At 36.9% G+C, this 72,089-nt stretch overlaps 2 protein-coding genes across 4 annotated transcripts; both read right to left on the minus strand.

The window, feature by feature from the left end:
* Positions 1-12,671: 12,671 nt before the first annotated feature.
* LOC131164886 (probable calcium-binding protein CML18) lies at positions 12,672-17,332 on the minus strand. Its single transcript, XM_058122419.1, has 2 exons — positions 16,132-17,332; positions 12,672-14,565 (listed from the first exon to the last, which is right to left on the minus strand). Exon 1 carries the CDS (start codon positions 16,638-16,640, stop codon positions 16,149-16,151), a length of 492 nt encoding a protein of 163 aa, XP_057978402.1. The 5' UTR covers positions 16,641-17,332; the 3' UTR covers positions 12,672-14,565; positions 16,132-16,148.
* On the minus strand, positions 14,030-57,181 carry LOC131164885 (plastid lipid-associated protein 3, chloroplastic). Of its 3 annotated transcripts, none has more exons than XM_058122415.1 (4): positions 56,450-57,181; positions 46,261-46,456; positions 45,397-45,719; positions 14,030-14,565 (listed from the first exon to the last, which is right to left on the minus strand). In XM_058122415.1, exons 1-3 carry the CDS (start codon positions 57,076-57,078, stop codon positions 45,408-45,410), a joined length of 1,137 nt encoding a protein of 378 aa, XP_057978398.1. In that variant the 5' UTR covers positions 57,079-57,181; the 3' UTR covers positions 14,030-14,565; positions 45,397-45,407. The 3 variants fall into 3 exon arrangements, with proteins under 3 accessions (XP_057978398.1, XP_057978401.1, XP_057978399.1); XM_058122418.1 differs by lacking the exon at positions 14,030-14,565 and adding an exon at positions 26,903-27,092; XM_058122416.1 differs by lacking the exon at positions 14,030-14,565 and adding an exon at positions 26,903-27,096.
* Positions 57,182-72,089: the final 14,908 nt, after the last annotated feature.

Here is a 72,089-nt window from a genome sequence, read left to right on the forward strand (position 1 = left end):
ATCATAATATCTGATTCCTAAGGGTTCTTAAAGCATATATGGTAATTTACATGATAAAAACTATAATAATGAATTCACTTTCATAAATCTGTATAAAACATAAGCTGTTCATAATTTTGTAAAATATCTATCATATTCTATCTCGATATAAAACCGGCATACCATAACTCGGCATATAGCCATCATATCATAATTTGGTGTATAGTAGTTATATCAACTGATTCATAATTGTATTACTCATTCTATTAATTTATGTCATTTTAATCATTCTCATGCCACAAAAAATTTTATTGATAAATTATAATATAATAGATTGCCCGGGGAACGTAAGATTTGTTGAAAAAAAGGATATGCTCATATCTATGGTCTAATTTAACTCAAACTATATGTTTAACTGGAAAAAAGAGATGAACAACTCATTCACTTTAGTTTTCTGCAAATACGTATAATAATCAAAACTATCATTTTCATAAGTCTGATTCATTCGGAAAACGTACATATTGTTCCTTTAATCATATATTTCAATTTAATCGGTTCATACTTAAAAAATAACTAACATAATCTAATCCCTTTACTTGATCCTAAAAATCTACCTACCTCATTCCCTGGAACGAATCCTAGCTTTTCCTTAAACTCGTCGAGAAAAGATAAATCGGCAAGTCGAGAAGAAGGAAAGAGGATCGAAGAGCATGTTGGAGACCCAGGAGAGTTTTAGAGAGAGGGAAATCCAAACCCTAGGAGAGAGAGAGAGAGAGAGAGAGAGAGAGAGAGAAATTATTTTTCTAAAAATAATAAGCTGACACCTAATTATAGGTAAGCTGGCCCGGAGGAAAACCATCAATGATTTGGCCACTTACCAAACCAAATTCTTTCTCAAAAACCTCTCGATAGTTGAAACCATTGACGGTTTTCCTGAGATTTCCAAAATCGTCGATGGTTTTTCTAAGTTCTTTGAAACTATCAACGGTTTGATCTGTACCAAACCCATTTCTTTATTTGCTATTCTTTTATTTATTTTTCTTTTCTTTTCTGGGTTTGCGTTCCTACGTCCTCCTCTCCGTGTAAAAATTTCATCCTCAAAGTTTGTTTACTCGTGCTTATCATCACTCCTGAAATTTATCGAATCGATCATCTGACCCTAGGAAGAGCCGACAGCCACCCACATAGTGGCCCCATCCCAAATTTATAAATCAACCTCACTTATGGCGGAGGAATACCGTGGTTACATACAATGCCTTTGGGAGATTACAATAACTATTCAAAACTCTCCCAAAGACCATCCATATACTAAAACCAGAAATAAACAGATAAACTAAACAAACCCATTCTAAATAACCTATATATACAAAACCAAACATTTACCTAAACTGCCATACTTATCTGTCTGGCACTGGGCCTCGTTGAATAGCTGTGGGTATCTCTGACGCATCGCTTCCTTTAATTCCTATGAAGCTTCCTCCACTGCGTGATTACGCCAAAGTACCTTCACTAGCAGAATTCTCTTAGTACGTAGCTCCTATTACTTACGGTCTAGGATCTGAATTGGTATTTCATCATATGCCAAAGTGTTCCAGATCTCTAAAGACTCATAACTCATCACATGTGAAGGGTTTGGGATGTACTTCCTCAGCATGGACACGTGGAACACGTCGTGGATCTTAGACAGTGTTGGGGGTAACGCTATGCTGTAAGCTACTGGACCAACCCTTTCCAGTATCTCGAATGGCTCGATGTATCTAGGGCTTAGCTTACCCCTCCTTCCAAATCTCATGACCCCCTTCATCAGAGCAATCCTAAAAAATATCACATCTCCTATCTCAAACTCTAGCTCTCGCCGACATGTATCCACATAGCTCTTCTGTCGACTCTGTGCTGTTTTAATCCTTTCCCTAATGAGTTTGATCTTCTCAGAGGTTTGCTGTATAATTTTCGGCCCCAAAATCTGTTGCTTACCAACCTCATCTTAGTACAACAGAGATCGGCACCTTCGACCATACAATGCTTCATACGGTGCCATCCCGATACTGGCCTGATAACTATTGTTGTGAGCAAATTCAACTAACGATAGATATTGAATCCAACTACCCCCAAAATCTAGTACACACGCTCATAGCATATCCTCTAGAATCTGAATGGTTCTCTCCAACTGTCCATCGGTCTGTGGGTGAAATGTGGTACTGAAAGTGAGTTGAGATCCTATTGCTTCCTGCAAACATTTCCAAAATCGAGAAGTGAACCGCGCGTCCCGATCTGAAATGATGGACACTAGAACGCAGTGCAATCTAACTATCTTATGAACATACATTTTTTCTAGTCTATTTAAGGAGTAGTTTACTTTAATCGGAATGAAATGGGCAGTCTTCGTCAGTCGATCAAAAACTACCCAGATGACATTTTGTTCATGAAGTGTCGATGGTAATCCCATGACAAAGTCCATGGAAATATGCTCCCACTTCCATTCTGGAATGTGAAGTGGTTGCAATGGTCCTACTGGCCTCTAATGCTCGACATTCACCTGCTGACATGTCAGACACTGCCCTACAAGTCGGGCAATCTCTCTCTTCATGTTATTCCACTAGAAAGATTCCCGCAGATCCCTGTACATCTTAGTGCTCCCTGGATGCACTATATGGAGAAAGCAATGTGCCTATTTTAGAATAGTTTGTTTAATCTCAGCGTTATTTGGTACACATATTCTGGTGTAAAACCTCAACACCCCGTTGTCTGAGACATTGAAACCTATCCTCAACCCACTCTGTACTTTATGAACCATCTTCACCAACTCTACATCTTTCATCTGAGCTACCTTGATCCTTTCTAGTAAAGTCGGCTGAATTACTAGGCTAGCAATGAACACCTGGTGATTTCCTTCCACTATCTCCATACCAAACCTTTCTAGGTCCATCCTGATCTGATGCTGAGCTACCACTGTTGATACTGGCGCGTTCACAAACTTCGACTCAGCGCATCAACCACCACATTAGCTTTTCCTAGGTGGTAACTGATGGTATAGTCATAGTCTTTTATTAGCTAAAGCTACCTTCTCTGTCTCATATTTAGTTCCTTCTACGTGAAGAAGTATTTAAGGCTTTTGTGGTTTGTAAAGATCTTGCATCTTTCACCATACAGGTAGTGCCTCCAGATTTTTAATGCATACACTACTGCCATCAATTCCATGTCATGTGTGTGATAGTTCTTTTCATACTCCTTGAGTTAGCGAGAAGCATACGTAATGACCTTTCCCTGTTGCATCAAGACACACCTGAGTCCTTTCTAAGACGCGTCACTGTAGATCACAAATCCACCATCTCCTGATGGAATGATCAAAACTAGGGCAGTGACTAGTCGTTGCTTCAATTCCTGAAAGCTCTACTCGCACTCACCAGTCCATTCAAACTTCACATTCTTCCTCGTTAGCCGTGTCAGAGGACCTGATAGTCTAGAAAATCCCTCTACGAACTGAAGTGAGTATCCTTCCAGACTCAAGAAACTTCTGACCTCATGCACATTTTTGGGTCTCGCCCAATCAACTACCGCCTTTATCTTGCTCGGATCCACTAAAACACCTTCCCTGGATACTACATGTCCTAGAAATGCAACTTGTTCCAACCAAAATTCGCATTTCTTGAATTCAACATACAACTTCCTTTCTCTAAGCACCTGAAGTACCAGCCCCAAATGAGCCTTATGCTCCTCAAGAATCCTTGAATAAACCAAAATATCATCGATAAACACCTCTACAAACTGATCCAAATACTCATAGAAGACCTTGTTCATCAAGTCCATGAATGTTGTAGAAACATTAGTCAATTCGAAAGACATAACTAGAAATTCATAGTGGTCATACCTAGTTCGGAAAGCAATCTTTGGTACATCCTTTGATTTAAATTTTACTTGATGATACCTGGATTAAAGATCTATCTTGGAGAAGACCTATGTGCCCTAAAGCTGATCAAACAGATTGTCAATACGGGGTAATAGGTACTTATTCTTAAATGTCACTTTATTGATTTCCCTGTAGTCGATACACATCCTTATCAACCCATCTTTCTTTTTCACAAACAACACTAGTGCTTCCCAGGGTGACACGCTAGGTCTGATAAACCCCTTGTTTAGTAGTTCTTGTAGTTGCTTCTTTAACTCTTTTTGTTCAGATGGAGTTATTCTGTATGAGGCTTTAGAAATTGGTGTCATCCCTGGAAATAAATCAATAGTAAACTCCACTTTACGATTAGGAGGCAAACTAGGTAAGTCCACTGGAAAAACATCTGAGAACTCCCTTACTACGGGGATATCCTCCAACTTTAGTTCCTTCTTCAATGCTTCTTTCACAAATGCCAGGTACCCCTGACACCCCCCCAAAAGTAGCCTTTTTGTCTGAATTGCTGAAAGAATCCGTGGTGCAGAGTGCACACATGACCTGAAAAATTTAAACTCTTGCTCCCCAAGAGGTTTGAACACTACCTCTTTCATGTGGCAGTTTATACTCGCATAGTTGGATGCCAGCCAGTCCATCCCCAAAATGATGTTAAATCCATGCATATCAAATACAATTAAACTAGCAGACATCATTCTTTCCTAAATATCCACTAGGCAATTCCTAATCACTTTTCTACATGCCACGATTGTCCCTGTCGGTGTGACTATTGATATATCGATGTCTAAGAACTAAGTTTCTATCCCGCACAATTTTGATAAACTCCCGAGATACAAAAGAGTGTGTCGCTCCTGAATCAAATAACACAATAGCTTTATTTGAAAACATATAAATGTTACCTGTCACCACATCTCCTACATTCTCTGCATCGCCTAGAGTTAAAGAATACACCCGCGCCTAGGCAGTGCCCCTCTGGTAGTTCCCGCGCAGTGCCTGATTACCTCCCCGATATTGATTATGTGGGGGTGCGTTGTCCAATAACGCGCGGTAGTCTTGCACAACATGACCGGCCCTATCGCATCAGAAACAGTTACCTGATCTACCCCTGCACTCCCCCGGATGCCTTTCGTCACATATAGGGCAAATAGGGTATGATGGGGTACCTTGAAATGCCCTATTACCCATCTCCTGTCTCAGGCCTCTTCTTCGGGTTCTGTACCCCTACACCTCTCTGTCGACTCGTCTCTGCCATGGTGGCTTTATCCACTAGCACTGAGAAATCTTGCACCTGCAAAACTGCCACCTGCTCGAAGATCTCTTGTCTCAGGCCCCTCTCAAACCTCCGTGCCTTTGTGGACTCATTTGGTACCATATATGGGGCGAAGCGAGATAGCTCCACGAACCTGGCTGCATATTGCTGAACAGTCAGATATCCCTGCGTCAGGTTCAGGAACTCCTCCACCTTAGCATCTCTGGTAGTGGCAGGGAAGTACCGATAAAAGAAAATTTCCTTGAAGCAGCTCTAGGTCAGGGCTGCCGGTGCCGGTCTCTGTTCCTTTAGTAGTTTTACCGCTAGCCACCACTGCTCGGCCGCTCGAGTCAGCTTGAACGTAGCATAGAGCACTTTCTACTCATCTGTGCATCGCAGTACTGCTAATATCTTTTCAATTTCCTGCACCGAATTCTCCGCAATGATTGGGTCGACGCTTCCTGTTAGCTAAGGTGTATTCCCAATAGGGGGGTGAATTGGAATTTTAAAATTTATTCCTAAGTTTAGCTAATCTAACAACAATATATTCGCAACCTAGGGTCTGTCTATACAGTTCCAAATGCGCAAATAAATAAAACGTGCGAAAATTAAATCATGCATGACATTCACAATATAACATACACATGCGATAAATAAATTACGAAAAAATAAAATGCACACATGATATGTTATTAGGGTTCGACCAATACTACCTACATCCCCGCCTCTAGCTCGCAAGCCTGAGGATTCTACTAATGCTCACATAATGGGTGGACTGATTACAACCAGGTCAATTCACGGGGCTAACCTTAACCTACACCTTACCAGGATGGTACACCTATTTTTCCTAATCGGGTCTAAGCCAACCTAGGACTATTTATTAGGGCTAGTCTCACTTTTCAGGCCCGTGCCTGGAGTACAAGAAATTTAATATAAATTGTGTACAAGTAAAGTGCTTCTACTCTAAGCAAATTTGCACCAATATGCTCAACCAAATAATGCACTCACATATGATATGAATTAAAGCTCAATGTGAGAATGTGTATTTTTCACTAAAAAATTATTTCTCAATAAAGACCGAGTGTGAAAAATGATTTTCTTACTAATAAGAGTAAGAGACCTTCCAAGCAAAGATATTAAAATAAAAATATGCTCAAGGTACTTTTTTCAATATGTTAGGAGTTTTCCCAAAAACTAGTTTTTCAAATAAAGCTTAGGGGAATTAGGATTCTTGCTCAAAAATAATTTTGCAATGAAGAATATATGAGCCTTTTAAGTCTTGTAATATGTGTGCAAGATTCACAAGCAATAAACAAGTTTTTCTCCAAATATATTTATCAATGAAAATATATGGAAAAAACTTAGGATTTACTCTCAAGATAATGATTTTGAAAATAATGGAATATGAGGGTATAAGTAATATGATTTGTAAAAATAAAATGACCAAGATAAAGAATGCTCTCTTATAAATGATTTTTCGAATATATAACAAAGAGATGATGAAAAATAAGCTTAGGAAGATGAAAAAATGATATAAAAATTTGAGAGGATTTTCTAACTAATCATCTTTCTAATTTTGAGTTATGAGGGGGTACATATAGTCTTCTTAGAAAATCTGACCGTTAGGGACATATTAGTCATTTTTTGAAAAGGTTTAAGTGAGGTTAGTAAAAATAACAATGTTTTTAACCTCAATAAAATTCACCAACCCGAGAGCACTGGTCGACCGAACTTAAGGTTCAGTTGACCAAGTGGCTGAGTTCGGTCAACCGGGAGAAATTTGAACTGGAAGGATGGTCGGCCGGACTTGAAGGGCTCAAGGGCAATTTTCCAAATTTGCGCAGTTCGGTCGATCGGGTTATTTTGAACTACGAGGTTCGGTTGATCGGGCGGTTGACATTTACCACATGGGGCTTCGGTCGACCAGGGCGTTGCCCATATAATTTTGGTCGGTTGACCGAGCGGTCAACTTGTTGACCCAGGGAGGTTCGGTCAACTAGGGCTTACCTATATACTTTTAGTCGGTCGACCGAGCGGTCAACTTGTTGACCCGACATGAGTTCAGTCGATCGAAGATCTCAGTATAACTGAGTTCGGTTGACCGAACATGCCAATTTTGGCATTTTTGGTCCTTTTATTTTTAAAATGTTATCAACTTAATTTTAATAGGGCACTCTTTTATGCATTGCATGAGGGACCTAAGGTCAATCTAGGTCTTTCTGAAAATACCGAAAAAATTTGGCATCGATTGACCGAAGGGTGATCCCTAAGGTCTTGTGGCTCCCTATGGTCAGTCTATGGTCATGTTGAGCTTTATTCATATCATGTATGCAGATGCAAATATTATAGACCAAATAGAAAAACTAAATGCAATACAAGTGAAATTTAAATGTCTTCAATCTTCTTTACTCTTGTGACTTCCTTGGAATACGCCAACTGATGTACATGTCCTTTGAGTTTCTTTTGGCTTCCATTTTCAGTCTCCTTATATGTGCGCTAACATATTTAGCCTGCTCAAACACTGGATACACACAAAAGAAACTTGCGGTTTGTCATTATCAAAACTAGGGATCGGACTCAAAAAGTCAACACTTCCCGTGAAAGTGGGAGGCTTCATGCAGTTGAACTGCTCGATGGTACATCCCAGCTCAGTGGTGGGACGATCCTTCCCGCTAGAACTCCGCATGACCTTGGCCATAAATTGCTGGGTGAAACCCTGAAGCGCCAATGTAGAATCGCTGCCATCCTCGTGTGCAGCCCCCTCACTACTACTTCCTCCGGCATTAACATTATTGTCCCTAGGGTCCATCCAGAAGATATAACCGAAATGAATTTAAAATTTTAATATCTTTACATGTCAGGTGCAATTATAACACTAAAAGACCCATTTAATTTCTTAGCTCTCAATATAAACCCCGAACACACCACACAGACATAAAATCATCGACGGTTTTACTAAGACCCCCGAAACTGTTGATGGAAAACCTGAGATGAAAATCTCGAGAGCCTTATTTTACGCAAACCGTCTTAATAATTTCAAGTACTAGGCCTAAATCATAACCCCTAAATTACCACATACTCTTCCAACTTAATATTCCTATTCTAGTTTTCAAGTTTTAGTCTCTCCTCTTGAAAACAAAACCATTGATGGATTGCTGTGGTTTTTTTGAAACCGTCGTTTCAGGAAAAACACAAAAGTCTGTCAAGGAAATTTTGCCTTCAGGCTACGGAACCAAAACTCAAAATTCCTATTCGCATCCTAACTCTAACCTATACTCTGGTAAGATCATTTGACAAAGTTTGCAAAACCTAGCAACCTAAGCTCTGATACCACATTGTAACACCTCAAAAATTTTACCCCTTTGATACCACTCTGTGGTGCCCCAAGCCCGAAATTGGGGCCCGAAGGGCTATTTCGTCCACATAAATTATTTCTTGTAATAATCTCCAATACCATAAATACTACAACCCGCCCTAAAAAGAAAATCACGGGTGTTCCTTTCATTACTAAATATAAAACATACCGCGGAAGAAAAACCATCTCAAAACACATTACCAAAGTTCTAACAGTCCCAATTACACATATGAAACTCCCTGTCATTATATTACAACCCAAAATAAAAAACCATGATATTTGGTGTCTCACCAGCTCTGACAACCACTACCAATAGTCTAATCCCAGCCCCGTAGTACGCTAGGGTCGGTACCTTATAGGACTTGAAAAATGAGATGAATATTTGAATAATACACTTCTTAGTAAGACGGATTAGATTATTATTAGTGTGTGGCTAACATGAGTTTTCAAGTGAACATAATACTTCCATTATTTAACTGTACATGAAATGACATTTTATAACTGTATTGACCTGTGTAATTGAAAATACATAATTTCTATAGAACATACCATCGACTCAATATAGCCTCTCTTTAGTAAATTTGCCTATATATACATAGAAAGAGACAACTTAAATTGCAGAAGTAACATCATCATGTTTTCCCATCGACATGCTTCCCCCTATGACGGGTTGTGCGGTCCGAAGACTGGACTTAGCATATAGACGGCCGACCATAGCTAAGTCAAAGTAGGTTGTAAGTACAGTTGTGCCTACCCTATACTCGGAATGCCCATTGGGAGGGTCACCTGGAACCTCATTGGGAGGGGTCTCCCGAAACATCAGCGGGAGTAGTATTGTACCCAGGCGACAAATCGACTATCCATCAGCACACTATCATACTAGTGTGATTGCACTCCCTGCCAAATTCTATAGTTACGGTATTGTGCTCATCATAATATCTGATTCCTCAGGGTTCTTAAAGCATATATGGTAATTTACATGATAAAAAATGTAATCATGAATTCACTTTCATAAATCTATATAAAACATGAGTTGTTCATAATTCTGTAAAATATCTCTCATATTCTATCTCGCTATAAAACCAGCATATCATAACTCAATGTATAACCATCATATCATAACTCGGCATATAGCTGTCATATCAACTGAATCATAACTATATTACTCATTCCATTCATTTATGCCATTTTAATCATTCCCATGCTACACAATTTTTTACTGATAAATTATAATATAATAGACTGCCCAGGGAACATAAGATTTGCTAAAAACAAGGGTATGGTAATCTCTATGGTATAATTTAACTCAAACTATATGTTTTACTAGAAAAAAGAGATGAACAATCAAAACTATCATTTTCATAAGCCTGATTCATTTAGAAAACGTACATCTTGTTCCTGTAATCATATATTTCAATTTAATCGGTTCATACTTCAAAAATAACTAACATAATCTAATCCCCTTACCTGATCTTGAAAATATGCCTATCACGTTCCCTGGAACGAACTTAGATTTTCCCCAAACTCGTCGAGAAAAGAGAAATCGGCAAGTCGAGAGGAAGGAAGGAGGATTGGAGAGCACAATGGAGACCCGGGAGAGTTTTAGAGAGAGAGAAATCCAAACCCTAGGAGAGAGAGAGAGAGAGAGAAAAAAAATATTTTTCTAAAAAAATGAGCTTACACCTATTTATAGGTAAGTTGGTTCGGAGGAAAGAAATCGTCGACAGTTGGTTTTCTGAAACCGTAGACGATTTGGCCACTTACCAAACCAATTTTTTTTTCTCAAAAACCTCTCGGTAGTTGAAACCGTCGACGATTTTCTTGAGATTTCCAAAATTGTCGACTGTGTTTCTAAGTTCTTTGAAACCATTGATAGTTTGGCCTATACCAAACCCATTTCTTTCTTTCCTCTTCTTTTTATTTATTTTTCTTTTCTTTTGTAGGTTTGGGTTCCTACATAACCATTTTGGCAACTAAGCGATAGTGGTTGAGTAAGCAATCATTTGACAAAGATCGCATCTTGAAAATCACCTAGTTGTTATAGAAATTAAGTAGAGGATCATGATTATGAGCCACGAATATCACCTTTTTGGCTAATGACACAATTAATGTACTCCTCAAATGCATGATTTGTCATGGACAACACAAGAAAAAAAAAGTAGAATTTTCCATGCATGGATTGCCTAAGAAAAGAAAGGTATGACCTTTTTTATTAGTTAAAACTTCATGATTTATGACTTCTTATTGTAAGCATTATAAGTAACTAAATAGAGCAGTCATAGGGGGCATTAATTGTGTCATCCTTGTGCAACTCCTAAAGATGTGATGGTGATCGTTTAGCTAAAATAGTCACCTCAAAGAAAAAAGGTTGCCTAGGGAAGATAAATCATGTGTCGCATAGTCACCCAAGCGAGTAAGTATTGGAGAATTGTCAAGAAAAAACATAAGTCAAACACTACAAGAGTGGCACAAATTGCCTAAGGAACAAAATGGTTATCATACAAGCAACAGAAAACATGGAGTCATCAGGTGACAATAGTCACATAAGTTATCAGGGGATGATGGTCACTTAAGTCAGCAGATGAAAGTCCCTATCATTAAGTGACAAGGCAACTAAACAATGGGAAAACATGTCAACTATAAAAAATTAGACCTTTAACATTATAAAATGATCCCAATTAATGGTTAAGTTTTAAATGTTTTATAAACTTCCTTTGTTATTAGAATTTGTTATTTTAAATTTATACTTGTAATCATAAAATTAATGTAGTTTTGACCCTAGAAGGGTATAAATACATGTAATAATTATTATAAGAGGATCTCCAACTTAACTCAACAAACATCATGCAATAAACCAATGCTAAATAGGCCCCAGAGCCTTTTGTCCCTCTTATCTCTTTATCTCTTTCTTTCTCACTTGCTCTCCCTTTAGTCTCTTCCCTCTTTATCTCTCCTCACGTCTTCTAATTTATGTCTTTCAACTTCCTCTTTTCTCCTTTATTCCACGATTTCTACAATTTTGTTTGCTATCGCTAGCTATCCTTGTACTTTTTATGAGAGTTGACATAACAAGTCCATTCACAACAGATCCACCATCTACTCATCTAAATGCACACCATGCATCCCTTAAAAGGTGTTTGATTTTTTATCAAACACCTAGGTAGATGTTCTTCAATCCTATTGCTGCTAGCAAGAAAGTTGCAAGGACTCCCTTGCTATTCTGTAGATAGACGAGATGTTTGACTGTCTATATGACAACTATCACACTGTGTAAGCAACAAGAAAACACGGTCATTCCACTTAGGAAGATTTTATTCATGACCAAAAAATGGTATATAACATGCGAAGGAAATGGTTGCCGACTATTCTTTGGAAATTTGCAAAAGTGAATGACTTACATCAAGGTCAAACCCAACTCGGTTCACCCGATTGCTACTAGCAAGATACTAAAGCATGTATCTCAATGTAATTTGTGAAGGTTGATTTCTCACTTATATGTACTGCATGAAACATGTTTATTTTGAAAGCATTCAACTGACGTTCAAATTGAGCAAGTATTAAGGACGCACACCATCGATGGTTGGGTTGCCTCAGGCTAATGAAAACTTAGTTCATTATATAAAATGCATGGAGTTGGAGGAAGGGGCGACGGTGAAATTTGCTACAAAACTGACATTTAAAAAGTTGGTCTTAGGTGACAATGGACATGGTTGGACTAACTGGGTCTCATAATAATCAACTTTTCTAAAGTCAGTCAAGCTTTTAATCGAGGCTTTTAAAAAGTCAATGATGCTTTAATACAATTCTATATGTATTTACTGCACCATCGCATGATTGTGTTTTTAAAATAAAAAATATTTTTATAAAAATCTCCAAACTATATAGCAGCTGATTTTGTATCATGGATTTGATAGGCAGATTAGGATAAGTTAGCATTAGGACTCCAGTGGATCCTCATTGCCAATTCAACCTTCTGTCTGAGAACATCTGTTTATATGACTTTTTAATTAATTTAATTATTCGATACCAATATTAAAATATTTGAGCTTGTATGTATACTAATACATAGATATGGATCTTTTATTCATATATATTCCCACTATAATGTAAGTACTGTCTAACCACAAGCTTAGATTAAAGTTGAATGGGTCACAATCATATAAATTCAAACTAATAAATGGCCGTTCGAATTATCCATTTAAAACATATAATTTATTTATTTTAATTTTTTTTTTTTAAAATTCCTATGTAATAGTCAAGTCCAATTCAGTGGGCAAATTAGGTAAAGCCGGTCTAAGAACATGGCTTTCCTGTACCTAGGCACTCTTTGAAGATATGAAATAGTCAAGTCATCAATAGCCTCTGAACGTGATGCACAAGTCCACTCAAGCACGTTCAGATCAACAACGTACCCTACGCACGAATGGTTCAGATCAACCTTTCATCCCAGGGATTGAGCTTCTAGAGATCGACCGCGGAGGAGGCCTTATTCTTGAGGTAGTGAACGACGAGCTCTTCGTCGGTGGGGTGGAATCGAAATCTCGATGGGAGCTGCGGCTGCTGCGACCCCGTTGACGAGTCCGTGCTCTCCATTATTCGATTAACACCTCCATGGCTCCACCGGTGTTGATTCCGAATGAAAGGTTTCTGTCTCCCTTGTCTCTATTCAAATTTGAGATTCGATGGTGATCAGAGACGGAGAGCGAGCGAAGGAAGAAGACGAAGAAGAAGAAAACAGACTAGAGCAGGTGCCGAAAATGTTAATTCATGATGGCGTTCTTCGATTTGCCGCCGGCGGGTTTCTCCATCGGCGAATTCCCCATTAACGCCACAAGCTTCGCGAAATTATTGAACTTCTTCTTCCTCGATCCCTGTCTCCATCTCTCTGCCTCTCTCTGTATATATATGTCATACAATGGTACAACCAAGTTTGCTGCCATGGTCGTGACGGCCATCCTCCTTGGTCACGCGTGCAAATACAGAGTTGTCGGAATCGAACGGTCCGAACCCACAGTTGAAAAGTTAAACCTCCGTAATTTGAACGACAAAACCCATTTTAGCAGCGAAACCCTTGGGCCTTGAAATTAGAACCGAACTGATAGGGTGGCAAAACGGGTCACACGTCGAATGACCCGATCCAAACCCGCGTATAAACGAACAGCTCACGAATTGACCGTTTATAAACCAATTGACTTGCATAAACTTGAACCCATTTTAAACGGAATCCGTTTTGCATCCAGATATATGGGGCATGCCACCTAGTTAAAGTTGATTCTAACAATAATGCTACTGTTGAAATTGTCATATAAGCTTCGGATAACCCAATTGGAGAGAGAGAGAGAGAGAGAGAGAGAGAGAGAGAGAGAACGGTAGCTCTTTTGGATTTCAAGACTTTAAATAATGATTAGTTGATTTCTTAATGTATCATTTCGGGAAATGATATGAAAATATTCACAAAGGGTAAATAATGATTAGTTGATTTCTTAATATAACATTTCGGGAAATGATATGAAAATATTCACAAAGGATATTAATGCAAATATAGAAATATGTAACCAAAAAGTTAAATTTTTTTTTTTTATTACTAAGCACTGACTATTACTTTAAAAAAAAACACATTTTTATAAGTGATTACAAACAATCTTAACTAAACTATCAAGTAAATTTGAAGAAAAACACAAGATCCAAATATTGAAAAATACATAACAATCTTTAAAATTGATAAACCTAGCTAGCATTAGAAGCATGGATATGATCAGTCTTAAAAAGAAATAAAATAAGAAAAATAAAAAAAAATTACAATTAACTCACGAGAAAATGTGAAAAATTAACAAAATTGAGAATGGCGTCTTACCCTAACCAAGGATCATAGAGAACGATTTATCCCCAAATGAATGGAAAATCCCAAAAATCAAGCAAATGGTGGCTGCAGCCATGGTAGAAACATCTCACCTAGCTGATCTTTGCACAACAACTCAAGAGGATGGCTTCCTGCATCACATCACATACGACATGGGCATATCTTGTTACCGTTAGAACTGCACCCTGTCTGCTTGAAATCTCCATTCTGAAACCCTGTCCATCCTGCCAAAGAGCAAAACCAAATTTGCATTTGAGTACATTTCTTTTTTCCTCATCAATGTCCTACTCTTAATTTGTCTACATGGAGTTCTCTCTTTTCTTTTTTCACCTTCTCATAGTTGTCGTTGATGATATAAAAATTTTCTCGGGTATGAATTATGCAAGAAATTATTGATTCATTCGCCATGATTAAAGCTCCTTACATAAATTGGGTGAAATCATAAAGGGGTGCCGGAGACAGGTGATAGATGGGTTCTCCTCGATAAAGGAGGCTTGTCCATCATGTGTCTCATACTTGGACAACAAAATTCTGAGATAAGTAAGAAAATAGGAAGAAGTGTTGAGAATTCCATTTGTGAGCTTATCTCACATTGGAAAATTAGAATGAATGATGGGAGCTTTTATATGGTTGGGTTCAAGACCCAATAGGTTTAAACTTTTGGATCAAGTTAGTGTTCACTCATATGTATCAAGCCTCCCTATGGACTTCTCTGATCCTAACAAGAAGGAAGTAAGGGAGTTGGACCTAGCAAAATGGATGTTGGCACCATGCCAACGACTCCATGTGCATCCATCAAGATAACCTTATAACTAAATTAGACCGTAAATATTGTATTAAAACAAGTAAATGCCCTTTTTAATTTCATTTCTTACTCATTTGAACAATATAACTATTAATTTTTCTTCAGTATATAGTTTTAAAAAAGTGTTGATGGATATAGCTTTTGGTATTTTGAAAAAGCATAATAAAGTTAAATGGAAGAAAAATAACTTTAAAAGCATCAAAGAAAATTATTTTTAAAATCATAATCGTATTTTTCTAAACAAATAAAACTAACAATCTGGAACAAACGAAAGAAAAGAAAAGAGCTTCTTTTTTTTTTTTTTTTCTATGTTGTTTGAATAATTGAAAAGAAAAGAAAGAATTCAATACTATTTTGTTAAATTTACCTTCTTTTTTTTAACTACGATGGTGTGTTTTTTTTTTTTTTTTCTGTATTTTAAAAATGCACAACATATAGTTAAATCTCTTTGGTTTCCAAATCTCTCTAATTTTTTAAAATATGACAAAGACTACTATAAAAGTGTTCGGAAACAAAGGTTTATGAAATTTAGAAGAAATTTAGAATAATTTTATATTATGTTTTGTGTATGTCTACACAGTTTCAAATCTTAACTTGAAATTTAATACTTCAAAATACACAATAAAAGAATTTAGTTTTCCATTAATTTTTTTCACCCTCTTTGTTTATTTTATAAAATACAACCAAAAGAGTGATTTTGAAAGAAAGAAAATCACCCAATCTAAAATAAGCGTGAACAATTTAAAATAATTCAAGTGCATAATTAATGGATTAAAACCGATCAAGGATTTTTCCATAAGAAAAAAATTACTTTTTCAGTTTCCTTTCTCTCCTGTTTGAATATCATTAAGAACTAAAATATATTTAAGCATTTATTCCTGGATTTGTTATATATATATATATATATATATATATATATATATATATATATATATATATATATATATTTATAAGAGGAGCCAGGAGATCAGACATGCACACATACCAGAACACAATGAAAATTCAAGCCCATGAATTGTCGAAGGCGGCGGAGGTGATGGCCTGCGAGAACTCTTGGAAGTTGATCCGGCCATCACCGTCGGTGTCCGCCTCTCTTATCATCCCCGTCAGCTCCTCCGCCGTGAGGGCGTGGCCGAGCTTCGCCATGGAGTGCGCCAGCTCCGCCGCCGTGATGTATCCGTTGCCGTCGCGGTCGAACATCTGGAACAGCTTCTGCAGCTGCTCCTCAGTGTAGGGGGACTTCGCCGGGAGCAGCTCCGGTGCCACCAGTGCCACAAACTCGGAGAACTCGACGATGCCGTTGCTGTTCTTGTCGGCCTTCTGAATTAGAGCTTCGAGCTGTTCCGCACTCGGCTTCAGCCCCAGCGATCGCAGGAGCGATCCGAGCTCCAATTGCGTGAGGCTCCCGTCGTTGTTCCGATCGAATGATCGGAATATCTCCCGGAGTTCGGCCAGTTGCTCGTCGTCTAATTTTACCGGTTCTTTGCCACTCATGTGATCAGCTACTTCTATTCCTCTCTCACTCTCAAATGAATTGATCCAATTCGAAATCTATAATTTGCCTCAATTAAAACCCTATGTTTGCAAATCAATCAGAACACATCCCTTCTTCCTCTCTCGATCAATTCTTTCCACTCCTAGCACAACCGATTCAAGAACATGCCGATCACGAAAAAGAAGGATCGATAGAACGCAATTCGTCTTCGAACATCGAACTAGAGTTCTTTTTTTCTTCCCTTCTGACGGATCTGTAGAACTCAGATTGTGTTCTCTTTCTTTGATCCCCCAACTGTGATCCTGATTTGCCGGCGGCTCACGGACATACGAGGGAACATCAAATCAAGGAGGGGGAATGGACACAGATTTTTATTTGTCCGCAGATGAAGAACACGTAGTGCAGAAATTCTCTCTCTTGGATAGCTGATCTTGAATTGATTAGGCCATTTAAAACAAAAATAATGACAATTTATTACATATAATAAATGATGGCGAGTTGTCAACTACGTAGAGAAAACGAAGAAAGAGTTGGTGACCATGACGATCATCATGACGTTGTTATAAAATTGGAAGAGGCTGTAAGCTTGAAATTTTCTCGAGAAAACTTTCAAGCGGGAAAATAGGCGGGAGTTCCGTGGACAAAAGCACGTCTTCCTTGCTAGAGTCGCCCGGGACTGGCCGACTCTGTCAAACTGTTTTTAGGCTTCTGCTCCCATCCTTCCAGGAAAATTGAGACGACACGTGTCACGTGGATGCTGAAGACGCGTTATTCTCGTTAATTAATGATACAACTTTGGAATTATATACAATTAAAGTAATGATAAGTCTCAATCATTTTAACACAAACATGGCTGAACAAAAGGAGGATAAGGTTAGTTGCAAGTTTGGTGGCACATTTTTGTTACATTTCTTAGGTTGGTTAGGAGATATGTGTTGTATATAACCTTAGTTGTTTGTTAAAATCCATTATGGTGATGAATTATTCCTAACAATAGATAGATTAGAGAAAGAGATTGAAAGCAAAAGAAAAATTTCTTCTTAAAACTGAGAGAAGTTGTGATGTGAGGTGGTAAGCTTTATGAAAAATCAGCCTCAGTTTAACAACAGCAGCAGCAATAGAAGTATATTTGGTGCAGCAGCAGCAGCCTAACAATTCTATTCGTATAGCAGCAACAAAAAGAAAACTGATTGTATTTTTTATTGTTAGTTAGTTAATTTTTCTTTTACCAGATTCAATTTCATTCGTTAAGCTGAATGCATATATATATACATTTTTGTATTGTTATTTGATTCATTGAATGAAATCAGTATTTTTTTCTTCATCAAGATTAATTTCTTATATGGTATCAAAGCAAAGTTCTCCATTGTTATCTTCTTCGATTTTTTTTTTCCTTTTCAGTTACTGTGTTCTACAAGCTTCTTCAATGGTGGAAACAGCAGCTAATACTTTCAACATAGAGACTTCATCTTCTTTACAAGATTCTTATAACATTGGTGATCTTCTATTCTTGCATCCTGGAGCAATTCTCACTTCTCAACCATCGATTGGGGGAGAAAATTATCCTACCTAGGCAAGATCAGTGAGGAAATCTCTAATTGCCAAAAACAAGTTAGGATTTATTGATGGATCTTTAACCATTTCTTCACCATTGGTGATTCTCCAAATGCTATTTAAGCATGGATTCGTGTTGATAATATGGTAGGTACATGGATCATTAATTCTGTTTCACCAAAGCTTCAAGGTAGTATTATCTGTAGAAATACTGCTTTAGAAATCTTGACTGATCTTCGAGACACTTTCGGTCAAGGAAATGGGACCAAGATTTTCAATATTCAGAAGCAAATTGCTGAGATTCATCAGGGAGAGCTGTGACTCACTAATTATTTCACTCAGCTCAAGATTTTGTGGGATCAATTACAGAATTTGAATCCATTTCCTCAGTGAACTTGTGGTCAGTGCGTGTGTGGGATTAATCAAAACTTACAGAATCTTCAAGCTAAGGAGTCCACTATGAAATTTCTCATGGGAGTGAATGATGTTTTCTCTCAAGTAAGAACTCAAATTTTATTAATGGATCCTTTGCCTTCTGTCAATAAGGTGCATTCTTTGTTCATTCAAGAAGAAATGCATAGGTCTGTGCATAATGTTGTTAGAGTTGAATCCATTGCTCCGGCAACCAAGAATTCCAGAATCAATTTTAAAGGCAAACAAAGACCCTTATGCACTCACTGTGGAAAATTAGGTCATACCATCGACAAATGCTATAAGCTGCATGGTTTTCCACCAAGTTTCAAGTTCAAGAACAATAGATATGCCACTGCTCATCAAGTTTCATCTAATATTGATCTCATTCAAAAGAATAATTATGTTGGATTTACTGATTCTACTTCATCACAATCTATTTCTCAAGCTCCAGCTTTCACTCATGATCAATATCAACAACTTTTGACATTAATTGGTTCTTGTTCTACTTCACAATTGCCTAAAGATCTAGAACTTCATGCTGCTAATGCTGTGACTTGTCCATCAAATGTTGTTGCAGGTAATTGCAAGCATTCTGTTTTTTCTGCTAAAGCTGTTAACAGAAAAACATATGATCTTCATACATGGGTTATTGATACTGGTGCAAGTGATCATATAGTGTGTTCCATTCAATTGTTAACTTCTTATACTGAGGTCTCACATACTACGGTGAAGATGCCTAATGGAGAAGCAGCTGTTGTTACACACATTGGCAACATTCAACTTTCTTCCCACATAATTCTTCATAATGTTCTTTGTGTACCTTCTTTTGATTTTAATCTTTTATCAGTTAGTGCATTAACCAAATCTCAACCTATATGTTTTGTTTTACTATCACTATTCTGTTTTCTACAGGACCTTACATGTTGGAACACGATTGGAATGGGCAAAATGCATGATGGTTTGTACTTATTACAAGCCTCGAGTCTTTCTCAAGCCAATGCATTTTTTTCTAAGCAGAATCTTAAGGCATTCTCTACTACTTGTTCTTCTTCTCTTTCTTCAAATGTAATTTCCCTTTGGCATTCAAGACTTGGACATCCTTCTGATGTAAAGTTCATTCTTTGAGCAGTGTTCTGCCTTTTCTTAAGGATTGTTGTAATAAAACTTGTACTGTTTGTCCTTTGGCAAAACAGAAGAGAATTCCTTTTCCTTTCAATAATAATAAATGTGCTTATCCTTTTGATCTTGTTCATACGGATGTTTGGGGTCCTTTTTCAGTTTCAACCTCTAATGGTCATAGATATTTTCTCACTATTGTTGATGATGCTTCTAGAGCAACTTAGGTTTTCTTACTAAAAAATAAATCTGAAGTTAGATCCCTTATTGAATCTTTCTATAACATGATTCTCACTCAATTTGGTACTAAGATCAAATCCATCAGATCAGATAATGCCTGCTTGTCATTTTATTTTGTTCATCATTGTCCAATTCCCAAGCGTAGGAAAATTCCATTGTCAAGCATAGTAAATCTTGGAGTCCCAAGGTCATTTCCACAGGGATTCAATTGGTAAGTTTAAGAGTTCATACGTCACAAATTAATTCAGAGTGAGAGGTGTGGGGATTGATTTTAATGAATACAACTGTCACTTGATTATAACAATTTAATTAAAGGGTTAGGCTTTAGATTTCATCCTAATCTCATCATTGGCAATCAAATCTCATCTTTATAACTCAACCAACATCAATATACCTATTGAACTTGATCGAAAAATATTTCGCTTGAAATGCATAGGTTTGACAAAAATTGTTGAATAATGTCAAATGAAAATATTTTAGCAAACTTTTAGAATGTAAGAACAAAAAGCATTAGTTGTATCAAGATTTAACTTGTCTACAATCAATCAAGAAGTTTACAAAACCAAAAATTTTTAGAAAAAGATCATTGAACATTAACCAATCTTAAACATAAAATACTTGAAGATTGAGATGAGAATTACCAATAATAGGATGTAGGACTCCACCCTTAGCCTAACTTAAAATTTAGTTGGCCATTAGAATGAAAAGAAGAAATACTTAAATTAAAAACTTCCGAATGTTTACAAGGAAATGAGAGAGAGAATACAAGAGAATGAGGTAGCTCCCCTAAGGCTAACACAAGCCTCTTATTTATAGGTTGAAAAACTACTACTTCCACTCCAAAACCTAACACAATTTATTAGTTATACTCCTATACCTACCACAAACACCTTCACCTACCAAAAACACCTTCACCTACCAAAATGCTAGTTGCACTCCTTGTGTTGTTGAAATTTATTGTTTAATCTCGTCACCTTTCTTCTAACTCAAGTTTGGACAACTAAACATTGTAATTTGGACTTTCTTGTGAAATGCAAATTTGTAGGGCTTGAAGTCTTCTTTGAAATGCGACCAAGTTTGCATAAATTGGACAACCGAGTCAAAAGTTATGACCGATTTACCAAAACTACGCAAAACTGCTACATTACTTCAATTGACCCGATTAAAGCACTATTGGATGTTATTCAATTCTTCCAAACATCCTCCCTCACTTCACAAATTAGTACTTTTAATCCTTAAAGTCTTTGCAGCCAATCCATACTCCACCCGAGGGCTAATCAATTATTTATTGCAATTTACCTACAAATCAAAAAAATTACACAATAAGTTCTATATGCATATTATGTAGATGATTTACTTATTTCTGTGCACTAAGATAGCGTATAAATGTTTATAAATATGCAATATTATGTACTAATCAATGCCTCAGAATTTTGTTTTAATAATTTCTACAAATCCAAAGGAATTATTCATCAATCGAGTTGTGCTTACACCCCGCAACAAAATTTAGTTGTAGAAAGAAAGCATCAACACATACTTGCTACTGCTAGAGCATTACAAATTCAGTCAAATGTTCCTCTATCTTTTTTGGGTGATTGTGTCTTCACTGTAGTCTATTTAATAAATAGACTTCCATCTCCTTTTCTAAATCATAAAACACCTTTTGAACTTCTATTTCACAAACCTCCGTCTTATTCACATCTTAGGATTTTTGGTTGTTTGTGTTATGCTACCAATCTCAGTTCTCATAAACATAAATTTACCCCTAGAGCCAGAAGGTGTGTTTTTCTAGGATATCCCTTCAATGTCAAGGGTTATAAACTCTTTGATCTTGATTCTCATACATTCTTTTTATCTAGAGATGTTGTTTCTCATGAGTGAAAAATTTTTTTTTTTTGCTTCAAATAATTATTTTACACGTGACAATCTCATTCCTCTACCTATTTTTCCTTCTATTCTGTACTCTGAGTCTCCACTTATCTCTTCTCCTCTTTTATCTCCTTCTAATGAAACCATTGTTCACATTCATCGAGACCTTGATGACAATACTCATGATTCTCCTGATACACATGGTATTTCTAATACATCTAACTAGCCTATTGTTCTTAGAAGATCTACCAAGCATACTAAACCACCATCTTATCTTGAGGCTTATCATTGTAATCAAGTAAAATTAGCTCCTACTTCAAAATTTTCCTTACATGATTCAAGTACTTCTCATTCCATTCAATCTTATTTGTCTTACAGTAATCTGTATCCTTCATATAAATTTTTTTATTGTGCCATTTCTTCCATTTCTGAACCCATTTTTTATCATCAAGCTGCTGGTAATCCTAAGTGGCAGGCTGCCATGGATGCTGAGATTTCAGCTTTGGAAGCTAATAATACTTGGACCATAACTTCCTTGCCACCCGGTAAAAAGCCCACTGGTTGTAAATGGGTATAGAAAATGAAATACAATTCAGATGGTTCAGTTGAGAGGTATAAAGCCAGGCTGGTTGCTAAAGGTTTTACCCAAAAGGAAGGACTCGATTATATTGACACTTTCTCACCAGTTGCTAAGATGGTCTCTGTCAAAACTATACTTGTTGTGGCTGCTGTGAAAGGCTGGTTTCTCGGCCAACTTGATGTCAATAATGCATTTCTTCATGGAGATTTGAATGAAGAAGTTTACATGTCTTTTCCACCAGGTTTTCACAGCAAGGGGGAGCAATATCAGATTGTTCACAGCCAGGGGGAGCAGCAGACTCACTTGGTTTGTAAGCTCAATAAATCACTCTATGGGCTTAAACAGGCTTCTAGAATGTGGTTTTCTAAGTTCTCAAATGCCTTAATAGATCCTAGCTTTGTTCAATCCAAGGTTGATTATTCTTTATTCACTAGGCAACAAGGAGATTCATTTATTGTGTTGCTAGTGTATGTTGATGATGATCTCATAGCAAGCAATGATCAAAAGGGAGTTGAAGATTTTAAAATATTGTTAGATCAGAAGTTCAAGTTGAAAGATTTAGGGAGTTTGCGGTATTTTCTTGGTTTGGAGGTAGCAAGAACAACTAAGGGAATTTTCTTGTATCAAAGAAAGTATGCTCTAGAAATTTTGGAAGATGCTGACTTACTAGGATGCAAACCTGTCAAAGTTCCTATGGATCCTACTTTAAAACTTAGCAAACATGAAGGTGATGTGCTAAATGATCCAAGTCAATATAGAAGATTGGTTGGCAGATTGTTATACTTAACTATTACTAGGCCTAACATCACATTTGCTGTTCACAAGCTCAGTCAGTTCATGGCACAACCTAGAAATCCTCATTATGCAGCTGCTCTTAAGGTACTTCATTATATAAAAAATGAACTAGGGAAAGGGGTATCTTTTTCTGCAAAATCAGAACTACTTGTCAAAGGATTCAATGATGCAGATTGGGCATCATGCTCAGACACAAGACGATCTGTTACAGGATTTTGTATATTTCTTGGTGATTCATTGATTTCTTGGAAATCAAAGAAACAAGCTACTGTGTCAAGATCTTCAGCTGAGGCAGAGTATAGAGCTATGGCTGTAGCAACTTGTGAAATTATGTGGATTCTTTATTTGCTAAAGGATTTGCAGATTAGACATGATAGAGAAGCAGTATTGTTTTGTGATAGTCAATCAGCTTTGCATATAGGATCCAATCCAATTTTTCATGAAAGGACCAAACATATAGAGGTTGATTGTCATATTGTCAGGGACAAGGTCTTGGCCAAAGTAATTAAACTGAATCATGTGAGAACTCATTGTCAATTGATAGATTTATTAACCAAGGCATTGGGTTCTAAATAGTTTTCAGAGTTGTTATCCAAGATGGGACTAATTAACATTTGTTCTTCATCAACCCATCTTGAGGGGGAGTAAAAAAACAAGCCTCAGTTTAACAACAACAGCAGCAATAGAAGTATATCTGGTGCAGCAACAACAGCTTAACAATTCTATTCATATAGCAGCAACAAAAAGAAAACTAATTGTATTTTTTATTGTTAGTTAGTTAATTTTTCTTTTACCAGATTCAGCTTCATTCGTTAAGTTGAATGTATATGTATACATTTTTGTATTGTTATTTGATTCATTGAATGAAATCAGTTTTTTTTTTCTTCATCAAGATTGATTTCTTATAAGCTTGTAATCTCAAAACTAATTGTATTCTTCAATAAAGGTTCTTTTGTCTGGTTCTCATCGTGGATGTAGGCCACATTGGCTGAACCACGTAAATATGTGTTTTCTTCTTTTAATTATTTCAAACAGTTAAATCCTTTTCTTTGTTTATTCAATTCTGCAAGATTTACTTCAATTTGGTATCAATTTTGGTTTTACATAACAAATCTGATTTTTTAACAATTGGTATCAGAACTTAATCACGATGAGGACAGCCAAATAAGATGTAGAGAAGTTCACGGGAAAAAATGACTTTAGTTTGTGGAGGCTAAAGATGCGGACTTTGTTGGTTCAACAAGGTGTTCAGGATACTTCTTGATGAAAAGAACATGCCCAATTCTCTATTTGACAAGGAGAAGGCTGAGATATTGCAAAAGGCTCACAGTGTCATCATACTTTCTCTTGGTGATAAAGTACTGAGAGAAGTGGCTAAAGAGAAGTTAGCAACAGCACTTTGGCTCAAGCTTGAAAGCATGTACATGAGAAAGTCCTTGGCCACTTGACAGTACAAGAAAACCTAGCTCTACACCTTCAAAATGGCTCCAGGTACGTTTGTGGATGATCATCTTGCTGAGTTTCACAAGATAGTCTTGGATCTTGAAAACATAGACATAACAATAAGTGATGAGGATCAAGCCATTTTGCTGTTGAGTTCTTTAGACACCTTCTATGCTAACCTAAAAGAAACCATGATGTATGATAAAGAGAGCTTGACTTTATAAGAAGTCCAATCAATTCTACATTCTAGAGAGCAACAAAAAAAAGGGGGGAGTTAAAGAATGAAGTTGGAGAGGGTTTGAATGTAAGAGGTAGAACGGAAAAACGTGAAAACAAGAACAAGAACAACAAAGGGAGGTCGAAGTCCAAAGGAAAAAGGTTAAAGTGCTTTAACTGTCACAAGGAGGGACATTTTAAGAGAAATTGTCCTGAAAAGAAGCAGCATGTGGGGAAGAAACCAATTGATGAAGGTGATGCAGTAGTTGTATTGGATGGGTATGACAGTGTCAAGTTATTAAATGTGTCTGATATTGATTCAAAAAAGGAATAGATACTAGACTCAAGATGCTTATTTCATAAGTGTCCAACAAAGTCCTGGTTTGAAACTTTTAAAGAAACTGATGGGGGTTATGTCCTACTTGGCAACAACAAGTCCTGTAAAGTACTTGGCATCGGGTTAGTAAGAATAAGGATGTTCGATGGTGTGGATAGGCCGCTCCAAGAAGTCAGGCACATACCTGAACTTAAAAGGAATCTTATCTCCCTAACTATGCTTACTCAAGCTGGTTGTACCTTCAAGTCAGATTCTGAGGCTTTGAAGATAGCTAAGGGATCGATAACTGTGATGAAAGGAGTGGTCAAGAATAGACTGTATACTCTCATTGGGAGTGTTGAGAATTCCACTTGTGAGTTTGTACCCACATTGGAAAATTTGAGTGGATGATGAGTGCTTATATACATGGTTGAGCCCAAGACCCAATATGCTTAAGCTTTTGGGTCAAGTTGGTGCTCATCCATGTGTATCAGCCCACCTATGGACTCCTCCGGTCCTAACAAGTGGTATCAGAGCCGATGGTTCATAACTCTGGGTGAGCGACGTCGTAAAAAGTCGAGACGTGAAGTTAATTCTCTTGATGTGCTAACAGTTGGAAGACCAAGTGTGTGGCTGAGGCCAATAAGGATCATCTAGGCTACCGATGGATCCGAATAGGGTCAAGATGTAAGAGGTAGGATTGGTTCGAAAGCACGTAGAATGCAATTCGACGCACGTAAGGTGCCAGTGGTAAGGCCCACTTGAGCAACTGTTGGAAAATTGGGCTTACTCCCAGAAGGGAGACGATTTCTATCCAAGGGGGAGCAATTGGAACTCACAAGTGAGGGGGAGATTGTTGAGAATTCCACTTGTGAGTTTGTCCCACATTGGAAAATTTGAGTGGATGATAGGTATTTGTATACATGGTTGGGCCCAAGACCCAATAGGCTTAAGATTTTGGGTCAAGTTGGTGCTCACCCATGCATATCAAGCCCACTCATGGGCTCCTCTGGTCCTAACAGGGAGAACTATTATTGGAGAAGCATCACCTGTTAAAAATGTTATTGATGATGCTGTCAAGCTATGGCATATGAGACTCGGGCATATCAGTCAAAGGGGGATCCAAGAACTGGAAAAACAAGGGCTGCTGGGCATAGAAAAGTTGATTGAGTTACCTTTCTATGAGCATTGCATTTATGGAAAACCAACCAGAGTTAGTTTTGGGAATGCTAATCATAAAAATTAGCAAACCTTGGACTTCATTCAGACTTGTGGGGGCCTGCAAGGGTAACGTCTCATGGAGGAGCTAACTACTTCCTAACTTTAATTGATGACTTCTCAAGGAAGGTGGATCTACTTCCTTAAGAATAAGAGTGACACCTTTTCCAAGTTCAAAGAGAGGAAGACTCTAGTTGAAAATTAGTTGGGCAAGAAAGTAAAGACACTGAGAACTGATAATGGTTTGGAGTATTTGTCTAATGAATTTAACAAGGTCTCTCAAGAAGAGGGTATAACTAGGCACAGAACAGTAAAGCACACACCTCAACAAAATGGGTTGGCCGAACGTATGAATAGAACCATTTTGGAGAGGGTTAGGTGTATGTTGTAACAACCTGCTATTTAAATAGGTTTTATATATACTATAACATTTGCATGCTCTGATACTACACTAGATTGAACCCAATCATCAACCTAAGCAGCAAGAAACAGAAATCAAATAATTATAACCATACGTAGTTATATACAATACCAGAGTGTTAATTTGTTTCCCAAAATATACTTGTACAACTGTTCCCCAAGATACCCTCAACTGGGCTGGGGCTATACAAAAATACTCCAAAAACATACTCACTATCTACTGATAGGACAGTACAGCAGCCCCTTTATCTGTGAGCCTGGTCTGCTCGCCTACCTAGGTCACCGGAAAAATGTTAAATTAATTGGGATGAGCCAACGCTCAGTAAGACGAAATATACTATTGCAAGTGTATGGCAAATGAGTTACAATACTATGAAAATCTATCACTATATAGTCATGTATCACTGAATCTGTAAAGTACAATACCGGTAATATAAATCTTCATCCTTTACAAGTTGCTTAACATTTCTGTACCTTAGGTTTCTACTCAAAATACTGCTAATATACATATATATATATATATATTTTTTTTTTTTTTCTGTTTCTGTAAAAACTGTATAAACATAGTAATAACTGTAAACTTCCCTGTGGATAACTATGTGTCATGATTTAACCCCTCATGACAGGGTTGTGTAGCTAGTAGGCGGGATTTACCCTGCCTGGCCAACCAAGAATAAATCACTATACTCCACAGTCTGATCAGCCCTCCTCAACCCATATCTAATGGGGAGCATGTCCACTCGTGGGATCTATACGATCAACCTTTATACCACGTATTATCTGAATAGGTAGTTGCACTCTATAAACTGTATGTAGCTACGGTACCGTACTCTGTAAACTGTATGGTCTAACAGGGTCTAATACTATATAATACATCTCTATATATATCATTATCTATTTTACCATGATTTTGTAATAACTGTATAAACCATGTCGCTATAGAAAATTGTATCTATATCAACTGTATTTCTGTAATAAACTGTAAAATTATATGTCATGGTACTATAAACTGTATTTGTATCAATTATATAATCATGGTATTCTGTAATTACTATAAAACATAACCACTGTCTGTATATTCTGTAAAACATAACACAAGAAAATATTGTAAAACATATTTCTGTACTATATCTATATTCTCAAGCCACACAGTACTTTTAAAACATATTAATCATATTTGATAAACTGTATAAATCTATACTTTAAACAATACTCTGGTGGAACATTTATAATTCTATACTGAAAATATACTCAAATAACCTAGCATAACATATTTACCTTACCTGTTTCTTGCTAAAAATCCCTTATTATAACGGGTCCAACACCCGCAGGGTTCTCCACTCAACACCCTCAAAAGCATAATCTCATAACAAAACATCGTTATTTCTACGTTTATAGCATTTCCTACAACTGCTCAAAAGTTAAATTCTGAATAAAAGGTCTTATCCTAGATTTGGGATGAATTCCAACTTCGTTCCACTGACGATCCAGCGACCCTCGAAAGTTATCTTGCAGAGAACTCTGCTAGGAGTGTCGTGGTGGCCTCAGATCGTCGATCCGGCGACTGAGGGGGCTGAAATCGAAGAAAGAAGGAGGAGGAGCCATAGAGGAGAGAGAGAGAGAGAGAGAGAGAGAGAGAGAGAGAGAGAGAGAGAGAGAGAGAGAGTTTCAGCTGAAATTTCTGTGTAAAAATCGGAGTTAAACACTATTAAAACTGCGGCCTTCGTCAATGAGCCACATCATCTCGTCGACGAGTCTTTCAGTAATTTCATCGACAAACCTTACTTCCTCGTTGATGAATTTTAGATGACCTAAAACCCCTCTCGGTATTTTCTTATCGACGATGCTCGCCCTCGTCAACGAGGTCCTGCTGTACCATCGTCGACGAATCCCCTGTATTCATCGACGAGACCTTGATAAATTTATTGGGGTATTTTCAAAAAGTACGATGTTGTCGACGAACGCTTCGTGTTCATCGATGAAGTCTACTACCTCCTTCTGTTCCTGTTTCCATTTTCCTCCATCTTTATTATTAAAATACTATTATTATTATTTTATTTTTTTCGGGTCGTTACATTCTCCTCCCCTTATAAAAATTCCGTCCTCAAAATTTACTATCTGTATCTTTATCTATACACTCCATCATTCAATAAAGGAAAATGGTCTACTTATTTTATTATTTGCCCTCACTTATGGCGGAGGAATACCGTGGTTACATGGGAAGTTCTGCGAGATTACAACCATAAAAGAAAATTCTCCCAAAATTGAAATACTACCTATCCTATACACTACATTACAATTCCACTATGCTAAACAAAATAAAATTACTATTACTTTAATTATACATCACTGCTATGACCCACTAAACAGGTGGGGATATTTCTATCCAATCTTACTTTCAAGCTCCCATGAAACTTCTTCTATTGCGTGATTCCTCCATAGGACTTTTACCAACTGTATCTTTTTATTGCGCAATTCCTGTTCTTTCCTATCTAGGATCTGTATTGGAGCTTTTTCATATGCTAAAGCCTTACTGACTTCCAGTTTCGCATGACTGATGATATGGAAAGGATCTGTGACGTATTTCCTTAACATAGAAACATGAAATACGCCATGCACTCGAAATAGAGATGACGGTAAAGCTAGTCGATAGACTACTGACCCAATCTTCTCAAGTATCTCAAATGGGTCAATAAACCTAGGGCTCAACTTACCCTTCTTCCCAAACCTCAAAGATCCCCTTTAGTGGAGTTATTCTCAAAAATACATGATCACCCACTTCAAATTTCAGTTCTCGGGGGCGAGTATCCGCGTAGTTTTTCTGCCGACTCTACACTGCACTGATCCTGTCTTGAATAAGTCAAACTTTATCGTACGCCTGCTGTACTATTTCTAGCCCCACAACTGGCCTCTCACCCAACTTACTCCAGTATAAAGGGGAACGACACTTCCTACCATAAAGTGCCTCATAAGGAGTCATACCTATGCTTGCCTAATAGCTATTATTGTAAGCAAATTCCACCAATGACATATACTGAGTCCAACTACCCCCAAAATCTAAAACACACGCTCGCAATATATCCTCGAGTACCTGAATGGTCTTCTCTGTCTGACCGTCAATCTGAGGATGGAAAGAAGTGCTGAATGCTAACTGAGTCCCCAATGCCTCCTGTAAGCTCCTCCAGAACCGTGATGTAAAACGTGGATCACGGTCCGAGACTATGGATACCAACACTCCATGGGATTGAACAATCTCCTATATGTAAATCTTTACTAACTTGTTCATAGGGTAGCTAATCTTAATAGGCAGAAAGTGCACTGTCTTTATCAACCTATCAATTATTACCCATATGACATTTTGACCATGCGGCGCCGATAGTAGCCCCATAACAAAATTCATGTATACGTGATCCCACTTCCATTCAGGAATGAAAAGTGGTTGCAATTGACCAATCGGCCTCTGGTGCTCAACTTTAACCTGCTGGCACGTCAAACACTGTTGTACAAACTCTACTATTTCCCTTTTCATGCTACTCCACCAGAAATATTCCCGCAGATCCCTATATATTTTCATATTATCAAGATGAACAATGTATAGAGATCTGTGTGCCTCTTCTAGAATCGTCCTCCTGATACTGTCATCTGCAGGCATACACAATCTGGTGCGAAATCTTAAATCTTCATTGTTAGAAATGCTGAATTCTTTCCCCTGACCATCCTGTATTCTAGCTATCACTTCTGTCAATTCTGGATCATCATTCTGATCAGTTTTAATTCTTTCATAAAGTGTAGGTTGTACAACCAAACTGGCAATAAGCGCCTGAGGATCATCTTCCACTAACTCCACATCGAGTCTTTCTAAGTCCATCTGAATAGGATGTTGAACTATCGCTGCTAGCTATGCTGTGTCTCCTGATTTACGGCTCAAAGCATCAGCCACCACATTTGCTTTACTTGATTAGTAACTGATGGTACAGTCGTAATCCTTAATAAGCTCCAACCACCTCTTCTGTCGCATGTTCAACTCTTTTTGTGTGAAGAAATACTTTAGGCTCTTGTGATCCGAAAATATTTCACACCCTCACCATATTAAGTAATGTCTCCAGATCTTTAGTGCGTGCACCACTGCAGATAATTCCAGATCGTGAGTAGGATAGTTCTTTTCATATTCTTTCAACTGTCTGGACGCATATGCTACCACCCTACCATATAGCATCAGTACACAACCGAACCCTTTCAAAGACGCGTCACTGTAGATAACATAACCATCACCTCCCGATGAAATCGTCAGTACTGGTGTAGTGACGATCCGTTGCTTTAATTCCTCAAAACTCTGCTCGCATTTTTATCCCACACAAATCTGACACTTTTCCTAGTCAATCGTGTGAGTGGTCCTAACAAAGCCGAAAACCCCTCAACAAAACGATAGTAATAACCTGCCAGTCCTAAGAAACTCCTAACTTCCTGCACATTCCTTGGTCTGGCCCAAATTACCACCACATCGATCTTGTTGGGATCCACTGAAATACCGACCCCTGAGATTAGGTGGCCCAAAAATGTTACCTTCTCAAGTCAGAACACACACTTACTAAACTTGGCATAGAGCTTCTCCTCTCTAGGTGTCTGGAGCACCTGCCTCAAATGCACCTCATGATTCTCAAAACTCCTCGAGTACACCAGTATATCATCAATGAAAACTACTACAAACTGATCTAAATACTAGTGGAAAACTCCGTTCATCAAGTCCATGAACACAGTAGGGGCATTCGTCAGACCAAATAGCATAACGAGGAACTTGTAGTACCCATACCTGATCTTGAAGGCTATCTTTGCGACATCCTCTGCTTTTACTCTCACTTGATGATACCCTGATCTGATGTCAATCTTAGAATATACTCGTGTACCCTGGAGCTGAGTAAAACAAATCGTTGATACGGGATAAAGGATATTTATTCTTAATAGTAACCTTGTTTATCTTCCTATAATCAATACACATCCTCATGGACCCGTCTTTCTTCTTTACAAACAATACTGGAGCTCCCCACGACGACACACTGGGTCATATAAACCCCTTGTCCAGCAAGTCTTGCAACTATTCCTTTAATTCTCTCGATTCAGCTGGAACCATACGATAGGGAATCTTAGAAATCGGCGCAGTCTCTAGAGGTAAATCTATAGGAAAATTCACCTCGTGCACAGGAGGCAATCTAGGTAACTCCTTTGGAAAAACATCTAGAAATTCTCGTACTACTTGGGTACTATCAATCTTCAATTCGTTTTCAGATACTTCTTTCACAAATGCTATAAACCCCTGACCTTCGTCCAAGAGTAACTCACTCGCCTACACAGCTGACACCAGCTGCGATGGAACATGTACCCGCGAACCAACGAATCTGAATTCCTACTCTCCAGGGGGTCTGAAAATTACTTCTTTCTTATGACAGTCAATACTGGCATGATTGGAAGCCAACAAGTCCATACCCAGTATTATATCAAACCCACACATATCAAATACAATCAAGTCAGCTGGTAACACTTTCCCCTGAATTTCTATCGGATAGCCTCTAAGTACCCTCTGACATCTGATCACTTACCCTGATGGTGTAGCTACTGACAGCGCTATATCTAATGATTGGGTATCACTCTCAGATAATTTAACATAGGATGTAGAGACAAAAGAATGAGTGGCACATGAATCAAATAAGACAATAACGGAATGAAATAAAACAGTAAATGTACCTGTCACCATATCCATAGCAGCCTCTGCATCACTCGGTGTTAGAGCATATACTCTCGCTGGGGCCATATTCTTCTACTGGCCACCACAAGGCGCCTAATATTCTCCCCGAGCTTCCTGATATCCTCCCCGATAAGGCCTGGGAGCTGAGACTGAGTCTGGCGGACCTAAGCATGCACACGCCATGTGGCTGAGTCTCCCACATCGATAGCATACATTGCTCCTTACCCGGTACTTCCCCGGATGACGTCTCCCACACGTCTAACATACTGGGACGATCGGCGCACTCTGATTTCCCCGAGGTCCCGCTATCTGCCTCTAGTCTCCCCTATCGCGATCTCCTCTTCATGGACCCCTACTAGAGCCAGCCTGAAAACCCTGAGGCGCAGATCTCTTCCTCTAACTCTGAGCTGCTACACCCCTTTGTATACCACTCTCAATAACTACAGCTCTATCTACAACCTCCGTAAATATCTGAGCTCTAAAGCCAATCACCTACTCAAACAAATTCTGCTTTAATCCCTCCTTAAAATTCCTTACCTTTTTCTCTTCATCAAGTACTAAATGTGGAGTAAAACGCGACAACTCGATAAATCGAGTCGCATGCTAGGATATAGTCATCTGCCCCTACACCATATGCATAAACTCTACTGCTTTCGCACTCCGTATGATAGTAGGGAAATACCGCTCGAAGAACAGCTCCTTGAATCGGTCCCATGTCACTAGAACTGGAACCGGCCTCTGTTTCTCTATCAGTCGCGCTGCTCTCCACCAGCGCTTCGCCTCCCTTGTCAACTTAAATGCTGCAAATGCTACCTTTTGCTCATCCGAACATGGTAGCACCGCCAATGTCTCTTTGATATCCTAGACCCAATTCTCAGCTACAATCGGGTCATCTCCTCTAGTAAAAGATGGGGACTTCATCCACGTGAACTGCTCGATTAAACAGCTATGCTCCTCAGAACTCCTAGACATCTCAGCCATCACCTGCTGAGTGACGCTACGCAATACAACATTTGTATCTCCTCCACCTATGCTGGAAGGTCCCGGCCTATCCTCCCCAGCATTCGTGTCACTGCTTCCTAGGTCCATCCTGAAAACAAGAAACACACTTAAGCACTTTATTTCCTATACGGACCTATCATGTACCAATTCAAAATTAATTACCTTTCCTGACCTTAATTCAATATTCAGTTCTATCACCTAGACACACGACTCAGCAATAGTTTACTATGATTTTCCTGAAATCGTCACCCTAAGAAAAACACAGAAACCACTATGGAAATCCTATATCCAGACAACAGAACAATCCTCAAATCCTTTTCTTATACTCTGGTATTACTCCTGCTGCACTCTAAAGTCTACAGAACCTAACAACCTAGGCTCTAATACCAAATTATAACAACCTGCTATTTAAATATTTTTTTTCTTTTTTATATATATACTATAACATTTAGCATGCTCTGATACCACACTGGATTGAACTCAATCATCAACCTAAGCAGTAAGAAGTAGAAATCAAATAAACATAACCATACGTAATTATATATAATACTAGAGTGTTAATTTGTTTCCCAAAATATACTTGTACAACTGTTCCCTAAGATACCCGAAACTAGGTTGGGGCTATACAAAAATACTCTAAAAACATACTCACTATCTATTGACAGGGCAGTACAGTAGCCCCTCTATTTGTGAGCCTAGTCTGCTCGCCTAGTTGGGTTACCTGAAAAATGTTAAATTAATTAGGATGAGCCAATGCTCAGTAAGAAGAAATATGATATTGCTAGTGTGTGGCAAATAGGTTACAATACTATGAAAATCTATCACTATATAGTCATGTATCACTGAATCTGTAAAGTACATTACCGGTAATATAAATCTTCATCCTTTACCTATTGCTTAACATTTCTGTACTTTAGGTTTCTACTCAAAATATTACTAATATACATATATATATTTTCTATTTCTGTAAAAACTGTATAAACATAATAATAACTGTAAACTTCCCTATGGATAACCGTGTATCATTATTTAACCCTTCATGACAAGGTTGTGCGGCCCGTAGGCGAGATTTACCATGTCTGCCCAATCAGGAATAAATCACTATACTCCATAATCTGATCAGCCCTCCTCAACCCATATCTGATTGGGAACATGTCCATTCGTGGCATCTATGCGATCGAACTTTATATCACGTATTATCTGAATAGGTGGTTGCACTCTATAAACCGTATGTAGCTACGGTACCGTGCTCTGTATGTAACGACCTCAAATTCCTTAATATAAAATGTAACATGATGTATAGAAAAGTCAATCCGAACCCATGGGTAACGAGGACACTTGTCAATCATAGCGAAAACTTAAGCAGCAGCAAGTATAAAATCTCAATCATCCAACCATAAAATATAGTATCAGAGTTTACTGCATCATCAAAATACTATATTTATATACATCCTCCAAAAATATCAAAATAACATTAGGATCATATAACAAAAATCCCCTGATCCTAGATCAGCGCTTACCCTTCTAGTAGGGAAGCTCAACTCACTCAACGACGGCTTTGACCCGCTGGTCTCTCAGGGTTTCTTGAAAATCATTTAATGTTCAAGGATGAGACACTTCTCAATAAGGGAAAATAAACTAAATACATCTATGTGGCAGCATGAACATTTAAGGCAATTATACATATACAGTACATTTCATATTTCTATAAACGTTCATCATATCGTACTGAATAATCACATGCTTTCATATTTGCTAATAAGTCATATCGTACATAAAACATATGTTATAACTAATAATACTGAAAACATACCTAGGATGAATAGTTAGCTAATGTCATGTATTACCCCCCATGACTGGTTGTGCAACCCGAAGGCGGGACCCGACAATGGCTAGCCGACCACTGCCGAGTCAAATATGTCTGTAAGTACGATGGGCCCTCCACACCCTAGTCCGGACTGTTAGGTGGATGTCCACACTCTACTGAAAGCCACATCGACTATTCATCTCCCACCCCCTCGTGGGGTGGTTAGCACTAATCTGATCATAAATATCTTATCTATAAGCTACGGTACCGTACTCCTGAGCTAAACTAAAGTAACATCCGGGTTTTGATAACATATAATACATGACAATATAACATCTTTCATAATTTCATAAATAAGGCCTCATGCCGGACATTTCATAAATATGGCATCGTGCCGATCGTCTCACAAATACGGCCTCGCACCAAAATCATACATAAATAAGGTCTCGCTCCGAAATCATACATAACTACAACATCGCGCCAAAATCATACATAAACACGACCTCGCGCCGAAATCATTTCATATATGGATATCATTATGAAAATAATCAATTCATCATGTTTATTCAACATCATAATGTACTGTATTCTTTTATAATTTCTCAAAACATATTTCATTCATATCATTGTCATTTCATGATATTTTTCCACGTAAAATAATATTCATGCCACATATTTACTGTATAAAATCATACATTGTATTCTAAAACCAAAGTTTTTGACATCTCATACATATATACATTTCAACATAGTAGTAATATTTTTCTCAAACGTGCATTCCTTCGTAATCTATAGATATAATACATGTTTTTCAGAAAATAATTTTTCTCATAAATAATAATAATTTGCATAAAAATAACTACTTTAGTTTATTCCCTTACCTAACTACTGAGAAAAGTCTCTATAAACTTTAGTCTCACACCCATAGGGCTTCCTAATCAATACCTTGAAAATAAAAACTCCCAATATTAAACTTCATTATTTTCACGTGTTTATCATTTTCGATAATTACCGCAAAACCAAATTTAGCTTAAAAAGTCTTACCTCAACTCAGGGATGAATTCCAACTTGCTTTTACCAACGATCCTTTTCGGCAGATTTGGAAAGAACTTCCCTAGGAGCGTCGTGGTGGCTTCAAATTGTCAAACCGGCGTAAATCCGGTCCGAAATCAAAGAGAGAGAGAGAGAGAGAGAACCTAATGGAGGAGAGATAGGGAGAGAGTTTGCTTAATTTTGAGGTTAAAATCAGGATTTTTGATATTTATAAGGCTGGATTCGTCGACGAGCCTCGTCATCTCGTCGACGAGTCCTTCAATAATTTCGTTGACGAAATCCACTCCTCGTCGATGAAATTCAGTTTGCTCAAAAACCTCTCTTGGTATTTCCTCGTCGACGAAATTTGGCTTCATCGATGAGGCCCTCTTATGCCCTCGTCAACGAATCCCCTGTGTTCGTTGACGAGGCCTCTAATTCTCTTTCTCTTTATTATTTTAAATATCATTTTTATTCGGGTTGTCACACTGTAAACTGTATGGTCCAACAGGGTCTGATACTATATAATACATCTCTATATATACTACTATTTGTTTTACCATGATTCTGTAATAACTGTATAAACCATGACGCTGTAGAAAACTGTATCTATATCACCTGTGTTTCTGTAATAAACTGTAAAACTATATGTCATGGTATTATAAATTGTATCTGTATCAACTATATAATCATGGTATTCTGTAATTACTATAAAATATAGCCACTGTCTGTATATTCTGTAAAACATAACACAAGAAAATACTGTAAAACATATTTATGTACTATATCTATATTCTCAAGCCACACAGTATTTTTAAAACATATTAATCATATTTGATAAACTGTATAAATCTATGCTTTAAACAATACTCTTGTGGAACATTTATAATTCTATACTAAAAATATACTCAAATAACCTAGCATAGCATATTTCCCTTACCTATTTCCTGCTAAAAATCCCTCACTATAATGGGTCCAACACATGCAGGGTTCTCCACTCAACACCCTGAAAAGCATAAATCTCATAATAAAACATCACTATATCTATGTCTATAGCATTTCCTACAACTGTTTGAAAGTCAAATTCCAAATAAAAGGTCTTACCCTAGATTTGGGATGAATTCCAACTTCATTCCACCGACGATCCGCTCCAGCAGACTTACAGAGAACTCCACTAGGAGTGTCGTGGTGGCCTCAAATGGTCGATCCGGCGACTGACGGGGCTAAAATTGAAGAAAGAAGGAGGAAAAGTCGTAGAGGAGAGAGAGAGAGAGAGAGAGAGAGAGAGAGAGAGAGAGAGAGAGAGAGGGTTTCGGCTAAAATTTCTGTGTAAAAATTCGAGTTAAACACTATTTATACTGCGGCCTTCATCGACAAGTCACGTCATCTCGTCAACGAGTCTTTTAGTAATTTCGTCGACGAACCTTACGTCCTCGTCGACAAATTTCAGATGGCCTAAAACCCCTCTCGGTATTTTCCTGTAGACGAAGCTCACCCTCGTCGATGAGGTCCTGTTGTACCCTCGTCGACAAATCCCTTGTATTCGTTGACGAGACCCTAATAAATTTATTGGGGTATTTTTCAAAAGTACGATGTTGACGAACGCTCCGCATTCGTCGACAAAGTCTACTGCCTCCTTCTATTCATGTTTCCATTTTCCTCCATCTTTATTATTAAAATACTATTATTATTTTATATTTTTTCAGGTCGTTACATATGCTATCTAACTCAGGTCTGTCAAAATCTTTTTGGGTAGAGGCTGCAAATACAGCAGTACACATAATCAATAGAAGCCCTTCTTCTACTATAGGGTTCAAAGCTCCACAAGAATTATGGTCAGGAAAACCAGCTAAGTATGGCCATTTGCGGGTGTTTGGTTGTGTGGCCTATGTTCACTCAAAAAACGGACAAGTTAGATCCTAGAGTTTTAAAGTGTATATTTGTGGGATACCCTAGAGGTGTGAAGGGATACAAACTATGGATTGATGGTCCAGGTAAAAAGCAGTGTTTGATTAGCCGAGATGTTACTTTTAATAAGTTTCAAATAGCTGGAAATCAAATAGAAAGCAAGTAAGATCATAACAAAGACTTAGGCTTGGACAGATTGTAGCTTAAGGTGGAGCAGTCAGAGAAATCTCTGCAACATCAGGTTGAGCAAACTGATGTAGAAGGGGAAGCAAGCCAAGGAGGGATAGAAGAGCAAACAAGCTCAGAAAGTCAAAATCTCCAAGCAGGTGGAGCTGATTCCTATGTTCTGATAAGAGACAGACAAAGAGTACCACAAAGATATGAGCAAGCTGAACTCAATGCTTTTGCTCTGTCAATTGCTGAAGAAATAATTGACATGGAGCCAAGAACTTATCAAGAAGCAATCAATAGCAAGGAGGCAGACAAATGGATCCTAGCTATGCAAGAGGATCTAGAATCCTTGAAGAAAAACCATACCTGGCAGTTGGTTCCTACACTAGAAAAATATAAGCTAGTTGGGTTTAGGTGGATCTACAAGAAGAAAGAAGGCATTCCAAGGGTTGAGGGTCCGAGGTACAAGGCTAGATTAGTAGCAAAGGGCTTTACTCAAACTGAGGGAATAGATTATAATGAAATTTTCTCCCCGGTAGTTAAGCACAGTTCCATTAGACTTCTACTTGCTTTTTTTGCTAACCAAGACTTGGAAATGGAAAAATTAGATGTCAAAACATCTTTTCTACATGGAGAACTTGAAGAAGTCATTTACATGCAACCTCCTGAAGGATTTGTGGATGAAACCAACACTAATCAGGTATGTCTCCTGAATAAATCACTGTATGGACTTAAGCAGTCACCTAGGCAGTGGTATAAAAGGTTTGATGTCCACATGATTAAAATTGGTTTCAAGAGAAGTAGTTATGATAGCTGTGTTTATTTCAAGCAAGATGAAGGGGAAATGGTCTACCTACTGCTGTATGTAGATGACATGCTTGTTGCTTGTAAAGATAGAAGAAAGATTGAACAAGTCAAAGGCATGTTAAAGTCAAAATTTGAAATGAAAGAACTCGGCCCTGCACAAAAATTTCTGGGAATGTAGATTGAGAGGGATGGAAGTAAGAAGCTACTATCTTTATCTCAAAAGTCCTACATCACTAAAGTTCTTAGTAGATTTGGCATGGATTAGTTGAAGATGGTTAAAAATTCCATAGGATAGTACTTCAAACTGTCAATCACATAAGCACCTAAGACAAAAGGAGATAAGGAATTTATGACAAAAATTCCATATGCTAGCATGGTGGGAAGCATCATATATGCTATGGTTTGTTCTAGACCAGAGCTGGCCTATTCAGTAAGTGTGGTCAGTATGTTTATGAGCAATCCAGACAAGCCACATTGGCATGCTATCAAATAAACACCTTACTGGTACTAAGTGTATGGGACTGAGATATGAAGGGAATGAGAAGCATGGAAGGGAGATTCAAGGCTTTGTAGACTCTGACTATGCAGGAAATGTCAACACAAGAAAGTCACTGACTGGGTTTGTATTTACTGTATTTGGAGGAGCTATGAGTTGGAAAGCAACTCTCCAATATGTAGTTGTTTTATCTACTACTGAAGCAGAATATATTGCGATGAATGAGATAATTAAGGAAGCTATATGGCTGAGGGGAATATCTCATGAGCTAGGTATGTGCCAAGGTAATAAGACTATCCATTGTGATAACCAAAGCACAATTCACCTTGCTAAGAATCAGGTGTTCCATAAGAGGTCAAAGCACATTGACATTCAGCTTCATTTTGTAAGGGACATAATAGTAGCTGGAGAAATCGAGGTTGTGAAGGTTCCAACTGAGGAAAATCCATCTGATATGATGACCAAGTCACTGCCAGCATTTAAGTTCAGACATTGTCTGGACTTGATAAATTAAAGGAGCTGCTAAGCCTCATGAAGAGGCAAGTGAGACTAGTTAGGAGAAGGAGAACAGGGTGAAGGTTTAAAATGTTGAAAAGGTGGAGATTTGTAATGATAAGTGCCAATTATTTTAACACACACATGACTAAACAAACAACTTGCAATTGTCAGTTATAGGTTGGATCTGGGAGGATAAGGCAACAGTTAATTGCAAGTTATAGGTGGCAGATTTTTGTTGCACTTCTTGGGTTAGTTAGGAGATGTGTGTTGTGTTGACCTTATAGGTCAAACCCGGTTTTGATTATGAGATATTTAATGTCTATCAAGTCTATGTGTAGGTTTATATTAGTAAGATTACTTGATGACATATGAAGACTTAAAGAATAAAGATCCTGAAGATTCATTCATTGTAATTAATATTATATTCAATTCGGGTCTGTAATAGTAAAATATGAAAGGTCTGTAATATTTACTGCATATCATGCATGTAGGAATTAATAAGTTCAAAGACCTTAGAATGACCCTAGGTCCTTACACTTGCACGTAAAATAGTCCCCAAGATCACATATAACATTAGGGGAATCAACTGAATTAAATCAGAACTTAAAAGGCTAAATCACAAGAGTTTCGGGCGACCGAACTAAGCAAGTTAAATTGCCTCAAGCGACCAAACCGTTGAAAGGTCAAACAGTTTACTAGACTTCAAGCAACCAAACTGAAAAGGGCACCACCGTCCTCGATCAACCGAATGTCCATTCTTACTTTCTCTACCAACTCGGCAACCCGAACTCTCACATTCAAAACTGCCCCGAACTACCAAATGTTCAAGTTCGGTAAACCGAACTTGATACCAAGCGACCGAACCGCGATCTTTTGGAAAATCGCCTCAACCCAACAAATTGAACCCTTATTCAGGCACCCGAACCTTGAAAAGACATTTTTCCTATTGTGTCTGTTTGGGCGACCGAATCAAGGGTCAAGCGCTCGAAACTCTCGAGTTGTCTTAATTTTTACCATGGTTATTTTAAGTTAAATAGGGTTAAAATTCTTAAACATTTTAAAAACAAATTTAATAATTCCTTGTGTATCCCCAATGGCTTAATTTTAACCTTCTTTATATATAGGGGTTTATTTGCTTGTATTAGGATCTAATTAGCACATTGATTAAACAAAAAATCCTCTGAAATTTCCTAAGCCCTATCTTCTCATACAAGCCCTGTAAACTCATATACTACCATTCCTTTGAGAAATCTAACTTTGTGAGTGTGTTATTGCTAAAAACCCTCATTTGTTCATTGCATTATTGATTTTTGGATTGAGGGTTGAGCTTAGTTTTCACTCCAAATTTAATTTAATAAATATTTTGAGTGGGAAAACTTAGACCTTGTGGGTCTTTGCACTCATATTGCAAGACACCTTAGCTCATATTTTTGTGTGTGCAAAAATCATTTTACAAGCTTAGATTTGAATAGCTCTTTGTGCTTTGATATTGAGAAAATATTTTTGAGATATTCATATTACTCTTGGTACAAATCTTTGAAACCCTAAAACTGTGATTGAGATTTTTAGCTTGTAGATACACTCTTGTGCTTAAATTTGAGATAATCTTTACTTTGAGTGTTGATTGCACATATACACCATTGAGCTTATTATTCATACATTATTTGTGTGCTTTGATTATTACTGGTGCAAATCTGTTTGATTGAGAAGTATAATATTTGTATGCAAATTATATTGTGATTCTGTTGTATTTCAGGCATGGCCTGAGGGGGCGATAATCCAGTCCGGAAGGATTGGTTATAAAGGTTGAGATCAGTCCTGTGCTAATTGGCCTGATTGTATTTAGGTACCGCTCCACCTATGAAGTGAACCCTAGTGTAATCTTTGTACTTGTGAACCAAGGCGGGGACGTAGGCATTTTACCGAATCTCGATAACATATCTGGTATCATCTCTCCTTACAACTTTATTATGCATGCTTAATTAGATTACTTGTGCAGTTTAATTTCTACTGAATATACATTGATTTATTTTATCTGCACTAAATTGACCTGAGGTTTGTGTAATACTGTTGATTGATCTAACGGATTAATTTTTAAAATATTAATTCACTCCCCTCCCTTCTCTTAGGATTGCACCAAAGTCAACATGTTGTATATAATGTTGGTTGTTTGTTAAAATCCATTTATGGTGATGAATTATTCCTGACAATAGAAAGATTAGAGAAAAAGATTGAAAGCGAAAGAAAACACCAAGAGCAGAGTTCTTCTTGAAACTGAGAGAAGTTGTGACTGTGAGATGGTATGCTTGTAATCTCAAAACTAATTGGATTCTTCAATAAAGGTTCTTCTGTCTGGTTCTCACCGTGGATGTAGGCCACATTGGTTGAACCACGTAAATATGTGTTTTCTTCTTTTAATTCTTTCAAACAGTTAATTCCTTTTCTTTGTTTATTCAATTACGCAAGATTTACTTCAATTTAGCATCAGTTCTGATTTTACATAACAGATCTGAGTTCTTTTGCTCTCTCTCTCTCTTTCTTTTTTCCCTATAACCGGTTAGTAAAAGTCAAAAAATAAAAATGAGAGTTAAAAGGATCAAATTATAATTGAATATTTTTAAAAATTAACGTAAAGTACCATTAGTAATTTTAAAGTTTTGACAAGGCGAGAGTGGTAGAAATCGAAAAAGGGAAGAAGAGTGATTACTTTGAGAGGATCAAACATTCATAGCCTTGAGACAAAATAATTCACATTGCATAAATAGCCATTCAGCATTATAAAAACAACTCATAATTGTCTCAATGGTGTTTCTTTGAATAGAAAAATGGCATGTCTGAATTCATCTGCTTGAGTGGCTCAAGCAATGCTTCCTTTTTACTTCTATTGCCAAGTCTTGTTAGAGGGTGTGTAGATTATTTACCTTGAAGTAACAGTGCTCAAGCAATGCTTCATTTTACTTCTATGTGAGGAAGAACGAAACCATCTTCCCCGAAACCCTAACTCCATGGAGAGACGTAAAACTAAAATTGTCTTCCTTTGCTAAAATGAAGATTTCTTCCTTTCCACACTTCCTCTCCCTTAATTCCCTCATCTCTCTCCTAGCAATCACACTGTTAACTCTTTTGCTAGTTATAAAAAACTCACTGATTTTAGTGAAATACACCTAAATGCCACAAGGCATGTAACTAACATACTGCACCCGCTTGCTTAGTATTCTTCTTCAAACTAGCTAATAGGATAGTCAATCTGTTCTACAAAGATTTGACACATTCATGCTAAAAAGCAACATCAAAATTGACAACCAAGACAACTTACTACTTGGTAATAACATCCCAACGCCAATTAAATTTCATCCGATATTGAACGTATGATTTTTCTTTTCATACTTATCAAACTTAGGACATCCTCTGAGAGAGTACTTTTGAGAGAAGAAGAAGAAGAAGAAGAAGAAGAAGAAGAAGAAGAATTGAAGGAGTGGGATGGGCTGGCTGGCACTGGCAGACAGGTTGGAGAGAGGGAGAGGAGTGGAGATGGGAATGAGTTGCGAAGAAGTGTGTTTCATTTCATTCAAAAGTAGGTGGGAGGTGGATGGCGGTGCTGTCCTACTCCATCCCCCATTTAATAATTTAAGCCTCTTTCAACTCAAAACGAATGTGGGGTGGGTTTCAATTTCAATTAAACAGAGCACATGCATATTTTATTTGACTCGACTTTAAGAAACAGGGAATGGGTTTGGTTGGAATTTTACTTTATGGCAGGTAGGTACATGAGGAATGGCACACTGGCACTGAAATGGCAACTGCAGCCCTAAATAAAATGGAGGTAGATAAGAAAATATACTAATAATTCTACTAAGGGGTGTATCTAATGGAAGCATCAAATGCTTTTATGCATTCACAACAGATTCTCCTCCCTACTATACGGTATTTACCCATTACTTCATTGCATCTTTATCAGGATCCCATTCTTTGTCCAAACTTAAAGAACTGTTTGGTATTATTTTTCATTTTTGTTTGCCATTCTCTTATAAATAAGTGGCAAATCTGCATTTTCAAAATTTTCTTGCTATTTTACCTACTGTCACCATGATTTAAAACTATACTTTTAAGATTTTCATTTAATGTGAAGTGCCATTACACAATACTTATTTAAGATCAGCTTGGATCAAGAATTCTATTAAGGAAAGAGAGAAAAGGAATTTTTTTGAAAAAGAAAAATCATTTTCTGCTACATTTTCTATCTATACCAAATATTATTAAGATTAAAAGTTTTTTTATGATTCTAATTTCAATTTTATTTATTCCAAAATCTGATTTTCACTTCCAATTTTTCATTTTCATTCTCATAATTTTTAACATCAATTTACGGGCAACCAGAGGTAGTTCATTGTTCAAGTTTTCCTAAAGAAAACCCCGAGATTTAGTTAGGGTTTGGCTTGTTATCATGCCAACTAGTTAGGTCATTATGATTTTCTCACTGCCCAAAGCCCAACACCCTGGAATTATTCCAAAGCAAAAGAGCAACATATAGAAACTGTTCAGATGAAGGATTTGTTTGGAGAAAATAAAAAGAAAGAAAAATAAGTAAATTTATTTTCTAATGTATTCTCTCCATACCAAGTACTATAAAAAATATGAACTGATTATAATATAATTAAAAATTAACAAAAAATATCATATGTTAAGGATTTGTAAAATCAAATTTTGTTTTCATCGATTTTGTATAATTTTTAATTTCTTCCTCACTCCTTAGTAACCAAACATGAAAAAGAGAATTCCTTTGTGTTTTTCTTTTCTTTCCCTAATGATTTCCATATGGGGTGACAGTGGATGGGCAAAAATTGCCTAATCCTCCATTAAACTATAAAGGAATTTTTTTGGAAATTTTGGAATTCCAAACCATTTGGGAATTGGGGTTGAACAGGATGTTTCATAATTTTGTTTTAATTACTTTTTCTTTCTCAGCCTCTTGGTGATCCACAGAACATTTATAAGCAAGAGGAGAGGAAAAACCATTTAGGAAAGCATAAAAGTACAAGACAAACAATACACAGATCTGTGATGTATAACTACACATGTGCCCCTAAGTATGACAAGTCACTTGATAATGTACCTGGCCAGTGGCTACTGATCTAGAAGTCGACTTCCTTCTTTAACAAGCACGAAAAGGCCGCCATCCCCTCTCGAGATCCGAAGATCCTTGTCAAGGAATGAAATAAGAAGCCAAGACTGAGTCCGATTGCCTGGGATGGGAATTTTAAGAGGAGGCTGACCAGAAATGGCACGCGATAGACTTGTGAGAGAAGACAGCAGAGGGTTGAGAGATTGCTGCACAGGGGTTAATGTTATTTTCTGCCCAAAGACATCCACAGTTTCTGGCAGATCAACATTTGACTTTATCACTGGAGGTTGCAATGTCCCTTCTTTAAATTGAACCTGAACACATATTCAGTATGAGTGAGAGTTCAGTCACCGTATCTTGTTGTGATGATGTTCTCTAAATTTCTGAAACAACTCCAAAACTACAACTACTAGTTTTGTTTTCTTGCATAACAAGGGACTCTTGCTTGGAGAAATCCACCAATACGGACTATGTCATCGTAGAGAAGTTACCACATGTTTCTCTCATGACAGGGATGTAATTTCAACATTCATCTACTTTAGTCCACATGCATATTCACTCATAAATTTTTTCCTCATTCATTAGCAACATGTTCCTTGCTTCAAAAATACCCTGGGCAGTGAAAATATTCTCTAAATTCCATTTCTTCATCCTCCCCCCACACGCCCACCCCCAAATAAGACTAAAAAAACACAATAGAAAGAGAAAATTAGACATCATTCTAGAAAGATCTGATTTAAAAAACAGTAAACACACCATGTGGTTGCTTGCAATATTGTGGTCATCTGGCCATGATCCTTTCTCATCCTTTATAGTTGTCATTATGTGTTAAAAAAAAGTGAGGTCTTAAATTACCTGAATTCTTGAAGGAGTTCGAACTTCAAAAGCAGCTGATGCACTGAAGGAAAAAGTTAGGAAAGGACTGGACAGGGAAGCAGAGTTCTCTATGGTGAGGCTGCCGGTGTTTATTGCTTGAGATATTTTTTCAACCTTCAACAAAGGTGTAGTGCCAGCTGCTAGAATTGGCAACAGCTCAGAAAATGCTGTATACCTGATTCATTACAAAGCAAAATCAGGATCAAGTGCTCAAACTAATTATACATAAAGAGACTACCTTCTCAGTAAACTATTTCATATATTTTCCAACCAAGTTCTTGTTATATTCATTTCCAGATATCCAAATTGGAAACAATGGAAAACTCATATTTTGGGGTAAAAATGCATATTGATGTTTACACACACATATCACTCTGCATAATTAAATAATAAAATGAAAGCTTGAGTTATGACTTGTCCAAAAGATAAAATGAATTAAAAATACAACAAACAATTCATAAAACTCGCTTTTTATATTCACATGAGCCAGAAATTTGTTCATTAAATACAAGCATGTACAACACTTTAAAAGATATCTACTGATCACTAACACCAAAAATCAAAACTAATTCTACCAAAACAAACAATAAATGAGAAAAAATAGAGAAATGTTCTTTAGAAAAGAGCATAAAAAATTATAAGCATTTCTTGGAAACATTTCAACATATTTGTGTAATAGAAAAAGAAATTTTACTAAATGGGCATCTCAATGGCCTCTAAATAGAGGCTACATCTCAACCTATTCATTATACTAGTAAACCGGTCAAACATCAAAACATTTGATTGCAGCACCTAATTTTTGTCAAATTGGTCTGACCGAATCAAACATGTTCCCATGTCTTATTTGTCAAGTGGGAAAATTCATAGGTCTCCTTTCTATTTTTATCCCATATGAAAAATGAAAATGACAAAAAACACAACACCCAATAGAGACATATATTTAGAGGGTTAAATCAGAAAACAACACATATTTATATTGTTAGATTACTACTTTACCTAAAAGCTTAAGCAGTTAAGTTGTGGGCTAACAATGTATATCAAGCCTTGACACTCCCCCCACACGTGCAGCCCTATTGCACGTAGGGTGATAAACAACAATAAACAATACCCATTACAGGGAATGGGCAACAAGACTAGAACCTAGGACCTAGCAATCATAGCTTTGATACAATATTAGATTATCACTTTACCTAAAAGCTTAAGTTATTAGATCGTGAGCTGACAATGTATATCAAGCTTTAACATAGATTAAATGCCAAACAGTTATTATAAAAATAAAAAATAAAAAAATAAAAATAAAAAATAAAAAAGCCCTTTCTCAAACCATCGCATCATTGTTAATGTAGCAAGGAAATCATTCAATTCTCTTTGCCCCTTCTTCTTACTCGTGCCCCAATCCATTTATTCTTCTGACCTCTAAGAAAACTCAACTCAAACTCATTTTATCCGAAGTTATTGGACCTCAATGTCTTCTTCATTCACCTTGTACTCTAATAAATAGGTGATGGAGAACAAAGAACTACCAATGGAGAGCTTAATATGTTCATATTGTAGCCTAGATTTTTATTTTAGCTTGGGAAATTTTCTGGTTGTTTTAGAAGCTTAATTGATGTAAGTTTATTTTGTGTATTAAGTATTTTCAAGTTATTGACTAATTATTTTTTTTTAGTTGGGGTTATTTTACAATTATGTGGGTTTTAGTTGTATTTTTGGGTGTATAAATACTTTGCTTGAATTGTATAAGAGTTAGCAGATTTGAATTCAGAACTTCCAGTGTTTTCCCTCCCCCTCTCTTGTCCAGGTTTCTCTCCTCTTCATATTTGAATTCAGAACTTCCAGTATTTTCCCTCCCCCTCTTTTGTCCAGGATTCTCTTCTCTTCTTCTTCTTTCTTTTCCTCTTCCTTTCTTCATGACATTGTTAGGAAGCCTAACCATGTCATGTTTTAGATAACCAATTATATCTTTTGTACTTGATTGACCTTAGGATTGAAATTAAATGGTTAATTTTTTATTCAAAATTATTTTAAATCCCATAATGTGATTGGTTGTCTAAAACATGATGTAGTTAGGCTGCTTAACCTAATAATTTATCCTCTCTCTACTAGATCTCTCTTAATTCTCTCCATTTCTGATTTCAGTTTCTGCGCTACATCAATTTGGTATCAGAGTAAATTCAATTCACCCAAAATCTTCCCATCTTTCATCCGCAACTGTCCATTATCATCTCCTCCAAATAATCATCCAAAATTCATACCTCAACCACCAAAATAACTACAACTAACTTCCAATTTCTGCCCATATTGCTTCAAACAAGAGAATTTCAGCAATTTGCGCACAGATTAAGGAATTTGGAGGCTTGAAGCACTGTTCATCATCTGCAACTTTCCCAGAAAATTACATCATGCTCCTCAATTTTGAACACCAGTTTACAGGCAGCATCACTTCATGACACCCCCCCCCCCCCCGCCCCGGGCGGGGGCGCGGAAAGGCCTTCCCCTGCAATTTCACTTTCATCCAACCAGGGCTGTCGGCCCACGTGCCATAAAAACATCTCCCATACTACCCTTCAAAACTCTACATTTCCTGGACCTCCACTTTACCACCCCTCGCTCTGTTATAATCCATAAGATCATCACAGAAGGAGCCTCGCTGGCGGCATATGCACCCCACGCACCAGCAACACACGTGGAAGAAACTGTGAGACTCTTCTGCATATCCCAAAATCGTGAGAAATTGAGTTTTAAGTGTTTAACCATGATACTGTGCAATTTTTGCAATATTTTGGCTTGGCTTTGAGATATTTTGCCCAATACTATAGAATCTCAAGACTGCCAATGCAAATTTCAGAGTTTTGGAGAGCAGTCAAATTTAGGCCCAATTGCACTATTGTGAGATTGACTGACAAATTTGTTCTCCTTTGCGAGATTTTGATGCTTTTTTTTTCTGATCGGACTTTATTAGAAGGACATCAACGGGATGCCAACCCTGAATATACTCATCCCTCCTGCAGGATGTCACAAAAAAACTAAAATTGCATTATGGTCATTCACTACAATCCTACTATGCCAGCTGGAAACTGCAGCAATCCACTGCTCTTTACTGGTCTGAAGCAGCATAAGAGATTTTTTGAACACTCCCTTGTTTCTTTCTTTCCAAACACAAGAGAAAATTGCAAGAGGGATGAGAGGCAAAGCCTCTCTCTTCTCCTTGGTTGCCCAAATCCCTTTCCATGCCCAAAGCTCCCCTTCCCCACCCCCCCTTCTCACTGAGCAGGCAGTAAACCACCTTTGTCCATTCATGGTTAGAGCCATATCCCAAAGGCCTCTGGTACAGGGGCATTGAAGGAGGATATTCTCAATTGATTCCGCATCAGCCATGCAAAGGGAGCACCTGTTGACAGTGGTCAGCCCCCACTTCTGCAGATTGTCCTGTGTTAAGATCTAACTTCAAGTACTTGACAAATATTTTGGAGGATTAATTCAAGCTACCAGCACCTTGAGCAACTTCCAGAACATGAAATTTCGATTTGCAGCATGATATTTCAATTCCAGCCACAATATTTTGGTTTTTCATCTGGAGATTTTGAAGTTGTTTGAAAGAAAACTGTCTGATCATGTTTTTGAAGCACATTTTAGGTAACATTTTGCAAGAAATTGGGCTGCTGTTGTACCTTTGACATTTCAGAGCAACATCTTGCACTAACACCACCCTATTTCAGGTTTGTTAGGGAATTTTCTAGGAGCATCAACAAGAAATCAGAGGGTAATAATTGAAGAATCTCTAACGGCTGCAAAGCATAAGGACCTTTTGGTAACATTATATGAACTTACACTACTTAGACTCCATAGAAATTGATTGAATAATGCTTACCGATTTTGGTACTTTATTTGAATTGCATTGGTCCGTACTTGCTCTCCAGGAAAAAGAAAAAAATGACGAGCCAATTCTACATATCTATTTCCCACCTAGTTGGAAATTCTCAAAAATTGATAAAAATTAGGTGTCGTCCTGATTTTGGTAGTTGTTTAGGTCCTCATTTTTTCCCAAGATTGGTTGGAGGACATGGAAAGTTCTTTTAAGTGGAATAAATTGTGTGACCAAAAAAGTATCCACTTAGCTAAATCAAAATTTTTTGGTTTAGAAAAGCAATATTGGCAAAAAGTTGAAAGGAGGAAATACCATTGTGGAGGAATTCCAGTTATTATGTGGTCTGAAATGAGATGTGTTTAAGAGAAAAGTATGCCCCACATTCTTATAGGAAGCAATTACTGGACCAATTGTGGTCTTAGGCAACTTTCTTCTAGTGTCACCAAGTATTATCTTAAATTCAAAGAGCTCATCTATCAGTGTGCTCTTAATGAGGAACCTACAGTGGTGATTATGTTCAAAAAAGGGTTGAGGCCTTGAGAGATGAAATCAGAAAGCACATTATTTTAATGTCCCACCACTATATCTGAGGCTTACCACAAGTCTTTGAAAGCTGACAGATTTCTCCAGCTACCAATCCATAATACCACTTCCTATCTTAAAAAAGTTTCATTAGTCTTGATCAATTTCTCAATGGTCACAAGGTAGTCCTAGACCCTCCCATGATGAACAAGAGAAAACCCAAATTGTTGATGATGAACAATTAAATGTCAGAAGTGTCCATGCAATTGTTGCATAATTGAATATCATGACTATATAAATGATTTGCATATTATTACAATTTTTTTATTCTTCTATGGACATAGTCACAACTCTTCTCAAAATAAGGCCTTATACTTGTCTTTAGTGACCCTAGACACTGTTGGAGACTCAAGGACAAAGATTGACCTTGAATTGTCAGCAATCTTGGTTGTTGAGACTTGTAATGAACTTCAAGATGAGATGCCAACTGCTAGGACAAATATGTTTATCATAGAACTTGCTCTCTAACCTCAAGTTTCCATCTCAAACGCAAAGAATAAGGAACAATTGGTAGCTCTAGAGTTTGTTGAAAATTCTTTAATCATGGGTCCTAAGGCAGAGAACCCCCTTAAGAATATGCCTCCTCCATCCAATAAATTTGTGTGACCATCCTCACATCTTCTCCCTCCACATCGTCTTTGACCAAGTCTCTATCATTATAGAACATGGACCCAATGCACATTTAGTCAAGTTGCCAATAGATTGGGAAATTAAATTAATTTCTTGTTTGGAGGACTTGTTATTTTATCAAAGGACAGTGCAGCCTTCTATGCTACTTGTAGTTGGAGAATCTTCTACATACTCTCCAGTGCAGCCTTCATGCCTCCTCGCTTTGCCTACATGTTTGATTTTGTTCCCACTCATGGAGTTAAAGCTGCTATGCCATCTCAGAAATCAAGTTCGAGTTTTCTCTACCAAGGGGAGTTTGATAGAGAACGACCAGTGGAGAGCTTTAGATGTTTATGTTGTGGCCAAGATTTATAATTTAGTTTAGGAAAGTTTCTGGTTATTTTAGAAGTTTAGTTAATTAAGGTTTATTTTTGGGTTATCTTGTTATTATTATTTTTGGGTTATCTTGTTATTATTTGCTTTAGTTGGGATTATTATGCAAGCTGAAGCAGAAATCAAAGAAAATGTTATACATCAAATCAAGTTGGGAAAAGAAGTGTTCCAAGTGTATTGTGAGGTCATAGAATACCCTTGAAATTAAAAGAAAATTTTAAAGGATGGATATAAGACCAGCTATGCTATATGGATTAGAATGTTAGGTAGGCAAGAAACAACATAACCAAAAAGTAAAAGTTGACAAAATGAGAATGCTAAGGTAGATGACTGGTATAATGTCAAAAGATAAATTAAGGAATAAACATATTCGTGGTGGGTTAGGCATAGCCCTTGTAGAAGATAAGATAAAGGAGGGACGGCATAGATAGTTTGAGGACTTGCAACATAAGTCAAATAATGCACTAGGGAGGAGGAGTGAGTTAGTTATTGTTAGTAACAATAGAGAAGACGGGTAGATCTAAAATAGCTTGAATGAGATTGTGAGAGAAAATTTAATAGCCTGTCAGAAGAAATTGCTCACAATCATTTAAATTGGCAAAAAAGGATTCATGTAGTGACCCACCTAGTGGGACATAAGGCTTGGATTGTGATTGTTGTTTGTTGTGCGTGTAGATATTTTGCTTGTATTGTATTATACAGTTATCAAATTTGAATTCAAAAATTGCACTGTTCCCCCCCCCCCCTCTCTCTCTCTCTCTCTCTCTCTCTCTCTCTCTCTCTCTCTCTCTCACGCACACACACACATATCCAGGATTCTCTCTCCCTTTTTCTTCCTTCTTGTACTTCCTCCTTCCTTCTCTATTCTGTTCCGTCTACTCTCTCTCTCTTTCTGCTCTTCTCTAATTCGCAGCTCTGCCTTCAATTTCTGTCTCTGTTATTCTATTCTGTCCTGCACAGCAACCTTTCTTCTCTCATCTCTCTTCTTCTCCCCCATTCTTCTCTTCTTCTCTCTATCCCTCACCCTCTCTCAATTCTATTTCTTATTTATGTTTCTTTCCTATATTAATAGGTGTTGGTAAAATACCATTCCCCTTAACACCTGTATCTTGACCCTTCCAAAAAAGGACTAGAGCTCTCATCAAAGTGGTCTCTTTCTTCAGTTTTCAAAATGGGAATCCCCCTCCCCCAAAATCCATAGTAGGGGTTTCTAACACATGAGGAGCACCCTCCAAAAAGAATCCAAATTGTTACAACTTAATTGAGCACACAAGAAACAATTCAATCTAGTTTGATCTGCTTTGGAGAAATGCAAAAAGGATTGAACTGGCTAGCTCACAGTTATTTTTCGCCATTCTTAATTCATGGGGTATTTGGAAGTACTTGTTCGGAATTTTTGGGGGACAGTGCACTTGCCCTTCTTTGGAGAGCCTATTTCTCTTGTGACTCAGGGTTTTAGGAAGGAGAAGACGAAGGCCCTTTGTAAGAATGAAATTTTTGCAACAATTTATGTATTTGGATAGAACACAATGCAAGAATCTTCAAGGGCTCAAAAACTCTTGGAAGTCTGATTTCGAGAAGGGTGGTCTTTCTTCCTCCAGTTTGGTGCTCTAACACTGGTTTTCAATAGGGATGTCATTCGGTGACATGCAGAGCAATTGGAGATCATCGCTTTATTAGCTTTCTAACATTGTTTCAGTCTCAATATTTTTGTTTCCTTTTTGTGTTTATGTTATCTTAGAGGATGCCTTGTCCTCCTTTTCGTATCTTCCCAAAATAAATTTCTTTGTTTTCCTCGTAAATTTTATAAAATAAAATAAAATAAAATAAAAAAAAAGCCAATCCCACCACAATGCTTAGGGATTCCATGTGTTACTCCTAATCAATCTCTTCTTTTATTTGAACTTCACCCTAAGGCACAGCAGCAATATTTTTCATTAAAAGCAGTAAAATTAAGACAAGTAACACAAATTTTCATCACAAGAAAAGAATATCTGCAAAAAAATACAGCCCTCTATTCAGCATAAATAGAGTTGACTAGTAATAATGGAAAACTTTGTGCATCCCCCTACAAATATATTAAATGTTGAAAAAGATCCATAAACAAAAATAAAATTGTGAAATCATGACCGCAATGGTCATAGCAAATATGCCCACAAGGTGTAGTATAACAAAATAAAGCTAATCATTTGTGTCATGGACAAGAGAACATGCAATCTGTCCCAATGACGACAAAGGGGTACAACTTATCAGCAGCAACAGCAACAGAAGCAACATAGTATCTCCCACACAAAAGATCACTCATCCCTAGTCCTAACATCTAACCACATTGGTCCATCTTTTAAACACATACACAGAATCAAAGAATAAAAATTTTCGAGCCTAATTCCTCTCAAACTACAAAAGTAACGGACTTATTGATCAACACAAAAGAGACCATTGAAATAGCAGTTACAATAGCAATGACAACATCAACAATAGTAATAATAGTTATTGCAATTTCATGCTGAAAAATATTTTTTAAAATCAAAACATAAGAAGTCCAAAGAAAAAGCATATATTTATGTAATCCAAGTTTTCAAACAAAACCAAACTGCCCAATGCCTATTACTTGTCTTTATGTTGGAAAAAGGATTTATAAACCCAAAAGTGAACGACTGCATGGCACAATAAGCCTAGATAATCATATAAAATCTTGTTTTTATTTTCTAGAGAGTTAAAAAAATAATAATTCAAACAACATTAGTCAAACTCAATAAAAATATTTTAAGAGTGAAATGAATAAAATCACAACTATGAGGACTTCATGATTTGATTTGGATTTGCAAACAATCAATAGGGCTTTGTTTATCCTGACTTCCAACTTCCATCACTCCCATATCTTCAATGAAATTTATCTTGATACAAAAACCTCCTCACATGAATTCTGCAACTCATCTTATTTCATAGTGGATTTTCTTATTTGTGTTGCAACTTGGATTCCCACATGGCATTTTGCATGTGTTGTAAAAGCAAAACTCTTTCCAAACTCATGATTATAAAAAGAACACTCGAATATTTATAAGTAGTTTTTGAAAGCACATAAGCACTTATTTACATGACAGCTTAAACTCTATCCTATAGAAACTTGCAGAAGTATCCAAATGTATAAATTACATTATCTCGCTATTTATTTTTATAGAAAAGAACATGTTTGTTTCCCATCAAAACTTAAAATAAAAATAAATAACTTGTGAAAATTTGAGGGCCTTCTATTTTAAAATTATAATAAATATATGTTTCTACTTCTTAAAAAATTTACCAAACTAAAATAATGAATGGATAAATATGAGGCCCCTTGGCTTAAAATAAAATATTTTAAAAAATAAAGTGTGATATTTGATTGGTTCTTCTATTTTCTTCTTCTTTTTTTATCGCAAAGTGTTCACTCTGTAATAAGATATTGAAGCTAACCCCAGCACCAAAACCCCCACCCTTCTCACTGTCTCTTCTACTCATTAGCTTGTATTTTCCATAAACAACCAGTGTTAAATTCCAAAATACTACCCAGTATCTATTTTAACAACCAATAGCATTTTTAAGTAATTAAGTATGAATTTATACCACCCAAAAGGCAGCGGTAAAGCAAGGGCCTCACCGTTAACGGGATCGAAAAAGGGGAATTCCCATAAAAATTGATTGAATTTGAAGGTTTTTAAAATATAAAAGGAATTTAATGACCCAATTATATATATTGAAGCTATCTCCTAAATTTCGATAATATGGGGAAAGATAGAAATTTTATATGATTTGAGGGCTGCAGACTCCTCAATCTTGTATTGACTCCAACCTTGACCAATGGGAGGACCAGTGGTCAAATCCCCCTCATGTAAAATGAGAGGTTTCAGCCTTCAGGTTCTTTGCTTCCAACTCTCCCTTGAAGCTAGATTTGCCTATTCTTTTTCACATTCTGCAAGGCTTTTAAAGTTGTAGTAGGGTGCCTGCCCTTGTATGTCTTTCATTCCTTAAAATCTTTAGCAGTCCTTTCACATTTTGAGTGTTAAGCAGCTCGATTCCCAAGTAACACATTCTGGAAACTTGATCTGAAAACGTAATCTCAAATGGATTTTACTTCCAGATCAGGAGCATTACTTTCTTCCTATGCCTTGTATACTATATTCTTGTGCCTTAAATACTAGAGCTACATTCTCTCGTAAATCTATGTTCCACTCTCTTGTTCCTGACCTCTCATTATGTGCCTATGTGAACTAATGCAGCGAACATGAATTAGTATACAGAAGTTTTTGTTCGAATTGAGCTGAATTGACTTAAGTAATAGGCATTATATCAAATTTCATAGACCACCAGAGAGAATCAACCATGAGTATTCTCGTAGCTTGTGATCGCATCTTGCATTTGATTAAATAAATCAAACAATCCGCCCACCCTCAACCATAATATGCTATAAATGTTAAACATCACATTGATGAGGTAGCAATAGATAATCCGCTAAAAGTCTAAAACCAATCTATTTCTTCAAATGAAAAAAATTAAGAAGTTATGAAATACAAATTTGTAAGAGAGAGAGAGAGAGACACACACACACACACACACAAAAAATTAAGAAGTTATGAAATACAAATTTGTAAGCATATGACAGTAAACACATGTATAGACACAAAATAAGAAAATGTGTCAGAAATACAAAATTGGAAGTATGTGACAATTAAAACTTACACCAAAACCCAGTTCCCGTCAAGAAGCCCTGCAGCATCTGTCGGCGCCGGAGTTGGGTTCGCCACCTCCAACTGATTAACCAATTCGGAAACCTCAGCCCTCACCTCCGCCGCCGCCTGCAACCCGAAATTAGTCCCATACACAGTATCCACCAAACACTTCTTCAACCCCCCAAGCTTGTCTTCCCTCACTGCCCCCACCGTACTGCCATTCCCACCCACGACAGCAACATCCTCATCCCCTCCCCACTCATCATCTTCCTTAGCAGGATCCGCCTCCGATAGCTTCGTATAGGAAGTCTCCGGCTCCGATTTCTCGCCCCATTCGTCGGGGATGCCGGAGGGGGCAGCATCGACGGCGTCAATATCGTCGGGGGATTCGGCGGGAGAGTCCGGAGGAGGGTTTTTGCCGGCGTTCGTGGAGGGCTTGTCGGAGAAAGGGTCTGGGTCTCCGGAGAAGGAGGAGTAGTAGCGAATGGAGGAAAATCGAACGTTTGTTATTGACGTCCGGGATGGTAATGGGGTTGGGGAGAAGAAGATAGGAGGGGTTGGGGAACATGGGGAGGAAGATGAGAGGGTTTTAGGGTTTTGGAGAAAGAGGGAAGAGGGAGAGGTGAAGAACAGTGCCATGGGAGCTTTTGCAGAGATCGAGCTCCTAGGCTATGGAGTCCGGGCTGTGCGTACACGCAGTCTGCACTTCACACCATAAAATGAAGAGTGAAAATAAAAAATAAAAAATAAAAAATTGAGAAACAAAGAAAAAACAAGAATGTTAACTAAAAAATAAAAGTAATTAAAAAAAATCATGTTAATTGTTATACCCAAAATAAATAATTTTTATTGCGTGTTCCATATTATTCAGGTTAAAATATAAATTAATAATACTTTTAATTAGTGGATGCTGATCGTTTAAAATGTAGTGTTGTATTATTAGATTGGTGTTTTATAATTTTATTTTCATGATTTAATGATGAGTACTTATAGATATGATATGAAAGAGTAAAAATATTTTAATATTTTAAAATTTTAAAATTTACATTTTATGTATTTATGATTTAAAATATGTAATTAAAACTTAACTTTTGTGGTGGGGGGCCTCTTTAAGAAAAATAAGGAGAAAATATTTATTAGAATTTATTTTTTCTTTTCTTAATTAATAATAAAACTCTAGTATTTCAAAAGATAATTTGCTTTTTCAAAAAAAAAAAATACAATTTTCCCTCTTTTATCAGAGGTTTTTTACACCCAAAATGCTTTTTCATGCTTTCTAAATTTCAAATGAAGTTCATTCCATGCATCTAAGGCCCTCTCAACTTATGCTTAAGTAGCAAACTTTAGTAAAGCGCACTCGTTCTAATGGCGTACCTATTGCATGATGGGTTAGCAAGAAAATGGGAACAACGGCTTAAGCCATTAGGTATAGGCGCTTTACAGAGGTAGAATCTTCTAGTTCTTCTTACTTGACCTGAAACCGATCAATTTAGTCATGAGCAGGTTGAAGGGAGCTTTAACAGGCCTTGCAGGACCGAACACACATATGTGGCAAAATACAGGAAAAAAATTTTTTAGTCAGATAACAAGGCTAATGTTTTGAATATTACGACTTTTCAATTGAGATTTAAAAACTTAACATTTAAATAAAGTTAAATGAGCAATAGATTATCTTCGTAGAATTAGTCAAATGTCAAAAAGACATAAGTTGTTATTATATTAAAAAAATAATAGGAAAAACTATATACTCTCCTTATGGTTAAATTCAAAATCAATAAGTCACCTTACGATTTTGTTATGATTATTAAGTGCTCATGTGATTTTTAAGTTATGAAAAGTCATAACACCATAAACTCGTATTTATTCAGAAGTGTATAAATACTAAAATGTCTCTCATATAATTAATTAGCTTAAGGAATAGATGAAAACTATAAGTGTAGCGACCCTAATTTTCTTTAACATAAAATGTAATATAATGAATAAAATGGTCAACCCAAACCCGTGGGTAACGGGGACACTTGTCAAACACAGCAGAAAACCTAGCAGCAGTAAACATAAAATCTCAACATCCAAACATAAAACATAATACCAGAGTTTACTACATCATCAATATACTGTTTATATGTACAATCTCCAAAATAAAAAACAACACTAGGACCATATAACAAAATCTCCTAGTCCTAGTTCAATGCTTACCTTTTTAGTAGGGAAGCTCCACTCACTCAACGGCGGCCTTGACTCGCCGCTCTCTCAAGGGCTCCTGAAAATTAATTAATGTTCGAGGTGAGACACTTCTCAGTAAGGGAAAATAAACTAAATACAGCTGTGTAACGAACATTTAAAGTGCTTATATATATACAGTACATTTCATAACCCTGGAAATACTCATAATATCATACTAGATAATCATGTACTTTCATATTTGCTAATAAATCATAACATACATAAGCATCTGTTATAACTGTAATACTGAAAATCTACCCAGGATGAATAGCTAACTAATGTCATGTATTACCCCCCATGATGGGTTGTGCAGCCCGAAAGCGGGACCTGACAATGGTTGGCTGACCACTGCCGAATCAAATATGTATGTAAGTACGATGGGCTCATAACACCCTGGTCCGAACTGCCAGGTGGACGTCCACACTCTACTGAAAGCCACATCAATTATCCATCTCTCATCCCCTCGTGGGATGGTTAGCACTAATCTGACGATCTACACATATAGCCACGGTACCGAGCCCTAAACTGAACTAAACTAACATTTTGGTTGTAATAACATATACTACATAAACATACATAACATCATCATGGCCTCGTGCCGAAAACATAGATACGGCCTCGTGCCGAAATCATAAATACATGGCCTCGCGCCAAAATCGTAAATACGGTCTCGTTCCGATAATATAAATACATGGCCTCGCGCTAATAACATAAATACGTTTCAGATATTGGCATTCTGAAAATAACTCATTTTTTATATATTCGTCAAACTCAATATAACATAACTCGTCTTTTCAAAACACCTGGAAATATGTTTGCTCGTAAAATCAATCATATCTTTGATTCAGTTCACATAAAAATAATGTTCATGCCACACATATGTCGTTTAAAGTCATGCTTCATATTCTAAAAATCATCATTTCTAGCATCTCGTACATACATATACATTTCTATTATAATAGCAGTATTTTTCAAACATACATTTCATATGTAATATACAAAGATAGCATAGGCTTTTATGAAAATAAATGTGCTCATAATTAATAATAACATTCATGGAAAATAACTGTTTTAGTTTATTCCCTTACCTGGCTACTGAGAAAGCCCCCAAAATATCTTAGGCTAACCCCTGTATGACTTCCTGATCAACACCCTGAAACTCAAAACTCCAAATACTAAACATCAGTATTTTCATGCGTGCATCAATTTCTATAACTACCATAAAGTCTAGTTTGGCTTAAAAAGCCTTACCTCAACCCAGGGATTATTTCCAACTTCGTTTTCCCAACGATCAGCTCCAGCAAACTCGTAGGGAACTTCGCTAGGAGCGTTATGGTAGCCTCAGATCTTCGATCCAGCGTAAAACTAGCCCAAAATTGAAGAGAGAGAGTGAGAGGGCCGAAGAGGAGAGAGAGAGAGAGAGAGAGAGAGAGAGAGAGAGAGAGAGAGAGAGAGAGAGAGAGAGAGTGAAGAGGAAGCTTGCAAATGAATAAAAATCGGATTTTTCATATATATAGATAGCAGAATTCGTTGACTAGCCCGATCTTCGTCGACAAGTTCTTCATAAATTTCGTCGACGAAATTCAGTCAGCTCAGAAACCCCCTCTCGGCATTTTCTCGTTGACGAGGCCCTGTGTTTGTCGACAAAATTCTTAAAGCCTTCGTCGACGAAACCCTGTGTTCGTCGACAAAGCTTGGCAGCTTCCTTCTTTATTTTTGTTTCCATTCCCCTTTTTTTTCCTTCCAAAATGCGCGTTCATCGACGAAGTCTACGGCCTCCTTCTGTTTCTGTTTTTATTTCTCTCCCTCTTAATTATTCAAATTCCATTTTAAATTCGGGTCGTTACAATAAGGATCTTCTAATATGGGAATATTTTTGGGCTTAATTAAAGCTCATTAATTTTATGAGGCATTTTAGTATTTTAACACATTGAAGTAATTGTGAATTAATATTATTATTACTCTTCATGGTTTTAAAAATCACTACGGAATTTAATGATCGTCAACTTTATGAGACATTTTAGTATTTTAACACAATCAAGTAATTGTGAATTAATGTTATCATTACTTTTCTGGGTTTTAAAAATCACTAGAGAATTTAATGATCATAACAAAATCATAAGATGACTTATTGATTTTTTATTAAACCACAAATGCATAGTTTTCCCAAAATAATAATGATAACAGGGTGTAAATTACATATTTATTTTTGATCAATTTTTAAGTAAACATGAATTAATTGTATTATTAGTTTTCATGGTTTTAAAAATCACAAGGGAATTTAATGATCATAATGTAGTAACCCGAAACAAGAAAATAAAGAAATAAATAAAAGAAAAGAGAAAGGAAAAGGAAAAAGAGGAAATTGGTTTGGCATAGGACCAAACCGTCGACGGTTTCAGGAGGCTCAGAAAAACCATTGACGGTTTCAGCTGCGGGAACGGTTTAAGTGTCAAACTGTCAACAGTTTTCCTACAGGTCTGCTTACTCAAGGGGTAAGTTATATTTTTTCATAACTCTCACACTCAACTCTCTCTCTAAAGTTGGGGTTTTGACTCTCTCTCTCTCTCTCTCTCTGTGTCTCTCTCTCCCTCCTAAGCCTAATTGGAGTACGTGCTTACACTCCGGTCTTGCCTCTTTCTTCTCAGCTTGTAAGATCTCATTTTTCGAACGGTTCGGAAAGCTAGGGTTTCGGGTTTTCGTTTGTTTCGGGTCATTTTCGAGAAAACAAATAAGGAGATTATATTATGTCAGTTAATTTTGTAAGTTTCACCGATTAAAATGAAGCATATGTTTATATACATATGATTCCAACCGTTCAAACTGAGGTTTTTGAGCCTAGCGTTCGGTTAATAGATATTATTTTCGAAACCAACCGATTAAATTTGAATATGAGATTACTGGATTAAAGTACTGGATTTTTTTGAACGTTTTGATCGATTGAAATTATTGATTCCAAATTGTTATGCGTGTTTTATAAATAATAAAAGTGAGTAGGGTTGATAATCTCTATTTTTCCTTTACATATATATATATATATATATATATATATATATTAATCAAATAAAATCTATGGAGATAATAAAACCTGTATTTTCAACTAAGCAGATATGTAGTATGGTAGGACCTATTTTTTCAGTAGATGATATAATTGTAAGAATATGACAGATATGGTATACTGATTTATGATTTATTAGATGAAAATTGTGTGGCATGAGAACGGGATTTAAACGGCATAAATAAACGGGATAATTATACAGTATGATGTGTCGGCTATAAGCCGTGTGATGATGTGCCGGCTATAAGCCATGTGGTGATGTGCTGGCTATATGCCGCGTTATGAAATTTCGGTTGTACGCCGAGTATGATATGCCAGTTTTATACCGAGACAGAAAATGACAGAATTATAAACAACTTATGTTTTATATAGTATTATGAAAAATGAACTATGATTTTCAGTATTATTATGTAAATTGTCATATATGATTTATGAATCTTGTGGATATAAGATGTTATGTTATGAACACGATACCGTAGCTAGTTTTGGGAGGTGGTGCGATCACACTAGGATGATAATGTGATGATGGATAGTCGATTGGAGACATGGGTACAGTACTACCCCAAAGCAGTTCCAAGAACCCCATCTGATGCAGTTCCGAGTGACCCTTCCCAATATAATTTGGGGTTAAGGGTAGACACAATCGTACTTACTACCTTTTTCTGACTCGGCTATGGTCGGCTGACCATATGCTAAGTCCAGCCTTCGGACCGTACAACCCGTCATGGGGGGAACATGTCATATGAGTATGTGAAAGTGTGACATCGCTAGTTCAACAGTCATGTTGTATCTTCTAGGCATATATGGGCAAATTTACTATAAAATTGGCTGTATTGAGCCGATAGTTCATTATTCTAAAATTATGTATTTTTCAGATATATAGTGCAGTACAGTTTTAAAATGCCATTTTAGATATAGTTAAATCATGACAGTAATGTGTTTACACAAAACCTCATGCTAGCCACACACTGATAATAATATAATATGTCTTACTGAGAAGTGTCTCACCCCATTATGCAAATCATTTTTCAGGTCCTATAAGGAATCAAGCCTATCATACTACAGGGCTAGGATTAGACAGTTAATAGTGATTGTTAGAGCTAGTGAGACAATGGACAATAGTTTTTGTTTTGTTTGGGTTGTAATATCACGATATGGAGTTATGTATGTATGTATTTGGGAACAGTTAGAACTCTGGTAAAGTGTTTTGATGTTTTAGTATTTTCCGTTGTGTGTTTATTTTTAGTAATGACAAGACCACCCGATTTTCCCTTATTAGGGCGGGTGGGGATATTATGGTATCAGAGGAGTATTTTATTCATAAATAGCATCCGGGTCCACGTGGCGAGTCGGAGTGCTACAGTTGGTATCAGAGCTTAGGTTGGTAGGTTCTGCAGATTATATCATATGATCTTACCAAAGTATAGGTTCAGATTGGGGACGAGGATAGGAATAGGCAGAATAGGAATTTTGAGTTTTGTTCCATAAGCCTGGAGGCAGAGATCCATTGACAAACTTCTGTGTTTTTCTGAATTGTGTTTTTCTGAATCAGTCGACAGGTTCAGAAAACCACGGCAATCCAATGACAATTTTGTTTCCAAACAAAGGGACTATAACTTGGAACTAGAACGGGAATATTAAGTTGGTAGAGTATGACGTAATTTAGGGGCGACGATTTAGGCCAGCAATTGAAATTTATCAACGGAGTCTTTTAGTGTTATAATCACACCAGATATTTAGGATATTAAAATCCTAATTTCGTTTTGGTTATATCTTCAGAATGGATCCTAGGGACAGTAACGCTTTCGCTGGAGGGGGTATCATTGAGGGGGCTGCCCATGAGGGTGGCAACGATTCTACAATGGCGCTTCGGGATTTTTCCCAGCAGTTTATGGCCGAGGTCATGTAGAGTTCTCGGGAGCAGGATCATCCCACTACTGAGTTGGGAGCTTCTATCGAGCAGTTCACTCACCTAAAGCCTCCTACATTCGTGGAAAGTACCGATCTAATCCTTGCAGAGAATTGGATTCAAGAAACTGAAAAGATCTTGGTCGTACTGTAATGCACAAATAAGCAAAAGGTGCTTTATGCCACGTTTAAATTGACTAGAGAGGTCGAGAGATGGTGCGAAGAGGTAAAGCTGCTAGAGGAGTAGAGATTGGTACTGATGGTGATGATGTGGAGCCGCTTTAGGGAGGTTTTATTTTATCGATATTTTCCAGCCTTTGTTAGGAAGACAAAGGAGAAGGATTTCCTGAACTTGACTCAGGGACAGCTGACTGTTTAGTAGTACGCTGCTAGGTTTATGGAGTTGTCTCGTTTTGCTCCTTATATGGTACCAGACGAGTCTAGAAAGGCTTGGAAGTTCGAGAGGGGCCTGAGGCAGGAGATTTTAAAGTAGGTGGTTGTGTTACATGTGCAGGATTTCACTACACTGGTGGATTAGGCCACTGTGGCAGAGGCGAGTCTACAGGGAGATGTGGATGTTCAGAACCAAAAAAAAGGTCAATGTCTTCTGGTTCTCATACGGGTACGAGGCAAGGTCCTTGGAGGAGGTATGGTAATGGCGGAGGCCAGCGACGAGAGATAGGTGGTGGAGCATTCAGGGCACTTCGTCATTCCCAGCTTGCCCTACATGTTGCAAGAGGCATTTGGGAGAGTGTAGGGGAGGATCAGGTGGCTGCTTCCGATGTGGTAGGCCTGGACATCTGGCACGAGATTTCTGTACGACGTGGAGCAACACATCTCCACAGCATCAATATCCGGGAGGTAACCAGGCACCACGCGGGAACTACCAAAGGAGCACAGCCCAGGCACGGGTGTATTCCTTGACTCCTGGAGACGCCGAGAATGCAGGAGATGTGGTGACAAGTAACATTTATATGCTTTCAAATAGAGCTATTGTATTGTTTGACTCGGAAGCGACGCACTCTTTCGTATCTCAAGGATTCATCAAATTATGCGGGGTAGAAACACAGTATTAGATGTCGAGTTAGAGGTGATCATACGGACAAGGTCAGTGGTAGTGTGTAGTAAAGTGATCCGAGACTATCCAGTGGAGATTTAGGGGAGAACGATGCCTACTAACTTGATTATCTTTGACATGCATGATTTTGATATCATTCTGGGGATGGATTGGTTAGCAGCTAGCTATGCGAGTATTGACTACCACAGGAAGGAAGTAGTGTTCCGACCACCTGGGGAGCAGGAGTTAATAATTGTCGGGTCATGTGTGCGCTCTACACCATGGATATTTTCTACCATTCAAGTAAATAGGTTACTCCTAGAGGGATGCCAAAGGTACCTAGCATTTGTGAAAGAAGCACAGAGAGAAGAACTTAAACTGAAGGATATCCCTATGGTAAGGAAGTTCTCAGATGTTTTCCCAAAGGACTTACTGAGATTGCCTCCTGATCACGAGGTGGAGTTTGCCATTGAGTTGATTCTAGGGATGACACCAATTTCGAAAGCTCCATACAAAATGACTCTAGTTGAACTAAAGGAGTTAAAGGAGCAGCTTTAGGAGCTACTTGACAAGGGGTTTATCTACTTGACAAAGGGTTTATTAGACTTAGTGTATCACCCTGGGGAGCACCGGTGTTGTTTGTAAAAAAGAAGGATGGGTCGATGAGGATGTGCATCGACTATAGAGAGATTAATAAAGTGATAGTAAAGAATAAGTACCCGCTACCCTGAATTGACAATCTGTTCGACCAGTTACAATGCACACAAGTTTTCTCCAAGATCAATCTGTGATCCAGGCATCATCAAGTGAGGGTTAAATTAGAGGATCTACCAAAGACGGCTTTCCTTTCTAGGTATGACCACTATGAATTTCTGGTTATGTCTTTTGGATTGACCAATGCTCCTGCGGCATTCATGGACCTGATGAACAAGGTGTTACACGAGTACTTAAATCACTTCGTGGTTGTTTTCATTGATGACATCCTGGTTTATTTGAGGAGTCCTAAGGAGCATGCGGCTCATTTGAGATTGGTACTTCAGGTACTCAGAGGAAAGAAATTGTTTACGAAGTTCAAGAAATGCAAAATTGAGTTTTAGCTCTCTTTGGACCTCAAAAACCTTAGCCCTCTTTTGACCTAAAAAACATTTCAAACCTTTTGTATGAGTATGTCTTTGAGTTGAAAGGTTTTCTATGAAAAGTTTGGTTCCCTAAGGTCAGTCTATGTTTGTTATTGAACTTTCCATCTTATCAAGTAAGGCATGCATATTCAATTTACACTAAATGCATTACAACTCAAATAATAAATGTCTTCTCTTCTTTGCTTTTCAATTTTCCATGGAATACGCTAGACGATATGAGCTTTAAGTCCCTTATGGTTTCCATTCTAACTTTACCCTATGTGTGTGCTGAAATGTAAACTTATTTAAGCACTAAACGCACACATAAGATACTTGTGATTTGTTATTATCAAAACGGGATCAGACTCGAAAAGTCAAAACAAGGATCTCAATCCACTATCACAATCTCATTCATCGGCGGAGAAGCCTTTACACCACAAGGGAACCAATCCCTTTATGCTCATACAGAGCCTTTCAACAAGGTTCACCAAGAACTCTTACAATTTGGTTCACCAAGAACCTTCACATGAGAACAAATCCCTTTTGCTCACATAGAGCCCAAACAAGGGAACCAATCCCTTTAACACTTGGTTCACAAAAAAACCCTTACAAGATGAATATGAATTACAACAACAATGCTCCTTAAATGAGCTTATATTTGATACAATGAAAACCTCACACAACGCTCTCAAAGTAATGAATCACAACGAGATTAAAGAGCAAGAGAGATGTTGAGCACAAAGATGATGAACTAAAATGTAGTGTGCTTGGAAATGATGTGCAATTACTAAAAATCTATTTAAACAAGTCTTTGGACTTGTATTTATAGGCAAATTGAAATACCAACCGTTTTATGGCCGTTGACTTTATAAAATAATTAAATACTTTAAAAACTGGCCGTTTATAGCGTTGTGTTTAGAATCCTGATGCAAACTATCGAGGAATTCCTCAAACCGTTGATGGTTTCCCCTCAAACCATTGACAGTTTGCTCGAACCATGGATGGTTTCATTCAAGCCAAATTCCATTAAATTCTCTGCCTGAAACCGTTGATGCACCTTGACCAAATCATCGACAATTTGCCATGGTTCTTCATTAACTTTATTTTTAGGTGCTTAAATGAGGTTTTAACCCAACTGGGACCAAGTCTATAAAATATTACAACACTAAAATGATTTAAAATTTGTCCCATATTAAAAAACATTTGAGTATAGTATATTTTTATCAAACTCTTTGTTTTGTCTTTGAAAACCATGAGTATTAAAATTATGACTTTGTGATATCCTATATACTCTTATGAACTAGCTCGTATGCACATGCAATTTGCTCAACTCTTGCTCAATAAATATGCATGAAATAATACTGCAAGAGTTATAACAATTCCTACCTCAAACACTCCCCATAACATTATGACTTTACATTTGCTTTTATTGGATGTGCTTGAGTTCTTTCGAGTGATTGTTCACTTTAATCTTTTCTACTTGAATGTCCACTCGATCTTTACCTATGAGACTATCCGAATTTGTGTGATTTCGCCACTAATACTTGTCACAACTTAGTATGCAAATATTAGTTTAACTTAAAACCACTAATGAGTTGTTATCATCAAAATACGACAATTAGGATCATGTAGCCACTCAGGCTAACACAACCTAGTAGAGAAAAAAATATTAAAAGATTTGTAAGCATTGATGAAGTAAGCACAGTGGTTGAGAATATCAGCAATCTTACAAATCCTCCAAATCCATAATAATTTAAAACATGTTACTATTATGATTTATTGTTTTTTTTTTTCCTAGCAAAATAAACAAAATCAATAAATACTAGAAGAAACATTCAACTTCAAGAAAGATTGACACCAAAAGAACAAATTGATGTCCCAAAATTTAATTATAATTCTTGACAACCTAGAAATGTAAATGGAAAAATGAAATTTGAAAACACAAGTTCAACACTCAAAACTCATATATATATATATGTTAAAATAATAATACATAAAGAAAAAAATTAAAAAGAAAAGAAAATTAAAAAAATAGAGTGTTGGAATTGGTGTATTCCCAAGAGGGGGGTGAATTGGGTATTTAAAAAAATTTCTCCTAGGTTTAATTAAACCAGTAGCAATAATACACAACTTAGAGTCTTTCTAAGCAAATACCAAATGCACAGATAAATATAATATGTGGAAATATAAAATAGTGTAGACACGATATGTTATCAGGGTTTGGCCAATACTACCTACGTCCCCGCCTCTAACTCGCAAGCCCGAGGATTCCACTAATGCTCGCTTACCGGGTGGAGTGACATCATCTACAACACCAGGTCAAATTACCAGGGCCTACCTCAACTTTTACGTCTCCTTAAAGGGGCGAAGAAGACCCACCTCAGGCCACGCCTGAATTACAATCAATAAAGTTTTTCGTACAATTAAAAGTACTTTTAACACAAGCAGATTTGTACAATAATATGATCCAAATATATGCACTCATAGATGATATGAATTTAATGCTCAAGTGAGATCTTAGAAATTTAATTCAAGACAATATATTCAACAAATGAATATTCAAGGTTACCTCAAAACCCTAATCAAGTATCACAAAGATATTTTATCAAATATAATCACAACAAACACTTAGAGTTTAAAAGCTTGCAAAAGATTTATCAAATAAAGTAAGCAAGCTCTCAAGTCTTGCAATTTGAATGCAAAGACTAGGAAGCTAAAATAAGTTATTCCCACTCAAATATGTATATATAAAATATTATGGGAATAAACAATCAAGCAAAACTCTCAAAAAGATTTTTCAAATATGTATGAATATGTGGGAGTAATGCCAAGGAAATGATTTGAAAGATACACACAATAACCACAATCAAATCCCTACAAACTTGCAATTGATTTGCAAGAGAGGAATAATATAAACTCTCTATTTCAAAAATAATATTTGCAAGTAAGTGTAAGAGAAAGTATTAAAAAAAATGCTTGAAATGTAAAGTATATAGCAAAAGAAGTATAAAAATTTGAGAGGAATTTTTGCTAATTACTTTTGCTAATCACCTCTCTAATCAAGGCAAATGAGGGGTATATATAGAGTACCTTCAAAAATTAGTCGTTGGGGACACATTAGGTATTTTGAAAAAGTTTAATTAAATTTTAATCCCAATTACCCTTAATTAACCACGGTAAAAATAAGGTAACTCGAGAGTTTCGTTCATCCAGTTCTTAGGGCCAGACGCTCGAAAAGACCCAAAGAAAAGTGAACTTTTTGATTTCGGGTGCCCGAGGATGAGTTCGGGTGGATGAGCCAAGGTAATTTCCCAAACGTTCAAGGTTCGGTTGCTTGGTGAGTAGTTCGGTTTGCTGAACCTCATAATTCGGTCGCCCAGGGAAGGTAAAAAGTGACAGCTCTAAGGTTCGGTCGATTGTGGACATTCAGTTCAATTTTAGTTTGGTCGCCTGAACCATAGTCAACAGTTTGAACTAGTCTGGTTCGTCAACCGAGACATTTATAACGCCAAGGTTCGGTCTCCCGAAACCCTTTTAAGCTTCAATTTTGGTTCTGATTTTGATAAGTAGTCACCCTTATTCATATACTTATAACTTTTGAGTTATAGGAGATTTGTCATGAAGTGCTTGGGGACTAAGAGTCAGTCTACGGCCTAAGCTTTTAAATTAAGTCCAAAAATCCAGTGTTGGTTGACCGAAGTCTTCATAAGCCCTGATTTTGATCTTAAACTTATTCAATCATATATGAATAAGTTATAGCATTTTGTGCTAAAGTTTTAGGGTCCTAATGGTCAATCTATGGTCTTTTGTATCTTGAACATTAAGTCCTATCATGCATGCAGATGTATTATTATAGACTATATTATACTACAATCCCAAATAAAATTGAATGCAATTACAATAAGAAAATGTGGTCTTCATTCCTTTTGCTTCTTTAAGAGCCATATGAGGCTTGATCTTTATGGATTGTATGACTTTCTTGTGTTCCTACCATCAGTGCATACTAAGAATGAACCTGTTCAAGAAGCCTAATGCACAGGTAAGATACTTTGTATTTTTCATAATCAAAATGAGATAGGACTCAAAAAATCAACATAGAGCATTTAGATCATCTCATACAAGTGTTTTGAACATACATATATAATATATATAATTATTTCTAGAGATTATTTTTTTTCTAGATAATAACCAGATGGCCACCAATGTGTATCTATTACCACCATTAGTTATGCCTACTATTTCATCTCAAGATGAAAGTCAAAAGCTCCCTTTGTCACTAAAATGAATATACCAAAGAAAAAGGATGAACATGAGAAAAAAATCTAAGAAATAGAAGGGAGAAAACAATTGTAAACTTCTTATATATCTATATTAATTGAAGATTTATTTCATTTCCTTTATATTATTTTTTCAAACAACAAGCCAAGGAGGAAGGGAGGAGATGGGAAGGAAAGAAGGAGGACATGCTCGATAGAAGACTTGTTATAGTCATCACATACTCCATCGCTATCGATCAACAACAAAGGAGCCCTTTGTTAACAATGTTCGGTAGACATTCTCAAACAATGAAGAAATCAAAAAAGCAATTAAATAAAACAATGAATTCAGATTCAAAACTTTTAAGAATCAAAGGAGATGGAAGATTTACGATCTTTATTATTGCTTAAAACCTCTTAATTGTCATTAATAGTTTAAAAGCCTTTAAGAATGAAAGGGATGAAAGATCTACGATTTTAACCCGGCATTCTATGATAGCTGATATTTATTTAAGTTGAATTTTATAAAATTAACTATGTTGGTTCATAAAAAATTGACTGTGGATGTGTCGTTTGATTTTAGGTTTCACAAATGAAGTGATGAACATGCTTCTTCCATTAGTATATGTCAGCCGCCCCTTCATTAAATAGCCTTGGGCCCTTTGTGGCCCGTTGCTTTGAATTTGCATTGGTTATAAGCTTGGGTTCGGGCGTTGAACGTCTGTTGTGGGCTGGGCCGGCGTGATGATGGACCATAGTAGAACGGGTCGATATGGGCCCATTGGGAGGGGGACTGCTTTGGATTACCAGACTCCTACACTTGGTCGGTTTAGTTTAATCCTTTTTTTTTTTCAAAAAAGAATTTTCATATTAACTAAAAAGCAAAACAAAAAATAAAAAATCTAAGACCGTCAAGTTGTTTGGTTGATATTTATGAATTTAAAATAAACTAAAAATTCAATTGAAAAAAAATACTCATTTTTGTTCTTGAATCAAATGACAATGAAAAATATAATAAAAATATAAAAAGAATACCAATAAAAAATATTATAATAAAAATATAGAAAGAGTGCCGATAAAAAATATTATAATAAAAATATTGAAAGAATACCAATAAAAAATATTATAATAAAAATATAGAAAGAATACCAATAAAAAAAAGTGTAGAAGTGGAATGGATGAGCTATGCAAATGTTGACTTCAACATACTTGCTACTCTAGTAAAAAAGTGGTACCCTTGTAAGCAATCAATAATTGAAGTTTGCAACTTGAACCTAAACATATAACTATATTTGAATGAAGATTTGGTTTGGGAGGAAAAAATTAAGAAAAAAAAAGTGGAGCAAATATTTTTTTATTATATTTTTTATATTAAATAGTTTTAAAAATTAAAATCTATTTTAATGATTAAAATTTTTAAAAAATAAAATTTTGTTCATTAATTTACAATATATTTTTATTTTTATTTTCTCATTTTCCTCAATAACTAATCAAGAAAAGTAATTCTTTCCTACATTCTTCCTTTTTTACTTTTTCTAATGATTTGTCATTCCATACTAAGAAATTATAGAAGGGAGTTGCCTATTTTCTAAAATTTTAAAGTATGTGATAAATTGTTGAGTTGTGAGTTATATTTAGAAGGGATTATTCACTTGAAGTCTGATACAAATGGGAGAGCTCAATGGCCCTTCATGTGCGAAATCTCTTTATTTACTTAAACTAAACCCAACGGGGGTTTGTTTGTTGAAAATTAAACTTGAGGGTGACAGTCATCTCCACCAACCCTAATCCACCTTGGATGAAATTAAGCCAGTCACCTCCACCAACCTATTGAATTTTGAACTTGGTCGGCAGCCACCTCCACCAACTCCAACTATTATGTTGAATTTAATCTTCATTTACTCATAAGATCCATTATATATAGGTATGTGTGTGTGTGTGTGTGTGTGTAAGTAATGTATATGTGGTGAAGAGAGGACGAGTAATCAGTGAGAAGAAGAAGACATTTTATATTCTGAGAGTCTGTTGTA

This window comes from Malania oleifera, chromosome 9 (assembly GCF_029873635.1).
Source record: "Malania oleifera isolate guangnan ecotype guangnan chromosome 9, ASM2987363v1, whole genome shotgun sequence".
Lineage (NCBI taxonomy): Eukaryota > Viridiplantae > Streptophyta > Magnoliopsida > Santalales > Ximeniaceae > Malania > Malania oleifera.

Bases quoted from the DNA above. Each gene is read 5' to 3' on its own strand.
- LOC131164885 (XM_058122415.1), bottom strand. From the start codon at position 57,078: ATGGCACTGTTCTTCACCTCTCCCTCTTCCCTCTTTCTCCAAAACCCT. The intron at 46,457-56,449 runs GTAAGTTTTAAT...GTAATGAATCAG, and splicing joins GACGGGAACTGGGTTTTGGT to GTATACAGCATTTTCTGAGC. The intron at 45,720-46,260 runs GTAATTTAAGAC...ATATGTGTTCAG, and splicing joins GAACTCCTTCAAGAATTCAG to GTTCAATTTAAAGAAGGGAC.
- LOC131164886 (XM_058122419.1), bottom strand. From the start codon at position 16,640: ATGAGTGGCAAAGAACCGGTAAAATTAGACGACGAGCAACTGGCCGAA.